Source organism: Carcharhinus amblyrhynchos, unplaced genomic scaffold, assembly GCF_965287045.1.
Source record: "Carcharhinus amblyrhynchos unplaced genomic scaffold, sCarAmb.v2.hapA scaffold_399, whole genome shotgun sequence".
Taxonomy (NCBI): Eukaryota; Metazoa; Chordata; class Chondrichthyes; order Carcharhiniformes; family Carcharhinidae; genus Carcharhinus; species Carcharhinus amblyrhynchos.
The window spans coordinates 1-71167 of NW_027650139.1; the positions used below are offsets into that span (position 1 = coordinate 1).

Consider the following 71167-nt stretch of genomic DNA (forward strand, 5'->3'; position numbering starts at 1 on the left):
AGAGAGACCACCCCTCACCAGAGGGTCCCTGACGGAGAGTCTCCCTCTGTAACAGGGGTCCCTGACGGAGAAACTCCCTCTGTAACAGGGGTCCCTGACGGAGAGACTCCCTCTGTAACAGGGGTCCCTGACGGAGAGACTCCCTCTGTAACAGGAGTCCCTGACGGAGGGACTCCCTCTGTAACAGGGGTCCCTGACGGAGATGCTTCAGGTGGGTTGGGTTTCACATTCACTTTCTCTCACAGTTAGACAGTGTGGATTTGATGGTCAGTGCTGAGGGAGCGCCGCACTGTCAGAGGGTCAGTGCTGAGGGAGCGCCGCACTGTCAGAGGGTCAGTGCTGAGGGAGTGCCGCACTGTCAGAGGGTCAGTGCCGAGGGAGTGCCGCACTGTCAGAGGGTCAGTGCCGAGGGAGTGCCGCACTGTCAGAGGGTCAGTGCTGAGGGAGCGCCGCACTGTCAGAGGGTCAGCGCTGAGGGAGTGCCGCACTGTCAGAGGGTCAGTGCTGAGGGAGTGCCGCACTGTCAGAGGGTCAGTGCCGAGGGAGTGCCGCACTGTCAGAGGGTCAGTGCCGAGGGAGTGCCGCACTGTCAGAGGGTCAGTGCCGAGGGAGTGCCGCACTGTCAGAGGGTCAGTGCCGAGGGAGTGCCGCACTGTCAGAGGGTCAGTGCCGAGGGAGTGCCGCACTGTCAGAGGGTCAGTGCTGAGGGAGCGCCGCACTGCCAGAGGGTCAGTGCTGAGGGAGCGCCGCACTGTCAGAGGGTCAGTGCTGAGGGAGCGCCGCACTGTCAGAGGGTCAGTGCTGAGGGAGCGCCGCACTGTCAGAGGGTCAGTGCTGAGGGAGTGCCGCACTGTCAGAGGGTCAGTGCTGAGGGAGTGCCGCACTGTCAGAGGGTCAGTGCTGAGGGAGTGCCGCACTGTCAGAGGGTCAGTGCTGAGGGAGCGCCGCACTGTCAGAGGGTCAGTGCTGAGGGAGCGCCGCACTGTCAGAGGGTCAGTGCTGAGGGAGCGCCGCACTGTCAGAGGGTCAGTGCTGAGGGAGCGCCGCACTGTCAGAGGGTCAGTGCTGAGGGAGCGCCGCACTGTCAGAGGGTCAGTGCTGAGGGAGCGCCGCACTGTCAGAGGGTCAGCGCCGAGGGAGTGCCGCACTGTCAGAGGGTCAGCGCCGAGGGAGTGCCGCACTGTCAGAGGGTCAGCGCCGAGGGAGTGCCGCACTGTCAGAGGGTCAGTGCCGAGGAGTGCCGCACTGTCAGAGGGTCAGTGCCGAGGGAGTGCCGCACTGTCAGAGGGTCAGTGCCGAGGGAGTGCCGCACTGTCAGAGGGTCAGTGCCGAGGGAGTGCCGCACTGTCAGAGGGTCAGTGCCGAGGGAGTGCCGCACTGCCAGAGGGTCAGTGCCGAGGGAGCGCCGCACTGTCAGAGGGTCAGTGCCGAGGGAGCGCCGCACTGTCAGAGGTCAGTGCTGAGGGAGCGCCGCACTGTCAGAGGGTCAGTGCTGAGGGAGCGCCGCACTGTCAGAGGGTCAGTGCTGAGGGAGCGCCGCACTGTCAGAGGGTCAGTGCTGAGGGAGTGCCGCACTGTCAGAGGGTCAGTGCTGAGGGAGTGCCGCACTGTCAGAGGGTCAGTGCTGAGGGAGCGCCGCACTGTCAGAGGGTCAGTGCTGAGGGAGCGCCGCACTGTCAGAGGGTCAGTGCTGAGGGAGCGCCGCACTGTCAGAGGGTCAGTGCTGAGGGAGCGCCGCACTGTCAGAGGGTCAGTGCTGAGGGAGTGCCGCACTGTCAGAGGGTCAGTGCTGAGGGAGTGCCGCACTGTCAGAGGGTCAGTGCTGAGGGAGCGCCGCACTGTCAGAGGGTCAGTGCTGAGGGAGCGCCGCACTGTCAGAGGGTCAGTGCTGAGGGAGCGCCGCACTGTCAGAGGGTCAGTGCTGAGGGAGTGCCGCACTGTCAGAGGGTCAGTGCTGAGGGAGTGCCGCACTGTCAGAGGGTCAGTGCTGAGGGAGTGCCGCACTGTCAGAGGGTCAGTGCTGAGGGAGTGCCGCACTGTCAGAGGGTCAGTGCTGAGGGAGTGCCGCACTGTCAGAGGGTCAGTGCTGAGGGAGCGCCGCACTGTCAGAGGGTCAGTGCTGAGGGAGTGCCGCACTGTCAGAGGGTCAGTGCTGAGGGAGTGCCGCACTGTCAGAGGGTCAGTGCTGAAGGACTGTGTTGGATTGGCGGAAGTTATAATAAAGTTTTTTTTTGGTTTTAGGCCAGAGTTTTGACCAGACGTCGGAAACGTGGCGAGCTGTGTCTCGCGTCGCTACGCTGTGTAACCGCGCAATGTTCAAACCCAACCAGGAAGGCATTCCCATTCCGAAGGTAAGGACGTGGGGCTGTCTGGGAGAAGAGGTCCAGGGATGACACATCCATGACCCTGAGGACACGGCGAGAGTCTGGCTGTTCCGGAGTTTGTTTGTACTTCAAGTTGGATGTAGCCTTTCTCTCTCTCTCCATTCCCACCATCCTCCCCCAATGTCGTCTCCACCTCCTCCCGGCCAGTATTCCCCGAGTCCCCATGATCCATCCACTGCTGTCTTTCTCCAGCTTTCTGTTCATCTCCCACACCTCTCAATGGCTCGTGTCCCCCTCCAGGTTAAATGCTGGGGTGAGAGAGTGAGAGGGAGCAGCATCTCATCAACGATGTTGATTTTGTTTGATTGACGTTTTAAAGTGGTTGTAATAAGTTGTTTGTTCTGCGATTGTTTTGGTGTTAGACACCAGCTCAGAAATGCCAAGATATTTTATGATGTTAGCCCAGACTCTGACTTCATTTGATTTTGGAATTCGGGTGATAGTGTTAACCATTGTAGCATAAATCGAGATGACTGGTACTGTCTTAACTTTAGACAATACAAAACTCACAGGGCACCCCCCTCTCTATGCATGTAGCCATGTCCAGTCATATGTCTTTTCCTGTCAAAACTAGAATCAAGCCCCACTTGGAAAAACCCCGGGGGAAAGCACTGCATTATTCCAGATTAAAACATTCTTCCCAGATATTAGAATCAATTATGCTGCTGCAGTAACAACTGGGGCTGCCAGAGACAGACAAACCAGTACCGATAATAAAACTGACTGCTAAACCAAATCCTGCACAAGAACATGACACAAATACATTTCTTAAAGGCACAGTATCGTCACATTTGTCAATGGCTTGGTGTGGATTTGGACAGACTAGTAGGTATGCTGTGATTGGTGCTTTTGATACATGATCCTTCAATGATTTAATGGCTTTAATTGGTTTGTAGGAATAGGGTATCTGAGCAAGTGTTGGTTTTTTCTCGAGAGTTGCACACTTGCCACATAGCTCATTTTTATTATTCATGGGTAGGACATTGGGTGTCGCCGGCTGGGCCAGTATTTATTGCCCATCCCTAGTTGCCCCTTGGAGGGCAGTTGAGAGTCACCCATGTTGCTGTGGCCCTGGAGTCACATGTAGGCCAGACTGGGTAAGGACGGCAGATTTCCTTCCCTGAAGGGAACCAGGTGGGTTTTTCCGACAATGGGTCATCAGTAAATTCTTAATTCAGGATATTTTTTATTGAATTCAAATTGCACCATCTGCCGTGGCGGGATTCGAACCCGGGTCCCCAGGAGATGAGTTTCTGGGTTAATATCTGGCGATAATACCACTAGGCCATCGCCTGCCCTCGTTACTGATGTACACGGCACATACAGGGTGATTGGGCAAGGACGAGGAATGAGATGGTGTGGGGTTGGAATGGAGTGTATAAGGCACCCCCGGGGGGGGTGGGGGGTGTGAATTGGCTCAGAGGGCCCGTGTGTGAGGACTGTTCGAATTGACATGCCTGAGGGCTAACTGGAGGATCCAGGTCCTGTCCGCGGTCAAACTCGGTCAGAAATGGGCCCTCCCCCCCAGTAATATCTTTTCCCAAGAGTCTCTGTCTCCCCCCCCCGCCGGCCTCCAGTCTAAGATGAGGTACAGTATTGGGCAGTGGGGTGAGTGGAGGAATGGCCTGGGGAGGAGGGGGGTTCTCGATGATCTGGGTCATACAGGCTGCCCTGTGTGAGAGATTGGGAAGGTCCAATGTTCCCACTGTCTGGTTCCAGCTCGGAGTGGGCTGGATGTCCGAGCAGCGGGAGTTTGTTAGACTGGGGGAATATGGCTGATCCCTGACTCTCTCCCGTTGCAGAGGGAGGTGATTGGAGACGCCTCAGAGACGGCCCTGTTAAAGTTTACCGAGCTGACCATTGGGAATGTTATGGATTATCGTCACCGCTTCAAGAAGACTTGTGAAATTCCTTTCAACTCCACAAACAAGTTCCAGGTGAGGGAGTGGCCGGCACGGGGCTGGTGGAGCGGGGGGGCGATGGGGGGAGCAGCAGGAGCGGGGCTGGTTGGGGGGGGGGTGGGGTTGGTAGGAGCGGTGGGAGCAGGACTGGTTGGTGGGGGGCAGATGTGGGGGGAATGGTGGGAGCAGGGCTGGGAGGCGGTGACGGGGTGGGGCTAGGAGGGGACGGGGGCAGGAATGGGGCTATGGCGGGGTGGGTGGGGTGGGAGGGAGGAGGGGCAGAGCTGCAGTGGAAAGAGGTGCGTTGCGGAGGGGCTAACACCCGAGAGAGGGTTGGGGTCTGCTACGAGAGGGACGGTCTAAACCAGGCATCAGTGAGGTCAGACTACAGGTCAGTGGGGTCAGACTCGGGGTCAGACTCGGGGTCAGTGAGGTCAGACTCGGGGTCAGACTCGGGATCAGATTCGGGGTCAGTGAGGTCAGTCTTGGGGGTCAGACTCAGGGTCAGTGCGGTTAGACTTGGGATCAGATTCAGGGTCAGTGGGGTCAGACCCGGGGTCAGACTCGGGGCCAGTGGGGTCAGACTCGGGGTCTGACTTGGGGCCAGTGGGGTCAGACTCGGGGCCAGTGGGGTCAGACTTGGGGTCAGTGCGGTTAGACATGGGATCAGATTCGGGGTCAGTGAGGTCAGTCTTGGGGTCAGACTCGGGGTCAGTGGGGTTAGACTTGGGGGTCAGACTCAGGGTCAGTGCAGTTAGACTTGGGATCAGATTCAGGGTCAGTGGGGTCAGACTTGGGGTCAGTGGGGTCAGACTCGGGGTCAGACTCGGGGCCAGTGGGGTCAGACTCGGGGCCAGTGGGGTCAGACTCGGGGTCAGACTTGGGGCCAGTGGGGTCAGACTCGGGGCCAGTGGGGTCAGACTCGGGGTCAGACTTGGGGCCAGTGGGGTCAGACTCGGGGTCAGACTTGGGGCCAGTGGGGTCAGACTCAGGGCCAGTGGGGTCAGACTCGGGGCCAGTGGGGTCAGACTCGGGGTCAGACTTGGGGCCAGTGGGGTCAGACTCAGGGCCAGTGGGGTCAGACTCGGGGCCAGTGGGGTCAGACTCGGGGTCAGTGGGGTCAGACTCGGGGCCAATGGGGTCAGACTCAGAGTCACTGGGGTCAGGCAGCAGTGGAGGGGGGCCAAAGAGTTGCCAGCAAAAGGTCAGTAAGTTCAGCCAGAGGTCAGTGAGGTCAGAAAGGGAGTTCAACTCGAGATCTGGGCAGGATTCAGTATCAAACCCAATGGGGAATTCAGGAAAAACTCTTTATTCAGAGAGTGGGGGAGAATGTGGGACTCGCTCCCACGGGGAGTGGGGGAGAATGTGGGACTCGGGAGTGGTTGATGTATCGATGTGTTTAAGGAGGGAAGCTGGATAAACTCATGGGGGAGGAGATGGAGGGGAGAAGGAAGAGTCTGGTGTGGGGCAGGGACAGCAGTAAGGAGCAGATGGGCTGAATGGCCTGCTTGTGTGTTGGAGATGACTGTAACTGGAGGTGATTGTCTGTGACTCTGGCAGCTCTCGATCCACGAGATGGAGGACCCACTGGATCTCCGTTACCTGTTGGTGATGAAGGGAGCTCCGGAACGGATTCTGGAACGCTGCGCCACCATTATGATCAAGGGGCAGGAACTACCATTGGATGAGCAATGGAAGGAGGCCTTCCAGACAGCCTACATGGACCTGGGAGGACTCGGAGAGAGAGTGTTGGGTAAGTACACCAACAACATGCATCTGGATCGCACCTGTCACCTCCTCAAACATCACCAGCCTCTGCACAGGAGGGTCACTCACAACGGCAAACTATCTCTCAGCAAACATTAGACACAGCCGCAACACTCAGTCAAAGAGATCGGTCTTAAGGAGAGTCTGAAAGGAGGAGAGTGTAATAGAGAGAGAGGGGCAGAGAGAGAGAGGGGCAGAGAGAGAGAGAGAGAGAGACAGGGAGACAGAGACAGGAAGACAGACAGAGAGAGAGACAGAGAGGTGGGGAGGTGATGGCCTCGTGATATCATTGCCAGTCTATTAATGCAGAAACTCAGCTAATGTTCTGGGGACCCGGGTTCGAATCCCGCCACGGCAGATGGTGGAATTCAATAAAAGATATCTGGAATTAAGAATCTACTGATGACCATGGAACCGTTGTCAATTGTCAGAAAAACCCACCTGGTTCCCTTTAGGGAAGGAAATCTGCCGTCCTTACCCAGTCTGGCCTACATGTGACTCCAGAGACACAGCAATGTGGTTAACTCTCAACTACCCTCTAAGGGTAGCTAGAGATGGGCAATAAATACTGGCCCAGCCAGCGACACCCATGTCCCAGGAATGAATAAAAAAATTTAAACATGGAGATAGAGAGAGAGTGACTGAGATAGACAGATGGGTTCAGGGGGGGAGTTACCGAGCTCTGTGCTGCCGAGCTGGAGGCATGGCCACCAACGGCGGAGCGATGGGAATCGGGGGATGTGCCAGAGGCCGGAATTGGAGAAGTGCAGAGATCTTGGAGGGTTGTAGAGACTTGAGGAGGTTACAGAGATAGGGAGGGGGTGTAGGGGGCTGGAGGAGGTTACAGAGATAGGGAGGGGGTGTAGGGGCTGGAGGAGGTTACAGAGATAGGGAGGGGGTGTAGGGGCTGGAGGAGGTTACAGAGATAGGGAGGGGGTGTAGGGGCTGGAGGAGGTTACAGAGATAGGGAGGGTTGGAAGGCCAGTACTAGGGGGGCATCGATATGTGATAGCCACTAATAAATCCAATGGGGAATTCAGGAGAAACTTCTTTACACAGGGAGTGTGGGACTCGCTCCCACGGGGAGTGGGGAGAATGTGGGACTCGCTCCCATGGGGACTGGGGGAGAATGTGGGACTCGCTCCCTCGGGGAGTGGGGGAGAATGTGGGACTCGCTCCCACGGGGAGTGGGGAGAATGTGGGACTCGCTCCCACGGGGAGTGGGGGAGAATGTGGGACTCGCTCCCACGGGGAGTGGGGGAGAATGTGGGACTCGCTCCCACGGGGAGTGGGGAGAATGTGGGACTCGCTCCCACGGGGAGTGGGGGAGAATGTGGGACTCGCTCCCACGGGGAGTGGGGGAGAATGTGGGACTCGCTCCCACGGGGAGTGGGGGAGAATGTGGGACTCGCTCCCACGGGGAGTGGGGGAGAATGTGGGACTCGCTCCCACGGGGAGTGGGGAGAATGTGGGACTCGCTCCCACGGGGAGTGGGGAGAATGTGGGACTCGCTCCCACGGGGAGTGGGGGAGAATGTGGGACTCGCTCCCACGGGGAGTGGGGGAGAATGTGGGACTCGCTCCCACGGGCAGTGGGGGAGAATGTGGGACTCGCTCCCATGGGGAGTTGGGGAGAATGTGGGACTCGCTCCCATGGGAATGGTTGAGGTGAATGGTATTGATGTATTTGAGGGGGGAGGCTTATCCCCCTTAAAGGAGGGAGAGATGAATAGAACGAAATGGTGATGGGATAGGATGCAGTTGGAGGCAAGAATCTATCACTCAAACGAGCCTCCCATCCATTGACTCTGTCTACACTTCCCACTGCCTCGGGGAAAAGCAGCCAGCATAATTAAGGACCCCCCACACCCCGGACATTCTCACTTCTGTCGGAAAAAAAAATACAAAAGTCTGAGGTCCCGTACTGACCGACTCAAGAACAGCTTCTTCCCTGCTGCTGTCAGACTTTTGAATGGACCGACCTCACATTAAGTTGATCTTTCTCTACACCCTCTGTGACTGTAACACTACATCCTGCACACTCTCCTTTCCTTCTCTATGAAAGGTATGTTTTGTCTGTATAGCGCGCAAGAAACAATCCTTTTCACTGTATGTTAATACATTTGACAATAATAAATCAAATCAACGGGAGGAGGGCTCGATGATACCAGAATGGTGTTAGGTTCTCCCGTTGATCTAAACTTTAATGTAATGAGTGCCTCTTGTACCCAGGATTCTGCCACATCTTCCTGCCGGAGAAGGAATTTCCCCGAGGATTTAACTTTGATACGGACGAGATAAATTTCCCCATCAGTGGACTGTGTTTTGACGGACTGATCTCGATGATCGATCCTCCGCGAGCAACTGTACCAGACGCTGTGGTTAAATGTAGGACGGCAGGAATCAGGGTGGGTGGCAGACTGGAATCTAATTCAGGGGATTGGGCGATTGTGATAGAGAATAACAGATACCCGGGAGCGAGTTACAGACTGGAATCTAATCGACCGGTTCGGGTGGTTTATATATAGAATAACAGATACCCGGGAGCGAGTTACAGACTGGAATCTAATCGAGGGGTTCGGAGTGGTTTATATATAGAATAACAGATACCCGGGAGCGAGTTACAGACTGGAATCTAATCGAGGGGTTCGGGGTGGTTTATATATAGAATAACAGATACCCGGGAGCGAGTTACAGACTGGAATCTAATCGACCGGTTCGGGTGGTTTATATATAGAATAACAGATACCCGGGAGTGAGTTACAGACTGGAATCTAATCGAGGGGTTCGGGGTGGTTTATATATAGAATAACAGATACCCGGGAGTGAGTTACAGACTGGAATCTAATCGAGGGGTTCGGGGTGGTTTATATATAGAATAACAGATACCCGGGAGTGAGTTACAGACTGGAATCTAATCGAGGGGTTCGGGGTGGTTTATACATAGAATAACAGATACCCGGGAGTGAGTTACAGACTGGAATCAAATCGAGGGGTTCGGGGTGGTTTATATATAGAATAACAGATACCCGGGAGTGAGTTACAGACTGGAATCTAATCGAGGGGTTCGGGGTGGTTTATATATAGAATAATAGATACCCGGGAGTGAGTTACAGACTGGAATCTAATCGAGGGGTTCGGGGTGGTTTATATATAGAATAACAGATACCCGGGAGTGAGTTACAGACTGGAATCTAATCGAGGGGTTCGGGGTGGTTTATATATAGAATAATAGATACCCGGGAGTGAGTTACAGACTGGAATCTAATCGAGGGGTTCGGGTGGTTTATATACAGAATAACAGATACCCGGGAGTGAGTTACAGACTGGAATCTAATCGAGGGGTTCGGGATGGTTTATATATAGAATAACAGATACCCGGGAGTGAGTTACAGACTGGAATCTAATCGAGGGGTTCGGGGTGGTTTATATATAGAATAATAGATACCCGGGAGTGAGTTACACACTGGAATCTAATCGAGGGGTTCGGGGTGATTTATATATAGAATAACAGATACCCGGGAGTGAGTTACGGACTGGAATCTAATCGAGGGGTTCGGGGTGGTTTATATATAGAATAACAGATACCCGGGAGTGAGTTACAGACTGGAATCTAATCGAGGGGTTCGGGGTGGTTTATATACAGAAAAACAGATGCCCGGGAGTGAGTTACAGACTGGAATCTAATCGAGGGGTTCGGGGTGGTTTATATACAGAATAACAGATACCCGGGAGTGAGTTACAGACTGGAATCTAATCGAGGGGTTCGGGTGGTTTATATACAGAATAACAGATACCCGGGAGTGAGTTACAGACTGGAATCTAATCGAGGGGTTCGGGGTGGTTTATATATAGAATAACAGATACCCGGGAGTGAGTTACAAACTGGAATCTAATCGAGGGGCTCGGGACGGTTTATATATAGAATAACAGATACCCGGGAGTGAGTTACAGACTGGAATCTAATCGAGGGGTTCGGGGTGGTTTATATACAGAATAACAGATACCCGGGAGTGAGTTACAGACTGGAATCTAATCGAGGGGTTCGGGGTGGTTTATATATAGAATAACAGATACCCGGGAGTGAGTTACAGACTGGAATCTAATCGAGGGGTTCGGGGTGGTTTATATATAGAATAACAGATACCCGGGAGTGAGTTACAGACTGGAATCTAATCGAGGGGTTCGGGGTGGTTTATATATAGAATAACAGATACCCGGGAGTGAGTTACAGACTGGAATCTAATTGAGGGGTTCGGGGTGGTTTATATATAGAATAACAGATACCCGGGAGTGAGTTACAGACTGGAATCTAATCGAGGGGTTCGGGGGGGTTTATATATAGAATAACAGATACCCGGGAGTGAGTTACAGACTGGAATCTAATCAAGGGGGTCGGGGTGGTTTATACATAACTGATACCCGGGAGTGATGAGCACTGTTGCTGTGTGTGTAGGTGATTATGGTGACCGGTGACCATCCCATCACTGCCAAGGCGATTGCTGGTACTGTGGGCATCATCTCCGAGGGCAGTGAGACTGTGGAGGATATCGCAGCTCGCAAGAGGATTCCCGTCGAGCAGGTGGACAGACGGTAAGTGCCAGCTCGCTGTCAGCCTCCCCCATTACTAATCGAGGTTACATACACTGGTTACACACACACATCAGCCTCCTTCCCGAGTGACAGACTCAGGGGGCTTGAGTTGTGTGAGGGGACTAAGGGGTTATGGAGCTAAGATAGAAATCAGGTATCAGCTGCTAGAATGGCCGACAGCACAAGGGGCTGAATGGCCTCCTCCTGTTCCTGTGTAACAGGCTCAAGGGGCTGAATGGCCTCCTCCTGTTCCTGTGTAACAGGCTCCTGTATGGGGGTGGGGGTGGGGCGGGGGGGGGGAGTTTCCCCGGGAGGGTTGTGCTGGGATTTGGGGGCAGGGGTATTGTTTCGGAGCTGTCTCAGTAACTGTGTCGCGATCTCTCTCTCACACAGGGACGCCCGGGCTGCAGTGATTAATGGCGGGCAGCTGAAAGACATGACATCGGATGAATTGGTGGATATGTTACGCACCCACCCCGAGATTGTGTTCGCTCGGACCTCACCCCAACAGAAACTGATCATTGTGGAGAGCTGCCAGAAACTGGTGAGTGAGTGGGATATTCAACTGGGGACAGCATCACAACTCAGGCTCATTCTCTGAAAGGTTTGGGGGCGATTCCCCAGTGAGGGATCCTGCCTCCCTTGACCTTCCCCCACTTCAACACTGTGTCACACAATATAATCACTCTCGCTACTCTGTCTGTCTCTACTCCCCTCTCTCTCTGTCCCAATCTCTCTTTCTCTGTCTCATTCTCTCTTTCCAAGTCTCTCTCCGTCTCTCTCTTTCTCTCCCTCTTTCTGTCTCTTCCCCACCCCCTCAATCTCTGTTTCTTTCTATCTCTGTCTCACTTACTCTCTCCAAGTCTGCCTCTGTCTCTCTCTCTGTGTCTCTCTCTCTCTCTATGTCTTTCTCTGTGACTCCCTCTCTCTCTCTCTGTAACTCTCTCTCTCTTTGTCTCTCTCTGTTCCTCTCTCTCTCTGTTTTTCTGTCTGTCTCCCTCCCTGTGACTCTCTGTCTCTTTCTCTGTCTGTTTCTCTCTCTGTCTCTCTCTGTGTCTGTCTCTCTCTGTGTCTGTCTCTCTCTCTCTGTGTCTCTCTCTCTGTCTGTCTCTGTCTCTCTCTGTTTAAGACTGTTTAAGATGGTCACCCTCTGGGTGAGTTTTTTGTTGCCTGTATCTGGGTTTCGGTACTGGGGCAATAACTGAGCTGCAATCAGCAGGAGCAGATAGAGATTGGGTTTGTAGGATTAGGATGTGTGTATTTGTGTCATTCTGGAAGTTAATAAGCAGGGAAATGATGGGCTCCAGCTATACCCTTCACTGGCTGTTTGGGTCCAGCACTGGAAAGCTCTTTAAGGTGCTACAGAAATGCAGGTTGTTGTTGGGAGGTTTAGTTGTGATCGAACCAGGCTGGCACTCAGTTGTTGCTCGATCTCCCTCTGGGTTGGACAAGGTACAGGACTGTCTGGTGTTGGTTAAACTGTTATCACCATCCTCACGACCCCACCCAACTCTCTTGCTCCCCCTCTTGTTTCCCCCTGCTCTCCCTCTCTCGCCACCCCCTTCACTCTCCTCTTGCACCCCCTCTCTCTCGTTCCCCCTTTCCCTCACTCCCCCTCCCTTTCTCTCTCCTACTCTCGCTTCCCCTCTCTCATTCCCCCACTCCCTCCCTTGCTCCCCCTCTTGCTTTCCCCACTCCCTCTCGCTCCCCGTCTCACTCCCCCTCTCAATCCTCCTGTCACTCCCCCCGTCGCACCCCCCTCACTCTCTGTGCTTCTTTTCTCACTCCTTCTCTCACACTCCCCACTTGTCTCTTGCCCCCTCTCTCACTTATTATCCTGCTCCCTCTCTCTTTTTCCCCCACTCCCTCTCTTGCTCCCTCTCTCGTTACCCCACTTCCTCTCTCACTCTTCCCGCTGCCTCTTTCATTCCCTCTCTTGCTCCATCTCTCACTCATTACCCCGTTCCCCCTTTCACTCCCTCTCTCATTCTCCCCGTTCCCTCTCTTGCTCCCCCACTCCCTCTCTTGCTATCCCTGTTCACTGTCTCACTCCTTCTCTCATTCCCTCTCTCGCTCACAGGGCTTCATTGTTGCTGTCACTGGGGATGGAGTGAACGATTCCCCGGCGCTGAAGAAAGCGGATATCGGAATCGCCATGGGAATCGCGGGATCAGACGCAGCCAAGAATGCGGCAGACATGATTCTGCTCGATGATAACTTTGCTTCAATTGTGACTGGAGTAGAACAAGGTATTACAGAGTGACTCACACTGTCCCCCATCAAACACTCCCAGGACAGGGACAGCACGGGGTTAGATACAGAGTAAAGCTCCCTCTACACTGTCCCCCCATCAAACACTCCCAGGACAGGTACAGCACGGGGTTAGATACAGAGTAAAGCTCCCTCTACACTGTCCCCCATCAAACACTCCCAGGACAGGTACAGCACGGGATTAGATACAGAATAAGCTCCCTCTACACTGTCCCCACATCAAACACTCCCAGGACAGGTACAGCACGGGGTTAGATACAGAGTAAAGCTCCCTCTACACTGTCCCCATCAAACACTCCCAGGACAGATACAGCACGGGGTTAGATACAGAGTAAAGCTCCCTCTACACTGTCCCCATCAAACACTCCCAGGGCAGGTACAGCACGGGGTTAGATACAGAGTAAAGCTCCCTCTACACTGTTCCCCCATCAAACACTCCCAGGGCAGGTACAGCACGGGGTTAGATACAGAGTAAAGCTCCCTCTACACTGTCCCCCATCAAACACTCCCAGGGCAGGTACAGCACGGGGTTAGATACAGAGTAAAGCTCCCTCTACACTGTTCCCCCATCAAACACTCCCAGGGCAGGTACAGCACGGGGTTAGATACAGAGTAAAGCTCCCTCTACACTGTCCCCCATCAAACACTCCCAGGACAGGTACAGCACGGGGTTAAATACAGAGTAAAGCTCCCTCTACACTGTCCCCCATCAAACACTCCCAGGACAGGTACAGCACGGGGTTAGATACAGAGTAAAGCTCCCTCTACACTGTTCCCCCATCAAACACTCCCAGGACAGGTACAGCACGGGGTTAAATACAGAGTAAAGCTCCCTCTACACTGTCCCCCATCAAACACTCCCAGGACAGGTACAGCACGGGGTTAGATACAGAGTAAAGCTCCCTCTACACTGTCCCCCATCAAACACTCCCAGGACAGGTACAGCACGGGGTTAGATACAGAGTAAAGCTCCCTCTACACTGTCCCCCATCAAACACTCCCAGGACAGGTGCAGCATGGGGTTAGATACAGAGTAAAGCTCCCTCTACACTGTCCCCCATCAAACACTCCCAGGACAGGTACAGCATGGGGTTAGATACAGAGTAAAGCTCCCTCTACACTGTCCCCCATCAAACACAACCACGACAGGTACAGCACGGGGTTAGATACAGAGTAAAGCTCCCTCTACACTGTCCCCATCAAACACTCCCAGGACAGGTACAGCATGGGGTTAGATACAGAGTAAAGCTCCCTCTACACTGTCCCCCATCAAACATTCCCAGGACAGGTACGGCACAGGGTTAGATACAGAGTAAAGCTCCCTCTACACTGTCCCCATCAAACACTCCCAGGGCAGGTACAGCGCGGGGTTAGATACAGAGTAAAGCTCCCTTTACACTGTCCCCCCATCAAACATTCCCAGGACAGGTACGGCACAGGGTTAGATACAGAGTAAAGCTCCCTCTACACTGTCCCCATCAAACACTCCCAGGACAGGTACAGCACGGGGTTAGATACAGAGAGAAGCTTCCTCTACACTGTCCCCCATCAAACACTCCCAGGACAGGTACAGCGCGGGGTTAGATACAGAGTAAAGCTCCCTTTACACTGTCCCCCCATCAAACATTCCCAGGACAGGTACGGCACAGGGTTAGATACAGAGTAAAGCTCCCTCTACACTGTCCCCATCAAACACTCCCAGGACAGGTACAGCACGGGGTTAGATACAGAATAAAGTTCCCTCTACACTGTTCCCCCATCAAACACTCCCAGGGCAGGTACAGCGCGGGGTTAGATACAGAGTAAAGCTCCCTTTACACTGTCCCCCCATCAAACATTCCCAGGACAGGTACGGCACAGGGTTAGATACAGAGTAAAGCTCCCTCTACACTGTCCCCATCAAACACTCCCAGGACAGGTACAGCACGGGGTTAGATACAGAATAAAGTTCCCTCTACACTGCTCCCCCATCAAACACTCCCAGGACAGGTACAGCATGGGGTTAGATACAGAGTAAAGCTCCCTCTACACTGTCCCCCCATCAAACATTCCCAGGACAGGTACGGCACAGGGTTAGATACAGAGTAAAGCTCCTTTTACACTGTCCCCCATCAAACTCTCCCAGGACAGGTACAGCATGGGGTTAGATACAGAGTAAAGCTCCCTCTACACTGTCCCCCCATCAAACATTCCCAGGACAGGTACGGCACAGGGTTAGATACAGAGTAAAGCTCCCTCTACACTGTCCCCATCAAACACTCCCAGGGCAGGTACAGCGCGGGGTTAGATACAGAGTAAAGCTCCCTCTACACTGTCCCCCCATCAAACATTCCCAGTACAGGTACGGCACAGGGTTAGATACAGAGTAAAGCTCCCTCTACACTGTCCCCATCAAACACTCCCAGGACAGGTACAGCACGGGGTTAGATACAGAGAGAAGCTTCCTCTACACTGTCCCCCATCAAACACTCCCAGGACAGGTACAGCATGGGGTTAGATACAGAGTAAAGCTCCCTCTACACTGTCCCCATCAAACACTCCCAGGACAGGTACAGCACGGGGTTAGATACAGAATAAAGTTCCCTCTACACTGTTCCCCCATCAAACACTCCCAGGACAGGTACAGCATGGGGTTAGATACAGAGTAAAGCTCCCTCTACACTGTCCCCCCATCAAACATTCCCAGGACAGGTACGGCACAGGGTTAGATACAGAGTAAAGCTCCTTCTACACTGTCCCCCATCAAACTCTCCCAGGACAGGTACAGCATGGGGTTAGATACAGAGTAAAGCTCCCTCTACACTGTCCCCCCATCAAACATTCCCAGGACAGGTACGGCACAGGGTTAGATACAGAGTAAAGCTCCCTCTACACTGTCCCCATCAAACACTCCCAGGACAGGTACAGCATGGGGTTAGATACAGAGTAAAGCTCCCTCTACATTGTCCCCATCAAACACTCCCAGGACAGGTACAGCACGGGGTTAAATACAGAGTAAAGCTCCCTCTACACTGTCCCCCCATCAAACACTCCCAGGACAGGTACAGCACGGGGTTAGATACAGAGTAAAGCTCCCTCTACACTGTCCCCATCAAACACTCCCAGGACAGGTACAGCACAGGGTTAGATACAGAGTAAAGCTCCCTCTACACTGTCCCCATCAAACACTCCCAGGACAGGTCGAATTATGAAGGGTGAGGGGTCAGATGTCAGAGGTGAAGAAAATCATAGAATCCCTACCATGCAGGAGGCCATTCAGCCCATTGAGTCTGCACCGATAACAGTCCTGCCCAGGTCCTATCCCCATATCTCCATGCATTTACCCTATTAATCCCCTGATACCATGGTGCAATTTAGCATGGCCAATCAATCTAACCCGCATATCTTTGGACTGTGGGTGGAAATCAGAGCACCTGGAGGCAACCCATGCAGACATGGGGTGAATGTGCAAGCTCTGCACAGTCACCTGAGGCTGGAATCGAACCCGGGTCCCTGGCACTGTGAGGCAGCAGTGCTAACTACTGTGTCACCGTGCCCCCTGGGAATCGAACCTGGGTCCCTGGCGCTGTGAGGCAGCAGTGCTAACTACTGTGTCACCGTGCCCCCGGGAATCGAACCTGGGTCCCTGGCGCCGTGAGGCAGCAGTGCTAACCCACTGTGTCACCGTGCCCCCTGGGAATCGAACCCGGGTCCCTGGCGCTGTGAGGCAGCAGTGCTAACTACTGTGTCACCGTGCCCCCTGGGAATCGAACCTGGGTCCCTGGCGCTGTGAGGCAGCAGTGCTAACTACTGTGTCACCGTGCCCCCTGGAATCGAACCTGGGTCCCTGGCGCCGTGAGGCAGCAGTGCTAACCCACTGTGTCACCGTGCCCCCGGGAATCGAACCCGGGTCCCTGGCGCTGTGAGACAGCAGTGCTAACCCACTGTGTCACCGTGCCCCCGGGAATCGAACCCGGGTCCCTGGCGCTGTGAGACAGCAGTGCTAACCCACTGTGTCACCGTGCCCCCTGGGAATCGAACCTGGGTCCCTGGCGCTGTGAGACAGCAGTGCTAACCCACTGTGTCACCGTGCCCCCTCGGAATCGAACCCGGGTCCCTGGCGCTGTGAGACAGCAGTGTTAACCCACTGTGTCACCGTGCCCCCGGGAATCGAACCCGGGTCTCTGGCGCTGTGAGACAGCAGTGCTAACCCACTGTGTCACCGTGTCCCCGGGAATCGAACCCGGGTCCCTGGCGCTGTGAGACAGCAGTGCTAACCCACTGTGTCACCGTGCCCCCGGGAATCGAACCCGGGTCCCTGGCGCTGTGAGACAGCAGTGCTAACCCACTGTGTCACCATGCCCCCCCGGGAATCGAACCCGGGTCCCTGGCGCTGTGAGACAGCAGACTTGTTCCTCCGTGCAAGTCTTGATGGTTATGGGATATTGCCCAGACTGGGATTCGGTACTCTTTGTTCTCCAAAGGGTTGTTCAGCAGCAGAAACTATTATTTCTGTGCCGTGTTTTTCCATCGTGGACCCTATAACTCTGACAAAGGATCCACTTTTCAAACGTACATTCACCTGCTCCCTCCACAAATGCTGCCTGATCTGCTGAGTGTTTAAAGCGTTCCTAGTTAAGCATAATTTACTAATAATAATAATTATTATTTAGCTAAATAAAGGCTTATTAAAGGCTTTTGCTACCAAATAAACCTGTTGGACTTTAACCTGGTGTCGTGAGACTTCTCACAATGTGTTGCCAACCAGCCCCACTCGATCGACGCACTAACCACAAACACTCACTCCCTCCACCCCCGACGCACAGTGACAGCCGTGTGTACCATCTACAAGATGCACTGCAGCAACTCACCAAGGCTCCTTAGGCAGCACCTTCCAAACCCACCACCTCTACCATCTAGAAGGACAAGGGCAGCAGATACCAGGGAACACCCCCCACCTGGAGATACCCCTCCGAGTCACTCACCATCCCGACTGGGAAATATATCGGCCGTTCCTTCACTGTCGCTGGGGTCAGAATCCTGGAACTCCCTCCCTAACAGCACTGTGGGTGTACCTACACCACACGGGGACTGCAGCGGGTTCAAGAAGGCAGCTCACCCATCACCTTCTCAAGGGGCAACTCAAGATGGGCAGTAGGTGCTGGCCCTCTGAGAAGGAATTTCTACGCACCTCCATTTTAAATGACCAGTCCTTTAACTTGTAGCAATGTCTTCTTGTTCTCCCACCAGTGGAGAGATCTCACCATCTACCCCGTCAAGCCCCCTCAGGTTCTGACAGGTTTGAATAAGTTAACCCTCACTCTTCTAAACTTCAAAGCTTCCACATCCTTCTGGTAGTGTGCTGACCAGAACTGTACACTATATTCCAAATGTGACCTATAAGTGCAATAACTGCTGCCCATGTCCCACCAATGAATATAAGAAAATGAAGTATAGCTGGAATTATAAAAGGTGTTCAGTAAGTTGCCACTAAAGGTTAATGTATTGAAGTAATATATTAGCACGGATAGAGAGCTGGTTAACGTACAGGAAGTAAAGAGTAGGCAGTGCTGGGACATTTTAATGCTGTGATTATGGGAGTGCTGCAGGGTCAGTGCTGGGAACCATACAATAAACGGTTTATGTGAAGAGACAGAGAGGTCAGACATTGGCTGGCCTGTCAAAGTTGATGGCTTTGTGAGCTTTTCCATTCATCTCGTTTCCCCAGGCCGCCTGATCTTTGACAACCTGAAGAAGTCGATTGCCTACACGCTGACCAAGAACATTCCGGAACTGGCTCCCTACCTCATCTACATCACCATGAGTGTGCCCCTACCTCTGGGTTGCATCACCATCCTGTTTATTGAGCTGGCCACTGACATTGTGAGTGTGACCTCTTGATCTCTTCCCACGGAGATCACTGACCCTCCAACAATCCAACAAATAACCTCGGGGGGAGGCCATTCAGCCCATCGTGTTGGTGCCTACTGTCGAGGGAACACCTTGCCCCCAACGCAGTCTGATTTCCCCTCTCCCGCTCCTCGCCTCTCACCGTGTGAGATCTGCTGACATTTCCAGTTAACTCCCGAGTGCCTTCCGACCACCGTAGCCACTCCCTCGGGGGAGAGAGTTCCAGTTTCTCCGACACCCACTGGGGAGAGACAGGGGACAGAACAAAACCTCCCTCCTGAACCCTCTCTAAATCCTCAACACTTGACCCCTGAACCTGGACCCTGAACTGTCGTAAATTGGATATAAATTTAGAATCCTCTGAGAAGGAATTTCTACACGTCTCTGTTTTAAATGACCAGTCCTTTAACTTGTAGCAATGTCCCCTTGTTCCAGACTCTCCCACCAGTGGACCATCTACTCCATCAAGCCCCTTCAGGTTCTGACAGGTTTGAATAAGGTCACCCCTCACTCTTCTGAACTCCAAAGCTCCCACATCCTTCTGGTAGTGTGGCGACCAGAACTGTACACAAATATTCCAAATGCGGCCTCACTAAGGTTCTATAAAGCTGCAACATGACTTGCCAATTTTTATTCTCTGTGTGATCAATGAAGGCAAGCATGCTGTACACCTTCTTAATCACCTTATCCTCTTGTTGCCACTTTCAGGGAACTGTGGACCTGAACACCCAGATCCCTCTGGATGTTAATGCTCCTAAGGGTTCTGCCATTTACTGTACATTTCCCTCCTGCATTAGACTTTCCAAAATGCATCACCTTGCATTGATCCAGATTAAATTCTATCTGCCATTTCTCTGCCGAAGTCTCCAGCCTATCTGTATCCTCTGGCAATCCTCCTCAGTATTCACAGCTCTGTCAGTCTTTGTGTTATAAGACAATAGGAGCAGAATGAGGCCACTCGGCCCATCGAGTCTGCTCCCCATTCAATCATGGCTGATATTTTTCTCCTCCCCGTTCTCCTGCCTTTTCCCCCTAACCCCCTTATTAATCAGGAACCGATCTATCTCTGTCTTAAAGACATTCAATGACCCAGCCTCCTCTGTGGCAAAGAGTTCCACACATTCCCCACTCTCTGGCTGAAGAAATTCCTCCCCATCTCTGTTTTAAAGGATCGTCCCTTTACCCTGAGGTTGTTCCCTCTGGTTCTAGTTTTTCCTACTAATGGAAACATCCTCTCCGTGTCCACTCTATCCAGGCCTTGCAGTATCCTGTAAGTTTCAATAAGATCCCCCCTCATCCTTCTAAAATCCAACGAGTACAGACTATCCACACACTGACCAATAAAGCCCCAAGATAGAATCAGTGTTATTAACTGCTTTCTCCACATGTACTGCCACTTTCAGTGATCTAAAAAAGTTAAAGTTTATTTATTAGTCAGAAGTCGGCTTACATTAACACTGCAATGAAGTTACTATGAAATTCCCTGGGTCGCCACACTCTGACACCTGCTCGGGTACACTGGGGGAGAATTTAGCGCCTTTTGGACTGTGGGAGGAAACCGGAGCACCCGGAGGAAACCCACACAGACACGAGGAGAATGTGCAAACTCCACACAGATAGTGACCCAAGCCGGGAATTGAACCTGGGTCCCTGGCACTGTGAGGCAGCAGTGCTAACCCACTGTGTCACTGTGCCCCCGGGAATCGAACCCGGGTCCCTGGCGCTGTGAGGCAGCAGTGCTAACCCACTGTGTCACCGTGCCCCTGGGAAATGAACCCGGGTCCCTGGCACTGTGAGGCAGCAGCGCTAACCCACTGTGTCACCGTGCCCCCGGGAATTGAACCCGGGTCCCTGGCGCTGTGAGGCAGCAGCGCTAACCCACTGTGTCACTGTGCCCCCAGGAATTGAACCCGGGTCCCTGGCACTGTGAGACAGCAGTGCTAACCCACTGTGTCACCGTGCCCCCGGGAATCGAACCCGGGTCCCTGGCACTGTGAGACAGTGGTGCTAACCCACAGTGCTGCCCATCTCTGGATGGATCCTCCCTCTGCTCCTGTAAACCTGGTTTCAGGATTTTACCCTTTGTTTTATATCACTGCTTACAGTTTGAAACGTTTTTCTCTCACAGTTCCCCTCGGTGTCTCTTGCCTACGAGAAAGCAGAGAGTGACATCATGAACCTGAAGCCACGGAACCCTCGGAAGGACAGGCTGGTGAATGAACAACTGGCTGCTTACTCGTACTTCCAGATCGGTAAGTGTCCAGACCCAGGGGGCATCCCAGTCGGCACCGTCCCGTCAACCTGCCCCCTCCCCACCCCCCTCAGCACCGTCCCGTCACCCTGCCCCCTCCCCACCCCCCTTACACACCAAACCACCCCCCTCAGCACCATCCCATCAGGCTACCCCTGGCCCCGCTTCACACCAAATCACCCACTTCGGCACGTCCCCAACACTCTCCCAGCCAATCAGGGACTTCATTTCTGGAAGCGGGGTCACTGCTGCATTGTGGGAAACTCAGTGGCAAATCAGTGCACAGCAAGATCCCACCAACAGCAATCTGAAAATGATCCAGCTCCTTTGCACTGAGATTGGTCGAGGGATAAATATTGGCCCCAGGACACCAGGGAGACCCCACCACCCCTCCTCCAGCACCGCCCCCCACCCCTCCTCCAGCACACCCCCCACCCCACACACACCCCAACCCCTCCATATCCCCACACACACCCCATCCCTCCACCAAATTCCAAATACTGACCGTGGAACATTTATTCTCACTCCCTCAGCACTGACCCTCTGACAGTGCGGCACTCCCTCAGCACTGACCCTCTGACAGTGCGGCGCTCCCTCAGCACTGACCCTCTGACAGTGCGGCACTCCCTCAGCACTGACCCTCTGACAGTGCGGCACTCCCTCAGCACTGACCCTCTGACAGTGCGGCACTCCCTCAGCACTGACCCTCTGACAGTGCGGCGCTCCCTCAGCACTGACCCTCTGACAGTGCGGCGCTCCCTCAGCACTGACCCTCTGACAGTGCGGCACTCCCTCAGCACTGACCCTCTGACAGTGCGGCGCTCCCTCAGCACTGACCCTCTGACAGTGCGGCGCTCCCTCAGCACTGACCCTCTGACAGTGCGGCGCTCCCTCAGTACTGACCCTCTGACAGTGCGGCACTCCCTCAGCACTGACCCTCTGACAGTGCGGCGCTCCCTCAGCGCTGACCCTCTGACAGTGCGGCGCTCCCTCAGCACTGACCCTCCGACAGTGCGGCACTCCCTCAGCACTGACCCTCTGACAGTGCGGCGCTCCCTCAGCACTGACCCTCTGACAGTGCGGCGCTCCCTCAGCGCTGACCCTCTGACAGTGCGGCACTCCCTCAGCACTGACCCTCTGACAGTGTGGCACTCCCTCAGCACTGACCCTCTGACAGTGCGGCACTCCCTCAGCACTGACCCTCTGACAGTGCGGCACTCCCTCAGCACTGACCCTCTGACAGTGCGGCACTCCCTCAGCACTGACCCTCTGACAGTGCGGCACTCCCTCAGCACTGACCCTCTGACAGTGCGGCACTCCCTCAGCACTGACCCTCTGACAGTGCGGCGCTCCCTCAGCACTGACCCTCTGACAGTGCGGCACTCCCTCAGCACTGACCCTCTGACAGTGCGGCGCTCTATTTGTGGGGATTGGTGGGCCGGCCTGGTTTAGGAGGAATGGTTTTCCGGAGGATGGGTTTATTCCCAGGAAGTTCTGAGTGGGAGGCGGGAGGGTTTGGGTCAAACCCGATGGGGTCCTGGTTGAAATAAGCCACACTGACGGTGGGGAAAGGGGGTGGTGATTCGGGCGGGGTTCAGGCTGACCTGTGCACCGTGTGGAACTCTCTAAGTTGTCTCCCTTGCTCTGTGACCACAGGGGTAATCCAGTCCTTTGCCGGATTCACCGATTACTTCACCGTGATGGCACAGGAGGGCTGGTACCCTCTGCTGTGCATCGGACTGCGAGCTCAGTGGGAAGATCAGAGCTTGCAGAGTCTAGAGGACAGCTATGGACAGGAGTGGGTAGGTATTCCGGAGACGCGGGCACCGTGTGTGGTTTCACAGTGTCAGAGCGATATACAGAATGTAAAGAGGCCCCTCAGCCCAGCTCCTCCATACACAAACTGAACTAGTCCCATTTACCTGCATTTGGCCCATGTCCCTCTAAACCTCTCCCATCTATGTCCCACGTGCCCCCGGGAATCGAACCCAGGTTCCTGGTGCTGTGAGGCAGCAGTGCTAACCCACTGTGCCCCCAGGAATCGAACCCGGGTCCCTGGTGCTGTGAGGCAGCAGTACTAACTACCATAGTCACCTCTACCACCTCCTCTGGCAGCTTATTCCATACACACATCACCCTCTGTGTGAAAAAGTTACAGGAAGAAATCTCACAACACCAGGTTAAAGTCCAACAGGTTTATCTGGAGCAAAAGCCATGAGCTTTCGGAGCGCTGCTCCTTCATCAGGTGAGTGGGATTTCTGTTCACAAACAGGGCAAATACAGACACAAACTCAATTTACAGAATAATGGTTGGAATGTGAGTCTTCACAGGAAATCAAGTCTTAAAGGTACAGACAATGTGAGTGGAGAGAGGGTTAAACACAGGTTAAAGCGATGTGTATTGTCTCCAGACAGTTCATATCTGAAATCCCCGTGACTTGCCTGGGTTTGCAAAATCTCACTAACTGTCCTGTCTGGAGACAATACACATCTCTTTAACCTGTGTTTAACCCTCTCTCCGCTCACATTGTCTGTATCTTTAAGACTTGATTACCTGTAGAGACTCACATTCCAACCATTATCTTGCAAATTGAGTATGTTTCTATATATCCCTTTTTTTGAACAGAAATCCCACTTACCTGATGAAGGAGCAGCGCTCCGAAAGCTGGTGGCTTTTGCTACCAAATAAACCTGTTGGACTTTAACCTGGTGTTGTCAGACTTCTTACTGTGTTTACCCCAGTCCAACGCCGGCATCTCCACAACATGAAAAAGATTACCCCTCAGATCCCTCTTCAATCTCTCCCCTCTCATCTTTAACCTACGCCCTCTAGTTTTGATCTCCCCTAGCCTGGGGAACAGACCTTTGTGCCCCTCATTATTTTGTACACCTCTGTAAGATCATCCCTCAGTCTGCTACGCTCCAGAGAGAAAAGTCCCAGTCTATCCAGCCTCTGCTTATAACTCAAACCTTTCAGTGCTGGTAGCATCCTAGTAAATTTTTTCTTATACTTTTTCCAGTTTAATAATAGTCTCCCTACAGCAGGGTGACCAGAATTGTATACAGTGCTCCAAGGGCTGGAGGCACGTTGAAGACACCAGAATACTGATGAACCTCCCAACGCCCTCCTCCTCCTCTCCCCCATCCCCTCACTGGAGCCCCATTCCCCCCCCTACCAGGCTCGAGGGGCTGAATGGCCTCCACCTGTTTCTGTGTAACAGGCTCGAGGGGCTGAATGGAGCCTCCTCCTGTTCCTGTGTAACAGGCTCGAGGGGCTGAATGGCCTCCTCCTGTTCCTGTGTAACAGGCTCGAGGGGCTGAATGGGGCCTCCTCCTGTTCCTGTGTAACAGTCCCTCTCTCTCTGATAGAACCAATTGATTCCCCCCTCCTACCCGACCTCTCTCCTTATTGTTTGCTCTTGTTTCTCACTCAGACATATTGGCAGCGGAGATACCAACAGTACACGTGTTACACTGTTTTCTTTATCAGCATTGAGATGTGTCAGATTGCTGACTGCCTCATCAGAAAGACCAGGCGCCTGTCCATGTTTCAGCAGGGGGTCTTCAGGTAAGGAGAGGTGGGCTCACTGCACAACACCCAAACTCTCCCAGCACACGCCATTCAACACAAGAGCAGGGATGGACTTCTGAGGCTGTATAAGGCTCTGGTCAGACCCCATTGGGAGAATTGTGAGCAGTTTTGGGCCCCGTATCTAAGGAAGGATGTGCTGGCCTTGGAAAGGGTCCAGAGGAGGTTCACAAGAATGATCCCTGGAATGAAGAGCTTGTCGGATGAGGAACGGGTTGGGGACTCTGGGTCTGTACTCGTTGGAGTTTAGAAGGATGAGGGGGGATCTTATTGAAACTTACAGGATACTGTGAGGCCTGGATAGAGTGGACGTGGAGAGGATGTTTCCACTAGTAGGAAAAACTAGAACCAGAGGGAACAACCTCAGGCTAAAGGGACGATCCTTGAGAACTGAGATGATGGCAGCACGGTGGCACAGTGGTTAGCACTGCTGCTTCAGTGCCAGGGACCTGGTTCAATTCCCGCTTGGGTCACTGAAGGTGGGAGACTGGGATTGAGGATCAGCCATGATCGAACGGCAGAGCAGACCCAATGGACCGAATGGCCTAATTCTGCCCCTATATCTTCTGGTCTCTGGGAATCAGAGCGGACGAGGGGTGGACGATGGGAAGGTCCGGTGACCTGGGGCAGGATGGAACAGTTTTGGGATGAGCGAGGTGGTAAAGTCCCCCTCCCTGTCTCTCTGAATGGAAACGTCTGACAGAAATTAATGGTGTTTTTTTGCCCCCTCCCTCCCTCCCCGCTCTCTCTCCCTCAGGAACAAGGTGCTGCTTTCAGCCATCATATTCCAGGTGTTACTGGGAAACTTCCTGTGCTACTGTCCCGGAATGCCGAACATCTTTAACTTCATGCCCATTCGGTAAGTGTAGCAGCAGGGATTGGGATCTGTACTCTGCTTCCTGTCCTGGCTTCCTCCCCGTCTGACTATACTGCCCCCCCCCCCAACAATACACCCACCCGACTACACCCCCCTCCCCAACAATACCCCCCCTCGCTGACTATACTGCCCCCCACTCCGACTATACACCCACCCGACTACACACCCCTCCCCAACAATACCCCCCTCCCCGATTCTAACCCCCTCCCCAACATACCCCCCCTCACTGACTACACCCCCCCTCACTGACTACACCCCCTCACTGACTATACCCCCCCTCACTGACTATACCCCCCCTCACTGACTATACCCCCCCTCACTGACTATACCCCCCCTCACTGACTTCCCCCTCCCTCACTGACTACACCCCCCCTCACTGACTACACCCCCCCTCACTGACTTCCCCCTCCCTCACTGACTACACCCCCTCACTGACTATACCCCCCCTCACTGACTACACCCCCCCTCACTGACTACACCCCCTCACTGACTATACCCCCCCTCACTGACTATACCCCCCCTCACTGACTTCCCCCTCCCTCACTGACTACACCCCCCCTCACTGACTACACCCCCCCTCACTGACTTCCCCCTCCCTCACTGACTACACCCCCCCTCACTGACTACACCCCCCCTCACTGACTACACCCCCCCTCACTGACTATACCCCCCCTCACTGACTATACCCCCCCTCACTGACTTCCCCCCCCTCACTGACTATACCCCCCCTCACTGACTTCCCCCTCCCTCACTGACTATACCCCCCCTCACTGACTATACCCCCCTCACTGACTATACCCTCCCTCACTGACTATACCCCCCCTCACTGACTATACCCCCCTCACTGACTATACCCCCCCTCACTGACTATACCCCCCCTCGCTGACTATACCCCCCCTCACTGACTATACCCCCCCTCACTGACTACACCCCCCCTCACTGTAACATTACCCCCACAGCCTTAGAAAGCACCAGCTCCAGAATCGCGGTCCCCTTTCACCCTGCCTCACATTGGCGCTGACCCTCCCCTCACTCCCTGTCTCTTGCTGAGACACTTTGACACTCGACCCAGAAACACCTCAATTTAAACATTCTCATTCTTGTTCTCAAATCCCTCCATAGCCTCATCACCCCCCTCAGTAACTCCTCCAGCCTCTACACCCCTCCATATCTCTGTAACCTCCTCCAGCCCCTACACCTCCTCCCTATCTCTGTAACCTCCTCCAGCCCCTACACCCCTCCCTATCTCTGTAACCTCCTCCAGCCCCTACACCCCCTCCCTATCTCTGTAACCTCCTCCAGCCCCCTACACCCCTCCCTATCTCTGTAACCTCCTCCAGCCCCTACACCTACTCCCTATCTCTGTAACCTCCTCCAGCCCCTACACACCCTCCCTTTCTCTGTAACCCCCTCCAGCCCCTACACCCCCTCCCTATCCCTGTAACCTCCTCCAGTGCCTACACCCCCTCCCTATCCCTGTAACCTCCTCCAGTGCCTACAATCCTCTGAGATCTCTGTGCTCCCCCGATTCCAGCCTCTCCCACATCCCCCAATTCGTATCGCCGTGCTATCAGCTGCTTGGGGGCCCTAAGCTCTGGAATTCCCTCCCTAAGCCTCTCCACCTCTGTCTCTCCTTGGAGACACTCCTCTTTGTCTGAACTCTGATCACTTGTTGCTAATATCGCGGGGTCAAATTTTGGGGCCAGTAAGTCCTGCGAAGGGAAGCATTTTGGTATGTTTCTAACGATATTGAACGTGCAGTATAGATGAAGAGTCTTGTTCGTGTGCTCGAGCTCTGCAGAGACAGTTAAGGGGTCCTTTCGGAGCGCGTTGGCCAATGCAGCAGCCGTGTTGTAGCCAGATTCCACAGGTGGGCTGGCACTGGTAAAGGCTCAGGCAGAGACTGCAGTCCCCAGACATCTCGACAACTGTGGCCCTGGGGAGAGAACGCGTGGGGAGTTTAGAAACCAGGAGGCAAATCTGGCCAATGGGTCCTGGCTGAAGGATAGAACACCCTCCACATACGTGTCCTGGGCACAGGGAGTGAGGGGAGACTGCTGCAGCCTGGGGTAGACCCTGGAGATGGTGAACAACGTCCTAACCGGAGCTTTCTCCTCCCACAGGGGGCAATGGTGGTTCGTACCAATCCCGTTCGGCATCCTGATATTTGTGTATGACGAAATCAGAAAACTCGGAGTCCGCAGGCATCCTGGAAGTGAGTATACCCACTGACATCACTGTATAAACCTACACTGTCCCCATCAAACACCCCCAGGACAGGTACAGCACAGGGTTAGATACAGAGTAAAGCTCCCTCTACACTGTCCCCCATCAAACACTCCCAGGACAGGTACAGCACGGGGTTAGATACAGAGTAAAGCTCCCTCTACACTGTCCCCCATCAAACATTCCCAGGACAGGTACAGCACGGGGTTAGATACAGAGTAAAGCTCCCTCTACACTGTCCCCATCAAACACTCCCAGGACAGGTACAGCACGGGGTTAGATACAGAGTAAAGCTCCCTCTACACTGTCCCCCCATCAAACACTCCCAGGACAGGTACAGCACGGGGTTAGATACAGAGTAAAGCTCCCTCTGCACTGTCCCCATCAAACACTCCCAGGACAGGTACAGCACGGGGTTAGATACAGAGAGAAGCTTCCTCTACACTGTTCCCCATCAAACACTCCCAGGACAGGTACAGCACGGGGTTAGATACAGAGAGAAGCTCCCTCTACACTGTTCCCCATCAAACACTCCCAGGACAGGTACAGCACGGGGTTAGATACAGAGAGAAGCTCCCTCTACACTGTCCCCCATCAAACACTCCCAGGACAGGTACAGCACGGGGTTAGATACAGAGTAAAGCTCCCTCTACACTGTCCCCCATCAAACACTCCCAGGACAGGTACAGCACGGGGTTAGATACAGAGTAAAGCTCCCTCTACACTGTCCCCCATCAAACACACTCAGGACAGGTACAGCACGGGGTTAGATACAGAGTAAAGCTCCCTCTACACTGTCCCCATCAAACACTCCCAGGACAGGTACAGCACGGGGTTAGATACAGAGTAAAGCTCCCTCTACACTGTCCCCCCATCAAACACTCTCAGGACAGGTACAGCACGGGGTTAGATACAGAGTAAAGCTCCCTCTACACTGTCCCCCCATCAAACACTCCCAGGACAGGTACAGCATGGGGTTAGATACAGAGAGAAGCTCCCTCTACACTGTCCCCACATCAAACACTCCCAGGACAGGTACAGCATGGGGTTAGATACAGAGAGAAGCTCCCTCTACACTGTCCCCCCATCAAACACTCTCAGGACAGGTACAGCATGGGGTTAGATACAGAGAGAAGCTCCCTCTGTACTGCGAGTCTCTCCGTGTGTTTGTAATTGTGGTTTTGTTCTGCAGGTTGGTGGGATAAGGAGCTGTATTACTGAGCACTGCATCGCTGGGTGGATTATCGGTGACCCAATTTCAGTCTGACATTCCATGTGGCTGCATGCAGAGTTGGAAATCTCAAATCTTTCCCGCTGTTTAATATTGATTTAGTGAAGACAATCTCTCAAGCAGAATTATTTATAGCATATTAATTATTAACTATGTCTTTTGTGTGGCGTTTTCTTGTTTATGAGATTGAGTACCGCATGTGTTATATGTACAGAATAAATCTCATTCAGTAAGCAAGGGGTGTGTATAAACATGGAACCAGCTTCCTCACATCTCCTGCTGAGCGGAACTCCTGGTTCAGAGCTCCGTTCACAGCACAGTAAGATCCCAATGTCAGTCCCCAATTTGATGTGAGGACCCTGTCAGGGTTCCAGCTGCTGATACCCACTCCTCCTCCCCGATGTGGGTTAGCACCCTGGGGTGGTGGGAGAGTGTGAGTGGGAGCGAATACAGAGGTCTGAGAGAGATAATATCAGACAGGCTTCGACTAAAGTATAATCCTTAAGACACGTTCCCCATGATGTAAAACTCTCATTAAAAACTCTGGTGTGATTACCTGTCTCTGAATATCGTTTACTTCCTGGCCTAGACACAGGGGCTTGTCAAAGAGCAGACCTCCCTCATCGATATACACTTTTTCCCAGCAGCAAGGTGACATAGTGGTTAGCACTGCTGCCTCACAGCGTCAGTGACCTGGGTTCAATTCCCAGGTTGGGTCAACAAAGAACAAAGAATAACCCAGCACGGGAAACAGGCCCTTCGGCCCAACGAGCCCGCGCCGCCACATCACCCTACACCTATTCTACTCTGCGTGTCTACAAATGGAACCCCTAACTTAGCCAGATTCAGGGGAGAATAGTGTCAATTTGGTAAACCAATCAGCCTAAGAGCACATCTTTGGGGTGTGGGAGGAAACCGGAGCGCCCGGAGGAAACCCACGCAACCACAGGGAGAATGCGCAAACTCCCACAGACACAGGCCCAAATCCATGTATCTGCACAGCTAGCAGTGCTAGTCACCGAGCTGTTGCGGCACCCGTCTACCGGTCCAGGATCAAGCACACACACCGACACGAAGTACTAGGCCACTCCCGGAACCTCCAAGAGCAGCCCACGCACGACCCACCGTGTGCATGCCCCTCGTTTGACAACGAGGTGGACCTCCACCTGCGGAATAAAAAGACAAAAACGTTAACTTACAGGTCTGCATTTCCGGTGTCTCCCGAGGTTCTAACCCTCATTTAATAGCCCCTACCATAACCCTCCATCCTCTTTTCACTCATGTGTCTATCTAACTGAACCTTAAACGAGTCCAACGTTCCTGCCTCCACCACCCTACTCGGTAGCGCGTTCCATACCCCCACGACCCTCTGCGTAAAGAACCTTCCTCTCACGTCCATCATTGTCTTTGTGGAGTTTGTATGTTCTCCCTGTGTCTGCATGGGTTTCCTCCGGGTGCTCCGGTTTCCTCCCACAGTCTGAAAGACATGCTGGATTTGCCATGCTAAATTCTCCCTCAGTGTATTCGAACAGGTGCCGGAGTGTGGCGACTAGGGGATTTTCACAGTAACTTCTGTTGTGAAGTTGGTGTTCGTGGAAAAAAATTATAAAATGCTCAGAGTTGTAAAATGGTCGTTCCCTTTTAAAAGCTGTTTTCTACTGTACTTAGAGACACAGGTGCATATAGAGTACACAGACTGAAACAAAGGGAAAACGGTAGTGTTGCCAAGACAACAGGCTGTTTTTGAAGTTTAGCCAATCAGTTTAAAGTAGGCACTTAGCTATCAGCAGCTTTTAGATTTATATTTGATGTTTTGGTAACCTGAGAAGCAATGCTATCGTGGGGATGTTGGTTTGTTATCAGGGGTATGAGAGACTAGGGAGGTGGGGGGGTAGTGCCACAAATGGGAGAAGAAAACCTGCCACAGCTCACAGCTTTAGAGAGAGACAGCTCGCAGCTCCAGAGAGACACCACAACCACTCTGTCACTGATAATAGCTTTTAGCTCAAAGCCTCTTCTGAATGGCAAAGGTACCAGAAGAAAGACAGAAGATGACAAAACCCGGCTGTAATTTAGAGATTGACTAAAAATTCTATTTTTGTTGTTACTGAGTCTGACTTCTATTTCTCTAAACAGTGTTCCATTAGAATGGTGTTTTATTCAGTTTGTTAATAGTTTAGTTAACCTGTTCACTGTGAGTTAGATAAATACAGTGTTACTTGTTGATTTTACACTGTCTCAGGGAGTTATTCTGTATTTAACCACTAGAGGCTGCTGGAGAGCTGATCGTACTCCTTCACACACTCACTTTAACAGATTATGGGCTGAGGTATTCCTCTCTGAGGGGTTGGGTGTTAGTTCTCAGAGAGAGGATCAGCCTCCCCTTTATAACAGATTGGGGGCTCAGTCCAGGATTTAAACAGTCTGAGATCTTCAAATAAACCTTTGGTAAGAAGTGGGAGATTTTTGATAGGGGAATTAAGGGTTATGGGGGAAAAGTGGAACTGATCCACTTCAGATCAGCCATGATCTTATTGAATGGCGGGGCAGGCTCGAAGGGCTAGATGGCCTACTCCTGCTCCTATTTCTTATGTTCTTATATCTATTATTTCAGTGGCTTAGTCGGTTCAATCTAAAGTGGGGAAATGTCTCTGAACGTTGCTAAAGAGGTTCTGGGGGTCGAAGATACTTCCCAGATTTGCCAAGAAAAGTTTAGAAAGACAGATAAAGGTGACACTTGTAGAATTAGCAAACTGGCTTGAAACTGGGAAAGCAGGAAAGCTGAAATTGTCACAGAGATAGCCGAGCATTTTGGTACATCAGGGAAACAGTCGAGTGGAGTTAGAAAAATTAAATTGCAAATGAGACGAGGGGAGTTAGAAAGTCAACTTAAAAAGCTGGAAAAAGAGAAAAGAGAGGGGGAGGAAAGAGGGAGGGGAAAGAGAGGGAAAAGGAGAGTGGAAAGAGAGGGGGTGAGAGAGAGAAGAAAGAGTGATGGAGAGAGAGAGGAAAGAGTCAGTGGAAAGAGGCAGAGAAAGAGGGGGGGAGAAAGAGAGAGAAGAAGGCCTTAGCAGAAGAAAAAGGGAAAGATTTTGAGTCGGAAAGGATGAAGTTAGAAGTTGAAGCAAAAGGACTTCAAATGATAGAAATGAAATTAGAAGAGCAAGCTCAGCGTAGGGATATATACACAAGTATTTCCAAACATTACCAAAATTTGATGTAAAAGACGCAGAAGCCTTTTTCATTTCCTTTGAGAAATTGGCTACAGAGTTGAAATGGCCAGAGGAGGTGTGGGTAATGTTAATTCTGACCAAGTTGGTAGGCAGGGCTACTGAGGTGTTTGTAGTGCTGTCAGAGGAGGTGTCAGGAAAATAAGAAGTAAAGACGGTGGTTCTGAGTGCTTACGAATTGGTACCAGAATTGGTATCAGAAATGTAAGGAAGGAACCAGGTCAGACATATATTGAGTTTGAAAGAATTGAGCAGAGCAACTTCAATAGGTGGGTGACAGGATTTAACATAAAAAAGACCAATGAGGCCCTTAGAGATATTATTCTGCTGGAGGAGTTTTGAAAACTCACTCCCAGGAGTGATAAGAACTCACATTCAGGAACAGAAAGTTCAAACAGCGAGAAGAGCTGCAGAGATGGCAGATGAATACACATAGGTGTATCAATTGAAACCTAGCTTCCGACAGCAATTTTATTCCATGAGGGATTGAAATTGGGAGAAATGGAGGTCCTGCGATGAAAAACCAGCAGATCACCCTGGGAACAGTTTACCACCTGTGGAAAAAGAAACCCAAGAGGGTGGTAAAGAGATGAAAGACCTCAGGTGTTTTAACTGGGATAAGGTTGGACGTACAAAGTCACAGTGTTGGTGATTTAAGAAATGCGCTGGGAGAAAGAATGCAGTAAAAGATGTAAACCAATGGGATTAGTTAAAACAGTGAAGAAAATCTCGAGCGAGGTTGAGAAACTGAAGGAGAATGCACAGTCTAGGTATGAGCTGGATACTAAGATAGTGCCCGATCTTTTTAAAGACATCACCTGCGTGGGTAAGGTTTCCTCAGGTAGAGCCCGGGGAGTAGGTAAAGAAGTTAAAATATTGAGAGATACGGGAGTTGGTCTGTCTTTAATAGTAAGAGATGAAAATATTTACACTCTTTCTGAAATATTGTCTGAGAGAGAGGGGTAATCTGAAATAAATAGACAGAGAATAGTGTTCCCCTGTGTAAAATCAGGCTGGAAAGTCCGATCTGGAGAAGTGATAGTGGGAGTGATGGAAAACTTAGCTACTCCAGGAATACAGTTTATCCTTGGAAATGAGATAGCTGGATCACAGGTGGGAGTGATGCCCATTGTAGTGGAAAAGCCAGAAGAAAACCAGGGAACTGAGGAGTTAAAAGAAAAATCCTCTGGAATTTTTCCAGGCTGGGTGGTGACAGGATCCCAGAGCCATGAGTTAAAACAGGGAGCATAAAGGAGAAAGATGAAGGAGTTGAGGTCCAGTTAGCTGGCACACTGTTTGATGAGATGGTAAAGGAAAAACCTAATCAGGCAGAGGTGTTTAGTCCTGACAGATTACTGGTATTACAACAGAAAAACGAGGCAATAAAGGATTGAGATCACAAAGTGTGTAAGGAAAAGGAATCAGTGCGTGTTCCGGAATGCTATTACCTTAAGGATAAAATATTAATATGGACACGGAGACCTTGGCAGGTTAGTGCAGATGAGAAATGGGCGGAAGTTCACCAGATTGTGTTGGTGGTGGAATACAGACAGGAAGTATTACAGGTAGCACATGGATTACCTGTAGGAGGTCATCCAGGAGTCAGGAGGACTCAGGCTCAGATACAGAAGCATTTTTATTGGCTTGGTTTATATAAAGATGTGGTTGAATTTTGCCGTGCCTGTCACACGTACCAGATGGTCAGTAAGCCAAGGGCTGTGATAAAACCTGTACCCTTAATAACAATTCCCACGCAAAGAACCTTTTACTGGGTTATCATTGATTGTATAGGTCACCTCCCTAAAACCAGAAGTGGGAAGCAATATTTGCGAACCGTAATGGATGTGTCTAACGGGTTTCCAGAGGCAATTCCATTGTGGAAGGTTAAGGCAAAGTAGGCTGTGGAGGAGTTGCTTGTTTCTTTACCCATTACGGATTAGCCAGGGAGATTCAGTCAGACCAAGGGTCCAAATTTACTGCCAAATTATTTAAGGAGGTCACAGATAGTTTAGACTCAGATACTTTACGCCGAGTGTGACCCTGAATCCCAGGGAGCATTGGAAAGGTCAGACCCTAAAGACCGTGTTGAGGGTTTATTGCCAGGATTACCCAAATGATTGGGGCAAAGATATCCCCTTTATATTATTTACTATTAGTGATTCTCCAAATAAATCGATTCAGTTTACTCCATTTGAGCTGATATTGGGACATGAAACAAGAGGGGCTTTAAGGAGAAGTTGGTAGGTCTGAGGGCAGAGATCTCACAATTGGATTCTGTATCTGAGCTGAGAGAAAGATTGAACAGAGCGGGTGAATTAGCTAGATAACATCTGAAGGTGGCCCAGCACCTAACGAAACAAGGAGCAGATAAGAAATCTAAAATCGATATGTTTGTCCGTGGGGGTAAAGTGTTGGTGCATTTACCAGTAGTTGGAGATCCCTTAAGAGCGAGGTTTGGTAATCCCTATCAGATTGAGAAGTTGTTCAGTCAGATGAATTATCTGCTAAAGATGTCAGATAGGAAAAAAATGTATAGGCTATGTCATGGGAACTTACTAAAACAGTACGACAGGGAAAGGGAACCAGAAAAACCGGTATTAATTACTACTACTCAGAGTGAGGAATCCAGTCCAGATGATGTGGATTTTGACGTACCTCAGAATAAACTGAATAATGAAGAAATCCTCAAGGAATGGAATAGAGTAGTGAGCTCTCTGTCCCAGATACAGAGAACTGAATTGAAAGACTTGTTACAGAGCTGTGAGGGCCTATGTGGACATAGAATGGGGAGGATTAATGATATAGTACATGTGGTTGATATAGGGAATGCTGTTCCGATAAAACAACACCCCTATTGGCTCAATCCTCTCAGAGCAGCGCAGGTACAGGAGGAAGTAGAAGCGATGCTACAAGATGACATCATGGAGTCGAGTCAAAGCGAGTGGAGTTCGCCGATCGTGTTGGTTCCCAACCTGACGGTACTCAACGATTCTGTGTAGATTATTGAAAGGTCAATGCAGCGGCTAAATCTGACACATACCCAATTCCAAGACTGGAGGATTGTGTGGGAAAAGTCAGACAAGCTACTTACATCACAAAGTTGTGCTGACTTCGTGGTTATGGTCAGTACCTTTGTGAGACGGAGCAAAAGAAGTTTCTGCCTTTGTAACCCCAAGGGTCGTGGGTGAAGAGGGGGACTGGTGGTGTTGAGATGGCGGCGCAGGCTGTTTTTGTTCTTTGTATCAATTTAAAGCCAATCCTTTGGGATGGATAACACACCTGATACTTTTCAAAGGCTTATGAAGAGTTGTTGCTTGATCGGCTAATTGTGCTGCCTACATAGATGACGAGTGATCTTTAGTCATTCATGGAAAGACCACATGAAGCATTTACCTTCCGTAGGAAGATAAAGTTGGTCATAAATTTGGCTAAGACAGAATTTGAAAAAGGCAGAAGTGATATTCTTCAGACACACTGTTGGATACGGACAGATGACATTGAGAAATGTGAAGACGAAGGCCATCGAGGAATTTCCAAGACCATCATCGAAGGAGGAAGTGCTGCAATTTTTAGCACTGAGCAGATTCTACGGGGAATTTGTACAAACAGCAACTGGCACTACTGACAGATTGTTTAAAAGAACATGAAATTTGGGTGGACAATGCCAGGAGGTGTTTGAGAGTTTAAAATCAGGGTTACCCACACCTGTTTTAGTTACACTGAATATTTGAAATTCTTTAAACCACCAGCGATGTAGGGGTTGGAGCTGTGTTGTTACAGGATGATTGAAAGGCCAATCAGTTATTTTTCAAAGAAACTCAAAGTCTACCAGACAAAATATTCCACAATTGAAAAGGAGTTATTGAGTTTAATAATGGCCTTACAGCATTTTAATGTTTACATTGCAAACAATGCATCAGAGATGATTGTGTATACCAATCCTTCGACATTTCTGGAAAGATTTAACGACAAGAACATCAGATTATTTCGTTGGAGTTTTATGTTACAAGCATTTAATTTACAGGTTGTTCATGTTGCAAATTGCAAAAGTGTTATTGCGGATGCTTTGTGAGTTTAAAAGAGACCATCTTTTTAATGATGATAGCTCACTGTTTTCTTAAAGGGGAGGGGTTGCAAAGTTGAGTAAAATGCTAGAATGGCAAACAGTGCGCAGTCCCTTTAAAAGGTGGTGCTTTTTCTCTACTTAGAGTTAAGAAAAAAGGTACAGTGCATGGGGAGTCAGACTGAGACATTATCTCAATGGGCTAGGCAGCAGGATTGCCTAGGTAACAGGCTTCAACATTTGACTCATAACAGGCTTTTGAATTTAACCAATCAATTTAAATGAGGCCCTTGGATAACAGCAACCGATTAGATTTAAATTTAAATTTAATGTTTTGGTAATGTAAGAACGAATCCTATTGTGGGGATGTGGATTTGTCATCAAGGGTATAAAAGAACAGAGTGGGACAATAGGCAGAGACAGCAACAGCCGTCTTTCAGGGTAACAGGCTCATGTATGCCTTAGGTCAAAGCCTCATCTGGTGGCGAAGATATCAAAGATAGGAAACAAAAATAAAGTCCAGAAAGAAAAGAACTGAGAAAATAGAATATTCGCAAAGACACAAAACCTGGTTGTAATTTAGAGAGTGACGAAATTCTGTTTTTGTTGTTAATGAGTGGGAATTGTATTTCTCTGAACAGCAGTCCATTAGAATGGTGTTTGATTCAGTTTGTTAATAGTTTAGTTAACCTGTTCACTGAGTTATATAAATAAAGTGTTACTTGTTGATTTTACAGAGAGACTCTCAGGGAGTTATTCAGATTTAACTGAAGAATCGAACATATCCCTTCACACACACACTTTAACAGATTATGAGGCGAGGTACGCCTGTTCCAGTGGTTGTCAGCTCTGAGAGAGAGGAGCAACCTCCACTTCATAACATGTGACGTAACCGAGGGGTACGGAGACCGGAACTGTGCACAGTGCTCCGAGTGTGGGTCCAACCGAGGGATATGGAGAGCAGAACTGTGCACAGTGCTCCAAGTGTGGGTCTAACCGAGGGATATGGAGACTGGAACTGTGCACAGTACCCCGAGTGTGGGTCTAACCGAGGGATATGGAGACCAGAACTGTGCACAGTGCTCTGAGTGTGGGTCTAACCGAGGGATATGGAGACCGGAACTGTGCACAGTGCTCCGAGTGTGGGTCTAACCGAGGGATATGGAGACTGGAACTGTGCACAGTGCTCCGAGTGTGGGTCTAACCGAGGGATATGGAGACTGGAACTGTGCACAGTGCTCCGAGTGTGGGTCTAACCGAGGGATATGGAGAGTGGAACTGTGCACAGTGCTCCGAGTGTGGGTCTAATTAAGGGATATGGAGACTGGAACTGTGCACAGTACCCCGAGTGTGGGTCTTACCGAGGGATATGGAGACCGGAACTGTGCACAGTGCTCCAAGTGTGGGTCTAACCGAGGGAATACAGAGAGCAGAACTGGGCACGGTGCTCCGAGTGTGGGTCTAACTTAGGGATATGAAGACTGGAACTGTGCACAGTGCTCCGAGTGTGAGTCTAACTGAGGGATATGGAGACCGGAACTGTGCACAGTGCTCCGAGTGTGGGTCTAACCGAGGGGTACGGAGACTGGAACTGTGCACAGTGCTCTGAGCGTGGGTCTAACCGAGGGATAAGGAGACCGGAACCGTGCACAGTGCTCTGAGTGTGGGTCTAACCGAGGGGTACGGGTGCTGTTACCCTTGTGACGCTGTCCGAGTGATTTTTTTTCCCCAATCTGTTCCCCGATCCCTCTGCTCCTCCATCCCACTGAGATTCCCAATATCCAGCAAAGGCCAGAATAGAACTGACAGACTGCTGTTGGATTTAATTTGCCATAATGTTGATGAGTTGATGCCTTTCAGTTTTTCACTGTGTTAAGCGCACCATGTCCAGTTCAGCGGTCCGTATCAGCACGCACTCTGTGGGCTGAATGGCCTCCTCCTACGTCTGTGTTGTTTGCCAGTTCTGTGGAAGTCACAGAATCCCAACTCTGCTCAGTAATTGGAAATGTTTTATTGGTGTGGAATCGATTCTCAGTGAAGGGTACGGACAGACCTTGCATGTGGCAGGAGTTCTCGCTGTCAGTCGCCGGGGGAGTTTCTGACGGTTTCCATGGCAAACAGATCTCACCCCATTGTGGGGGACTAGCCCCGAGAATCCCCCGCATTGCCACCAATTGGGGCCCCCGTCACCAGCTGCTGCCACACAGTGGGAAGCAATCCTGTCTCAGAGAGGCGGGTATGGCAGGGTGATGAGGGGTGTCACACTGGCAGCTCACTGGAGAAAAGAAGTGGGTTAGCAAGGGGACAGACCCCCCTCTTTCAGGATAGCATCAGCACTGCTCAGGGTCCACTCACACCAACACTGTCTCTGCAATTATCCGTCCATTCCTGGGAAAATACCTCCCCTCCCAAAGTCCGCCAGACCCCTCCCTCGCCGGCACTCCATTCTGCCTCAGTTGCTGTGTACCAGGTTGATGTACAGGACCAAGGAGCTGAGAGAAATGGCCCCAGTCACCATAGCTTTGATCAGCAGCGCAGTCCAACTGCCCAACAACAACACATGGACAAAGGACCTGTGGAGAGAGAGGGGGGTGTGGAGAGAGAGGCACAGATAAAATGGGGTCAGTCAACAATAGAAACATCTGCTTACAGTGCCAACACTGAGTGGCTGCAACAGAGCGTCTAGGGGATCAGTCTGGCTCACTCTGATCCTGTCCTTGTATGGGGTAAACCCCTCCCCCCGCACAATAATCTGGCCCTCAATGTCAACAAAGAGAAGGATTGACATTGACTTCAGGAAGTGTAGCGGAGAACATGCCCGTCTACATCAATGGAGATGAAGTAGAAAGGGTCGAGAGCTTCAAGTTCTTAGGTGTTCAAATCACCAACAACCTGTCCTGGTCTCCCCTGTGCCGACACTATAGTTAAGAAAGCCCCACCAACACCTCTACTTTCTCAGAAGACTAAGGAAATTTGGCGTGTCAGCTACAACTCATCAACTTTTACAGATGCACCATAGAAAACATTCTTTCTGGTTGTATCACAACTCGGTATGGGCTCCTGCTCTGCCCAAGACCACAAGGAACTACAAAAGGCCATGAATGTAGCCCAATCCATCACACAAACCAGCCTCCCATCCACTGACTCTGTCTACACTTCCCGCTGCCTTGGCAAAGCAGCCAGCATAATTAAGGACCCTACGCACCCCAGATATTCTCTCTTCCACCTTCTTCCTTCAGGAAAAAAAGACGAAAGTCTGAGGTCACGCACCGACCGACTCAAGAACAGCTTCTTCCCTGCTGCTGTCAGACTTTTGAATGGACCTACCTCGCATTAAGTTGCTCTTTCTCTATACCCATAGTCTGTATGATTGTAATGCTATGTTCTACACCCTCTCCTTCTCCCCTCTGTACTCAATGAATGGTATGCTTTGTATGGCGCGCAAGAAACAATACTTTTCATTTTATCCCAATACATGTGACAATAATAAATCAAATCATACAAACACCACCCCGTTCTCCCAAATGCACACCCCTCTCTCTCCCTCTCCCCACATGCATGCATGCGCACACACACACAAAGGACATGCAGGCACAGGGTTTGCACTGGCAGGGTTAATCTGCACACAGACTTACTCCATGAGGAAGGCTTTGTAGACACTGAGACCCAGGAGAATGGCGATGGGCAGACGATAGTGTCTTGGGAGGTCATATCGTGAGAACATCCACACCAGCCCAGCCATGGTGATGTAATGAACCTGGAAGAGGGGGGTGGGGAAGAAAGCAGTAAATTCACATAGGGAGCAGGTTCACTCAAAGATAAAGCAGCAGCTGTTTTTCAATCGATTCTATCACAGGTTGTGTGTGTCACTGGCCAAGCTAAGCATTTAACCCCCCCATCCCTAATTACTACTTGCGGGGGGTGAGCTGCCATCTTGAACCCGCTGCAGTCCCCGTGTGGTGTAGGTACACCCACAGTGCTGTTAGGGAGGGAGTTCCAGGATTTTGACCCCAGCGACAGTGAAGGAACGGCCGATATATTTCCAAGTCGGGGTGGTGAGTGACTCGGAGGGGAACCTCCAGGTGGGGGTGTTCCCAGGTATCTGCTGCCCTTGTCCTTCTAGATGGTAGGGGTGGTGGGTTTGGAAGGAGCCTTGGTGAGTTGCTGCAGTGCATCTTGTAGATGGTACACACGGCTGTCACTGTGTGTTGGGGGTGGAGGGAGTGAGTGTTTGTGGTTGGTGTGTCGATCAAACTCGTTCTCGGGGTGGGGTGCACCAATTGACAATTCCGTCGTTAAATTAAATCATGCGATTGAACTTAGAGGAACGAGAGGTGACCTTACTGAGACATGTCGGATTCTCAGGGGGCTAGTGTGACGTTAGTGTACTTTAAGAGGTTTTTTTAAAATTACAGTCACAGCCTTGGATGGTGTCATTGCTAGAAGGAGAAAAAAAACCTGGGAGGTCAGGTGAGTGAAATGTTTGAGCTTTCAGTTTTGTTTTGGCTACAAGGTTAGTGGCAGTCTTTGAAGCAAGCTGGAAAAGAAGTCTTTCTGTTTTGCTTTGAAAGTTTTACCAGTTAGCTGAAAGCACAGCTTCTCACCATGCTGCAGTAAAGAATCTGGTTTTGGGGAGCTGACAGCTGCAGGCTGCTCTGAGTTTTCAAGATTATTTGAAATCAGCATTCAACCCAGGGAATCGGATTCCAGTATCTCGTGAGCTTTAGCCTGTGCAATGATAAACCTGTTTAAAGGGTTTTGTCAATGGGTTTTGGTTTTAATTGGAACATCATTAGATGTATTAAGAGTTATACCTTATAGTGGCTATTTTGTTTCCTGTCTGTAATCGATAAAAGTTCTTGTTAATTTTCTTACTATACATGTTAACTATATTCTTAAATAAACTGTGTTTGATAAAAGCTCCCTCATGGGTCACTTGAATCATATCTGAAGTGAAGCATCTCATGTTTATCCTCACCACATTCAAAACTTATGGTTCAGGTGGGCTTCAGAAAACACTTTGGACTTTCTAACCTGACGCTTGACAGGGTAGATGCTGAGAGGCTTGAGAGAGAGACTGGGACCAGATGGAATTATCTCAGAGTGAGGCCAGGGAGAATAAGCAGAAACAACAGAGGGGGTTTTGGAGTGAAAATGAGAGAGCACAGCGTGAGCGATGTTCTTTACCAGACTGATGTTGGAGTCAAAGCTCATCTGAATGTATTTCCAGTCAAACTCGATTCCTCTGGCACCAACCCAGAGGGGGATACACCTGGAAAAAAGAGGAAAGGGGATGAAAAAACCAGAATACACCAACTGGATAACTCTCCCTGTCCCCGACAGCAGCCCCGTCCCACCATCCCCTCAGCACCCCCACTGCCAGACACTGTCTCAAACAGCAACCCCCCTCTCAAACACTGCTCCCCCCACCCCCAGTCCCAAATGGTGGGGGCGGTGTTTGGGACAGGGAGAGGGGGGTTGGGGTGAGTCTTTCGGGTCAACCAAGTAAACAAACTTAACTTACATTAGGACAAAGAAAAAGGGGGCAGCTCCCCAAAAGGAAAGGGGAACAGCCCGAACAGAAACAAAAAGTGCAAAGGAAACTTAAGACACGTCAAATCAAAATGTGATTGTCGGGGTCTATAAGGCACCTCAGCCCCTGCGGTGCCCAACGGGCACGGAAGGCCTCGACTGAGCCCGTGGACACCGTGTGCTCCCTCTCCAGGGACACCCGGCCGCGAACGTAGCCGTGGTAGAGGGGCAGGCAGTTGGGATGGATGGCCCTGTTGATCGCCCGCTGCCTGGACCTGTTGATGGCGCGTTTCGCCAGGCCCAGGAGCAGGTTCACGAGGAGATCGGCATCCCGACCCTCCCCTCTCCACACCGGGTGTCCGTAGATCAGGAGCGTGGGACTGAAATGCAAACAGAACATCAATAAAAGGTTCTTCAGAAAATCAAAAAGGGAGTGCAATCTATAACACAAAACGTAGACACGGTCCACGGACTCCTCGTGTTGAGGTGGGAACACTGTTGCTGTGGGATGGGGGGGGCGGGGGCGGGGGCGTGTGTGGGATGGGGGGGAGGAGTTGGCCGGTGACATATGGGACTGGGGTGGGGTGGGGGTGGGGGGGTCGGTGTTTGGGATGGGGGCGCGGGGGGGTGGTTGGCAGCACTGTTTGGGACAAGACAGGGGGATTGGGGGTTGGGGAGGGGGGATTGGCCAGCAGCGTTTGGGATGGGGGATGGTTGGCCGGTGGTGTTGCCGGGGGGGGGGGGGGGGGGGGGGGTGTTGGGACGGGACAGGGGGAGCAGCCAGCGATCTTTGGGACGGGACAGGGGAAGCCTGAGCCTGCAGCAACTCTGGGGCTCTCTCCTCACCTGGACATGATGAGTTCTGCAGTGGACCAGCCCATCGCTGCCACCATGATCTTGTATTCCCCTTTTCCCGCGTTCTTTGACATCACCAAGTGAAGTCCCACCAAGTCGGCCAGGTCCACTGTCGATTTCATACACTCCTGGCCACAATACAGAAAATATAAACCCTCATTAACTTCCACATTCCCTGCTCCGGTCTTCCCACCTTCCTGGGCTCTGGAATTAACTCCCAAAACCTCTCCACCCCTCTCTGGGGGCCACTGGAGGAAGGCAAGATGGATCACACACTCAGCACTTCTGCCTGAAGATTTATCTTTCACACTGATGTGCTGGACTCCTCCGTCATTGAGGATGGGGATATTTGTGGAGCCTCCTCCTCCAGTGAGTTGTTTAATTGTCCACCATCATTCTCGACTGGATGTGGAAGGACTGCAGAGCTTCGATCCAATCCGTTGGAATGTAAGTAGTCCTGTTTTGTAGCTTCACCAGGTTGACACCTCATGTTTAGGTCTGCCTGGTGCTGCTCCCAGCATAACCTCCTGCACTCTCCATTGAAGCAGGGTTAATCCCCTGGCTTGATGGTAATGGTGGAGTGGGGGATATACTGGGCCATGAGGTTACAGATTGTGGAGTACAGCCCCACTGCTGATGGCCCACAGCGCCTCATGGATGTCCAGTCTGGAGTTGCTCGATCGGTTTGAAGTCTGTCTGATTTAACACGGTGATAGTGCCACACTACACAATGGAGGTTATTCTCACTGTGAAGGCAGGACTCTGTCTCCACAGCGAGTGTGCGGTGGTCACTCTGGGCTGGGCTGGGGGAGGGGAGGGGAGACATGTTAAACCTGCCCCTCTCAGTTGACCTGTTTGATTCTAGACTTACCCCAATGAAATCGTAAACACCCACAGAGGCGTCCCAGGTGGGGAAGAATGTGGCGAGGAATAACATCTGGGAAGAGAGAGACAAAAAACAAGGCTTAACAGAGCAACACAGATTCCCAACAAGCAACCCCCCATGTCCCCCCTCGCTCGTCCCCGACACCCGCAAACCCCTCCCACTGCTCCCCGATTCCTTCCCCTGCCCCGGGACCCCCAAACCCCTCCCACTGCTCCCCGATTCCTTCCCCTGCCCTGGGACCCCCAAAACCCTCCCACTGCTCCCCGATTCCCTCCCCTGCCCTGGGACCCCCAAACTCCTCCCACTGCTCCCCGATTCTGCCCCAGAATCTCCATGGCACTCCACTGATGGCCTCCCGTCCTTTCACAAGAGTCCGGGGGTAAGCCGACTATAACAGAAGTTCTGATCTGAGATGGAGAAGGGGGTTCAGGGTTTTACCTTGCAGAGTTGCACAAACAGGTAGGTAGCACCAGCCTGCACACACCTCCAGAAAGCATTGTACTCAGACCTGGAACACACAACATCAGCGTCAGACACAGCATCGGGAAACAGCACACCATTCAGCCCCTCGAGCCTGTTACACAGGGACAGGAGGAGGCCCCATTCAGCCCCTCGAGCCTGTTACACAGGGACAGGAGGAGGCCCCATTCAGCCCCTCGAGCCTGTTACACAGGGACAGGAGGAGGCCCCATTCAGCCCCTCGAGCCTGTTACACAGGAACAGGAGGAGGCCATTCAGCCCCTTGAGCCTGTTACACAGGGACAGGAGGAGGCCCCATTCAGCCCCTCGAGCCTGTTACACAGGAACAGGAGGAGGCCATTCAGCCCCTCGAGCCTGTTACACAGGAACAGGAGGAGGCCATTCAGCCCCTCGAGCCTGTTACACAGGAACAGGAGGAGGCCATTCAGCCCCTCGAGCCTGTTACACAGGAACAGGAGGAGGCCCCATTCAGCCCCTCGAGCCTGTTACACAGGGACAGAAGGTTACGGGGGGGGGTCAGTGAGAGAGACACTGAAGCCCATTGATGCGGGGGGGGGGGGGGGGTGCGGTGAAACGAGGAGGTCCTGAGGCCAATGGATGGCGGGGGAGGGGGGGGATACTGAATCCAATTGATGGGGGGGGGGGGGGGGGGGTCCTGAGGCCAATTCATTTTCTTCCCACCTCGTCCCCGACGATTGGCGAGAGGGCGGGGCTCTGTTCAGAGTCTCATTAATTATGCATGCGCCACGCTAATGAGCAGGCAACCATTACGTAAATGAGGGCACGCGGTCCCAAGGACCGTTATGCTAATGAGGCATTTGACCTCAGCGCGTGAGGGTCGCGATGCTGATGAGGCTCCGACATCGCCGGGGGGAAGGGGAGGAGACGGACCCCACCTCACCCCCAACCCACCCTCACCCTACCACACACCCTACCACACACCTACACCCACCCTCACCCCCACCCCCACCCCATGTACTCACAGCCCCGTGCACTTGTAAGCGATGAAATAAGGGAAATAAGCCAGCGCGAAGCAGTTGCCGAAGTGGAAGAGAGTCATGGCGGTAGGAGCCGGGCGGGATGAGTAGCTCCCTCCGCTCGGCCCAGGCCCAGATACTGCCCGCCGCCCCGCACCGAAACCCGGTTCCCCTCCCTCCTCTGGGTAACACTGCTTCCGGTGCCCCTCCCTCCTCCGGGTAACACTGCTTCCAGTTCCCCTCTCTGCCCCGGGTAACACTGCTTCCGGTCCCCCTCCCTCCTCCGGGTAACACTGCTTCCAGATCCCCTCTCTGCCCCGGGTAACACTGCTTCCGGTACCCCTCTCTGTCCCGGGTAATACTGCTTCCGGTCTCCCACTGTGTTACACTGCTACTGGTTCCCCTCACAGCCCCAGTGTTACACTGCTACTGGTTCCCCTCACAGCCCCAGTGTTACACTGCTACTGGTTCCCCTCACAGCCCCAGTGTTATATTGCTTCCTGTTCCCCTCACAGCCCCAGTGTTACACTGCTTCCGGTCCCCCTCACAAAGGTTCCGGCCCTCAGGCGCGCATGCGCCAGACTCTTGTCATTATCATTTGGCCCAGTGGGAATCAAAGTCCCAAGAGAAAGAATGTAAACCCAACATATCCATTCCCCTTACCCAATGGAGCATCTCCACACAGCTGTAAACCCAACATATCCATTCCCCTTACCCTATGGAGCATCACACAACTCTACAACCCCAACAGCGCAGGAACAGGCCCTTTGGCCCATTGAGTCTGCACTGGCTCTCCAAAGGAGTAAGGCAAATTATTGCTGGAATCTGAAACATTAACAGATAATGCTGGATAATCCCAGCAGGTCTGACAGCGTCTGTGGGGAGTGAAAGGAGCCAGCATTTCGAGTCTGGATAACCCTTCGTCAAAGGCCAAAAGCTCCAACAGAACATCTTACCCAGGCTCTCTCCCCCACCCTATCCCTGTAACCTCTCATATTTCCAAGGCCAATCCACCTAACCTAAACATTTACCCTGGCCAATCCACCTAACCTGCACATCTTTGGACTGCGGGAGAAAACAGGAGCAGCCGGAGGAAACCCACACAGACACGGAGAATTATCCACAGACTTTGATGGCAGAGACAGAGTAACGTATCTTGGTTTGTGAATGAAAAGCTAGGGAGGTAAGCTATGCGGAGGATACCGAACGGTTAAGTGTGTGGACAATAAGATGCCAATGGAATATAATGTGTGAAATGTGTAGTTATTCAATTGGTGGTAAGCATGGAAAAGCAGAATATTTATTTTAAATGGTGCGGAACTTGTAAATGTTGATGTTCAAAGGGATTTGGGTGTGTTTGTCGGTGAAAGTTAGGAAGTGTAAGCTCAGGTATTTTCTGCAATTTCTATTAACATTAACAGTTAAACTTGGAGAGACAAAGAGGATTCTCAACAATGACTCAGATCCAGGTCAAGAACCATTCTTAATTTGTACGTAAATAGCTAAAAGCACACTTAGTCATGTTTAAAAACATGAACACTTGGCTAATCTTCACCAACTAACCTCACAGTTACATCAAAATATCAATCTTCATTCAAAACAATCAAATATAAAAAAAAAGACGAAAATGAGAATCATCCCTGGGTGATCCCTGAGGCTCAGAGATTGGCTGCAGACAACTGATGAAGTCATCTTCAAGCTGGCCAGAGATGAATCCCTGCTGTGTAGAAGGAGAGGCCATTTGGCCTATCTGGTATGCATTACCCCAATCCCACCCAGGCCCCATTCCCACAAACTCAGACATTTAGTCTGCCAATCCCCTAACACTATGGTCAATTTAGCATGGCCAATCCACCTAACCCACACATCTTTGGACTGTGGGAGGAAACCAGAGCACCCAAAGGAAACCCACACAGACATGGGGAGAAGGTGCAAACTCCACACAGACAGTGACCCGAGGCCGGAATCGAACCTGGTTCCCTGGCACAGTGAGGCAGCAATGCTAACCACTGTGCCACCGTGCCCCTGGGAATCGAACCCGGGTCCCTGGCGCTGTGAGGCAGTAGTGCTAACCCACTGTCACCGTGCCCCCGGGAATCGAACCCGGGTCCCTGGTGCAGTGAGGCAGCAGTGCTAAGCCAATGTGTCACCGTGCCCCTGGGAATCGAACCCAGGTCCTTGGCGCAGTGAGGCAGCAGTGCTAACCACTGTGTCACTATGCCCCCGGGAATCGAACCTGGATCCCTGGCGCTGTGAGGCAGCAGTGCTACCACTGTGTCACTGTGCCCCTGGGAATCGAACCCGGGTCCCTGGCGCTGTGAGGCAGCAGTGCTAACCACTGTGTCACCGTGGCCCCGGGAATCGAACCTGGATCCCTGGCGCTGTGAGGCAGCAGTGCTACCACTGTGTCACTGTGCCCCTGGGAATCGAACCCGGGTCCCTGGCACTGTGAGGCAGCAGTGCTAACCCACTGTGTCACCATGCCCCCGGGAATCGAACCCGGGTCCCTGGCACTGTGAGGCAGCAGTGCTAACCCACTGTGTCACCGTGCCCCCGGGAATCGAACCCGGGTCCCTGGCGCTGTGAGGCAGCAGTGCTAACAATCGCGCTGCCCGTTTTATAACCTGAACGGCATGGGAAGGGGCTCTCAATTGGATAGATGGATAATATGAGACATCGCTGCCTACAGGTGGAGAAGACAGGGTCACAGTGAATAGGGTGCTGGGAGTGAGCGGACAGAGACAGGGTCACAGTGAATAGAGCACTGGGAGTGAGCGGACAGAGACAGGGTCACAGTGACTAGAGCACCGGGAGAGAGCGGACAGAGACAGGGTCACAGTGAATAGAGCACCGGGAGTGAGCGGACCGAGACAGGGTCACAGTGAATAGAGCACCGGGAGAGAGCGGACAGAGACAGGGTCACAGTGAATAGAGCACCGGGAGAGAGCGGGCAGAGACAGGGTCACAGTGAATAGAGCACCAGGAGTGAGCGGACAGAGACAGGGTCACAGTGAATTGAGTACCGGGAGAGAGCGGACAGAGACAGGGTCACAGTGAATAGAGCACCGGGAGAGAGCGGACAGAGACAGGGTCACAGTGAATAAAGCACCGGGAGTGAGCGGACCGAGACAGGGTCACAGTGAATAGAGCACCGGGAGAGAGCGGACAGAGACAGGGTCACAGTGAATAGAGCACCGGGAGAGAGCGGGCAGAGACAGGGTCACAGTGAATAGAGCACCAGGAGTGAGCGGACAGAGACAGGGTCACAGTGAATTGAGTACCGGGAGAGAGCGGACAGAGACAGGGTCACAGTGAATAGAGCACCGGGAGAGAGCGGACAGAGACAGGGTCACAGTGAATAGAGCACCGGGAGAGAGCGGACAGAGACAGGGTCACAGTGAATAAAGCACCGGGAGTGAGCGGACAGAGACAGGGTCACAGTGAATAGAGCACCGAGAGAGAGCGGTCAGAGACAGGGTCACAGTGAATAGAGCACCGAGAGAGAGCGGACAGAGACAGGGTCACAGTGAATAGAGCACCAGGAGTGAGCGGACAGAGACAGGGTCACAGTGAATTGAGTACCGGGAGAGAGCGGACAGAGACAGGGTCACAGTGAATAGAGCACCGGGAGAGAGCGGACAGAGACAGGGTCACAGTGAATAAAGCACCGGGAGTGAGTGGACAGAGACAGGGTCACAGTGAATAGAGCACCGAGAGAGAGCGGACAGAGACAGGGTCACAGTGAATAGAGCACCGAGAGAGAGCGGACAGAGACAGGGTCACAGTGAATAGAGCACCGAGAGAGAGCGGACAGAGACAGGGTCACAGTGAATAGAGCACCAGGAGTGAGCGGACAGAGACAGGGTCACAGTGACTTGAGTACCGGGAGAGAGCGGACAGAGACAGGGTCACAGTGAATAGAGCACCGGGAGAGAGCGGACAGAGACAAGGTCACAGTGAATTGAGTACCGGGAGTGAGCGGACAGAGACAGGATCACAGTGAATAAAGCACCGGGAGAGAGCGGACAGAGACAGGGTCACAGTGAATAGAGTACCGGGAGAGAGCGGACAGAGACAGCAGTACTTTATCCAGTGTTACGTTTCAGTTTTCTGTGTGTTAAGTGAACTGAATAAACTTGATGTGTTGTTACAAACATTCAGCTTTTCTACCCATTGGCTCGAGGAGTTGATGGGATCCTAACATTTGACTGAAATCCTTGTGCTGCTCCTCAGGTCGGGGATATTGATTGGGGTTTTGGTTTGAACAACGATACAGACCCCCTGGGGCCTACATTAACCACTGGCTGTCCCTGGGGAAGAGTCTGGGCCAATACCGTCACAGCCACCCCTGCCCATTGGACACCGTGGAGACTGGAGTGTTTTATTAATCTCGTTAATCAGACTCTGCTTTAATGATTTAATTTTCCTTTGTGCCTCGTTTGTGTTTGAGGCAGTGTCACAAGGGACTGCTATCTTTATCACTCCATTAGTTTGTTTACATAGTTTAATTGGTTCTACCCAAAATAGTCCAGAGAGAGACACATTCCCTTCCCTTCCCCTCGTCTGTCACCCGGACATGCCTTATCACTGACCTGAGAAGGACGTCTCTGTTGGAGCTCTCGCTCTACACAGGAGACCCTGTCCTTATCCCTGGGGGTTGGGGGGTGCATGCAGCAGTCCCGCACCTCCATGGGTTACAGTAGTGCACAAACCCGGCACGAGTGAGGGTGGGTGGGCACGAGGGTGAGTGGAGTCTGCGTTTAAACGTTGTTCAGACTGCGGTCCCTCCTTTTCCAGTTACTTAGAAAGCTTCTTGTCAGAGTTTTCATTGGCACTCCAGTCCCACCCTTCTGATCTACAGGAATGCGGTGCGGAAGTGGGGGTTGGGGGGGGGGACTTCCCGCCAGCCTGCAGCACCCCACCCTGCAGCACCCCACCCCTGCCCTCACTCTCTCATGCACTGCCCCCCCCCCCCCCCCCCCCCCCCCCCCCAATCTCACTGAAAAAATAAACAAGAGTTTAGTCACAATAGGCTTACAAAAAAACACTGCAATGAAGTTACGGTGAAAATTCCCAGCGCCTGTTCGGGCACACTGAGAGAGAATTTAGTACGGCCAATGCACCCTAACCAGCATGTAGAAGGAAACCGGAGCCTGGAGGAAACCCACGCAGACACAGGGAGAACATACAGACTCCACATAGATAGTGACCCAAACTGGGAGTTGAACCTGGGTCCCTGGTGTTGTGAGGCAGCAGCGCTAACCACTGTGCTACCCCACATTCCGGCCCCTCTTTCAGCACCCCTCTAATGTGGCCCCACCCACTCCCTTCCTCCACTCTCCTGCTCCCCAGCTCTCCCCCATTCTCCTGGTCCCCTGCTCTCCCTACCCTGTACCCCACTCCCCCTTTTCTCTGTCACCTCTTTGTCAGGTGGAGGTAGCTGGGGTCAAGTGAATCCCTTGAGGAGTATTGGGGGTGTAGAAGTACACTTAAAAGGGAGATCAGAAGGGCAAAAAGGGGACATAACAGAGCTTTGGCAGAGAAGGTCACGGAGAATCCAGAGACTCTACAAATGTATGAAAGGTAAAAGAGTAACTGGGCAGAGAATAGAACCCTTTAACAGGTTATCTGTGTGTGGAGCTACAGGAGATGGATGAGATCCTAAATGAATATATCTCATCAGTATTTACCTTAGAGAAAGACACGGAAGTTCAGGAACTCGGGGAAGAAAATAGTGATGTCTTGAAAAGCGTCCATGTTACAGAAGAGGAGATGCTGGAGGCTTATATAAAGATAGATAAATCCCTGGGAATGTGATCAGGTGTATCCCAGGATATTGTGGGAAGCTAGGGAAGAAATTGCAGGTCTCCTGGAGGAGATATTTATATCACTGACAGCCATGGGCTAGATGTCGGAACACTGGAGGAAGACGAATGTTATGCCATTGACGAGGGCAACAGAGAAAGGCCAGAGAAATACAGGCCGGTGATCCTAACATCGGTGGTGGGTAAGGTGTTGGAGGGGATTCTGAGAGACAGGATTACAGGCATTTAGAAAGGCAAGGACTGATTAGGGACAGTCAGTGTGGCTTTATGAGTGGAAAATCATGTCTCACATATTTGATGGAGTTTTCTGAAGGGGGTGACCAAGAAAATAGATGAGGGCAGTGCGGTAGATGTTGTCTACATGGACTTTAGCAAGGCTTTTGATTAGGTACCACATGGTAGGCTGATCAGTAAGACCAGATCGCACGGGATCCAGGGAGAAGTAGCCTGGATACTTTTGCTGGTAGGAGACAGTAAGAAGTCTCATAACACCAGGTTTAAGTCCAACCAATTTATTTGATAGTAATCAATGCCGACATCTCTACATCTTTGCCAGTAGGAGACAGAGGGTGGTTGTAGAGAGTTGTTTTTCAGACTGGAGGCCAGTGACCAGTTGTGTGCCTCAGGGATCAGTGCTGGATCCAATGTTATTTCTCATTTATATGAACAAGAAAAGTGCAGCACAGCAACAGGCCCTTCGGCCCTCCAAACCCATGCTGCTCGTGATGTCCTAACTAAACTAAAAACCTGCTCTTACTCAGTCCATACCCCTCTATTCCCTCCCTATTCATGTTCTCATCCAGATGCCTCTTCAGCGTTGCTAATGTGTTGCTTCCACCCCCTCCTCTGGCAGCGCGTTCCAGGCACCCACCACTCTCTGTGTGAAAAACTCCCCCCGCACATCACCCTTAAACTGCCCCCCTCTCACCTTGAACCTGTGCCCCCCACCCCGTGTAATTGACCCTTCCAGCCTTGGAAAAAGCCTCTGTCTATCCACCCTGTCAGTGCCTCTCATAATTTTGTAAACCTTTATCAGGTCTCCCTTCAATCTCCGTCTTTCCAGTGAAAATGATCCTAGTTTATTCAGCCTCTCCTAATAGCAACATCCTCGAGGCCTGGCAACATCCTGGTGAACCTCCTTTGCACTCTCTCCAAAGCTTCCACATCCTTCTGGTAATGTGGTGATCAGAACTGCACACCATAACAAACACACCAATATCAGACTCCTATCGACTACAGCTCAGCCTTCAACACCATTATCCCTACGAAACTCCCCTCCAAACTCTGTGGTTTGGGGCTCGGTTCCTCCCTCTGCAACTGGATCCTGACTCACAGACTACAATCAGTAAGGATCGGCAACAACACCTCCACGATCATCCTCAACACCAGTGCCCCACAAGGCTGTGTTCTCAGCCCCCTACTATACTCCTTATACACCTGTCACTGTGCGGCCAAATTCCCTCTAACTCCATTTTCCAGTTTGCTGATGACACCACCGTAGTGGGTCAGATCTCAAACAATGATGGGACAGAGTACAGGAATGAGATAGAGAATCTGGTGAACGGGTGCGGCAACAATAATCCCTCCCTCAATGTCAGCAAAACGAAGGAGATTGTCATCGACTTCAGGAAGTGTAAAGGAGAACATGCCCCTTGTCTACATCAACAGGGACAAAGTAGAAAGGGTTGAGAGCTTTGGGTTTTTAAGTGTCCAGATCACCAGCAACCTTTCCTGGTCCCATCATACCGACACTATAGTTAAGAAAGCCCCACCAACACCTGTACTTTCTCTGAAGACTAAGGAAATTTGGCATGTCCGCTACGACTCTCATAAACTTTTACAGATGAACCATAGAAAGCATTCTTTCTGGTTGTATCACAGCTTGGTATGGGCTCCTGCTCTGCCCAAGATGGCAAGGAACTACAGAGTTGTGAACAGCCCAGTCCATCACTCAAACCAGCCTCCCATTCATTGCCTCCGTCTACACTTCCCACTGCCTCGGGAAAAGCAGCCAGCATAATTAAGGACCCCACACATCTCAGACCTTCTCTCTTCCACCTTCTCCCATCAGGAAAAAGATACAAAAGTCTGAGGTCGCGTACCAACCGACTCAAAAACAGCTATCTCGCATTAAGTTGATCTTTCTCTACACCCTAGCTGTGACTGTATCACTATATTCTGCACTCTCTCCTTTTCTTTATGAATGGTATGCTTTATCTGTATAGTGCGCAAAAAAAAATACTTTTCATGTATGCTAATACATGTGACAATAATAAATTAAATTGAAAACTCTGTTAATGTGTCAGACAGATGTATCCCCATATATACCGCCTCCACTAATGCTGGGGTCTTTTAGCTGCCAATGTACTTTTGAGCACCCTTTTTATTTTCTTTGTTTCCCAGGCCACATTTTCCTTCCTTACCTGCCAAGAGTATTATAAATCCAGCACCACTCAAATGTCAGTTTGATAGATTGGCATGTGAAGCATCACTAGATACAGCTAACTTCATTCTTCTAGTTTTCCCAGTGCTGGGAATTTAATTACATATTCCTTTAATTTTAGCTTTTTCAATGTTTTATTTACCTGCAAGATCTCTTGGACTGAAGTTCACCTCTTCATATTACTGAGCTCTCGGACATTATAGCTCCCATCGGGTCTTGTCCGTGTGCAGAGTGTTGCAAAGTTAGGGAGAGTAATTGCAGATTGGTGTTTGTAAAATGCCAGGGAGAAAGCATTGTGTGTCCCTTTAAAAGTTGGGGTCTTTTCTGTGCTTAGAAAGTTAAACAAAAATGCAGGTGCATATGGGGCCCCAGAGCGAAACATCTGTATCGAAGGCCCAGCAGCAGTGTTGCCAGGGCAACAAACAGGCTTTCAGGCTTTTGAATTCAGCCAATTAAATTGAAACAGAACAGGCTTTTGAATTTAACCAATCAGTTTAAATCAGGCACTTGGATACCAGCAACCTATTAGATTTAAATTTGATGGTTTTGGCAACCTGGGACCAATCCAATTGTGGGGTTGTTGATATGTCATCACAGATGTAAAAGACAAAGGCAGTGGGACAAAGCAGAGAGCAGCTGCCAGCTGCCCGAGTAACAGCTTCATCCACGTCTCAGAGAAACCTCCATCTTGATAGTGAAGGTATCAAATAAGACAGAAGTTCCAGACAGAAGAATCAACAGAGAAAGCTCAGAATATTCCGGAAGATTCCAAACTTGGTTGTAATTTAGAGAGTGACTAAAGTTCTATTTTTGTTGTTAATGAGTGGGAATTGTATTTCTCTAAACAGCATTCCATTAGAATGGTGTGGTATTTGGTTTGTTAATAGTTTAGTTATTCTATATTTAATATAGAATAGTTATTCTATATTTAACCACTAGAGGCTGCTGAAGAGCCGATTGCTTTAACAGAGAATACAGGAATGAGATAGAGAATCCGGTGAGCTGGTGCGGCAACAATAATCTCTCCCTCAATGTCAACAAAACGAAGGAGATTGTCATCAACTTCAGAAAGTGTAAAGGAGAACATGCCCCTGTCTACATCGTAAAAAGTCTGACAACACCAGGTTTTAGTCCAACCGATTTATTTGATAGTAAATGCACAAGCTTTCGGGTTAGTCCCTTCGTCAGGTGAATGGAGAGTTCACCTGACGAAGGGACTAACCTGAAAGCTTGTGCGTTTACTATCAAATAAATCGGTTGGACTAAAACCTGGTGTTGTCAGACTTTTTACTGTGTTTACCCCAGTCCAACGCCGGCACATCCACATCCTGTCTACATCAACAGGGACGAAGTAGAAAGGGTCGAGAGCTTCAAGATTTTAGGTGTCCAGATCACCAATAACCTGTCCTGGTTCCCCCCCACGCCGACACTATAGTTAAGAAAGCCCCACCAACGCCTCTACTTTCTCAGAAGACTAAGGAAATTTGGTGTGTCAGCTACAACTCTCACCAACTTTTTACAGATGCCCCATAGAAAGCATTCTTTCTGGTTGTATCACAGCTTGGTATGGGCTCCTGCTCTGCCCAAGACTGCAAGGAATGTAGCCCAATCCATCACACAAACCAGCCTCCCATCCATTGACTCTGTTTACAGTTCCCACTGCCTTGGGAAAGCAGCCAGTTTAGTTAATGATCCCATCCACCCCGGACATTCTCTCTTCCACCTTCTTCTGCCAGGAAAAAGTCTGAGGTCACGTACCGACCGACTCAAGAACAGCTTCTTCCCTGCTACTCTCAGACTTCTGAATGAACCTACCTCGCATTAAGTTGATCTTTCTCTACACCCTAGCTATGACTGTAACACTACGTTCTGTACCCTCTCCTTCTCTATGGATGGTATGCTTTGTCTGTATAGCGTGCAAGAAACAATACTTTTCACTGTATCCCAGTACATGTGACAATAAATCAAATCAAACTGATGAGTTGAGATATCCTCTTTGAGTGGTTAGGTGTTAGTTCTGAGAGAGAGGGGGATCTACCTCCGCTTTATAAAAAGCAAATTTTACTGTCCTATCATACTCCTCAACAATTCTGTTTCTTTTTGGTTGGCTGCTTCCTCTTTTGCCATCGACCTTTCTCTGGATTTGGGAATAGGATCAATACTGTTCAGGTATTTGTCTGTTGATTCACCATTATCCCTTTGTCGATATCAGGACTGAGATATCGAAAGGCACCGGCTCCTTGACTCTCTATTTTAAATTCTGCCTTTACACATCCACTCTTTTTAAATTTTCTGTGCCACTAGAAATCCATCCATCACGAGAACCCCTGCCAATTTTCCTTCAGATTTCCAATAGAACATTGCGATATCCACTTTTAACGACACAGCCAGTTTTCAGCAATACAGATTGTACAGAGAAATGGAACGGCACAGTGGCACAGCGGGTTAGCACTGCTGCCTCACCGTGCCAAATACCCGGGTTCGATTCCTGGGGGCACGGTGGCACAGTGGTTAGCACTGCTGTCTCACAGCGCCAGGGACCCGGGTTCGATTCCCAGCAGCACGGTGACACAGTGGGTTAGCGCTGCTGTCTCACAGCACCAGGGACCCGGGTTCGATTCCTGGGGGGCACGGTGGCACAGTGGGTTAGCACTGCTGCCTCACAGCGCCAGGGACCCGGGTTCGATTCCCAGGGGGCACGGTGACACAGTGGGTTAGCGCTGCTGTCTCACAGCGCCAGGGACCCGGGTTCGATTCCCGGGGGCACGGTGACACAGTGGGTTAGCACTGCTGTCTCACAGCGCCGGGGACCCGGGTTCGATTCCCGGGGGCACGGTGACACAGTGGGTTAGCACTGCTGCCTCACAGCGCCAGGGACCCGGGTTTGATTCCCAGCTTGAGTCACTTCCTGTGTGGAGTCTGTACATTCTCCCATGTCTGCATGGGTTTCCTCCCAGCGCTCCGGTTTCCTTCCACAGCCCAAAGACATGTTGGTTAGGGTGCATTGGCTATGCTGAATTCTCCGTCAGTGTACCCAAACAGGCACCGGAGTGTGGCGACTCGGGGATTTTCACAGTAACTTCATTGCTGTGTTAATGAAGGCCAACTTGTGACACTAATAAATAAATTTAATAAATAAACTCAATCTCTTCTTTCCAACCCTCTACTTTCCTCTCTCTCTCCCCCTCCTGTCTTGTCCCCCCACCTTATCCCTCTGTCTCTCTGCCTCTCCCTCCCCCCCACCTCTCTCTATCTCTCGCTCTCTCCCTCCTTCTCCCTCTTTCCCTCTCCCTCCCCTTCTCTCTCCCCTCTCCTCTCTCTCTTTCTCTCTCTTCCCCTCACTCCCTCTCTGTCTCTGGGGGAGTCTGTATGTTCCTTTAGAGGCTGTTGGATAAGGCGCGTGTGTCCAATTCCCAGTTCAAAGGCAGCGTGTTTCCCCCCCCCACCCCCACTCCGGCTTTGTACTTTCCCAGCTCTCGCGCTCTGCTCCAAAGAGAGATTTCATCCTGAACTAATTTGAGGAAATGGCAGGAAGCAAATTAGGCTATCAGGCAGCAGAAGCTTGTGCCAGTGACCTTGCGGGAGTCACGTAGCTGATCCTCCGATGATATAACATTGCCCAGAGTCAGCCAGAGACCCTGACGGGAGGGAGGGAGGTCACTGGCTGGAAACAAAGGCAGAGGAAAATCAGCAGCTGAATTTTAAAGCAGAAAGCTGGAAGTGAGCGTGTTCCTCCTGAGCATCAGAGTCACTGCACAGATTACAGCTCAATGTCACTCAATCATTTCAACATTCACTGATGTGGGACCACTCCAGCAGAGACACATGGAGCTAAAGGATTCCACTTTCCCCAGCACCCCCACACTGGACCCCCCACCAAACCCACCTGATCGGATTTGATTTATTATTGTCACAAGTATTGGGATACAGTGAAAAATATTGTTCCTTGTGCGCTATACAGTGGTTAGCACTGCTGCCTCACAGTGCCAGGGACATGGGTTCGATTCCTGGGGGCACAGTGACACTGTGGGTTAGCACTGCTGCCTCACAGTGCCAGGGACATGGGTTCGATTCCTGGGGGCACAGTGACACTGTGGGTTAGCACTGCTGCCTCACAGCGCCTGGGACATGGGTTCGATTCCTGGGGGCACAGTGACACAGTGGGTTAGCACTGCTGCCTCACAGCGCCAAACACCCGGGTTCGATTCCCGGGGGCGTGGTGGCACAGTGGTTAGCACTGCTGCCTCACAGCACCAGGGAACCGGGTTCGATTCCCGGGGGTACGGTGACACAGTGGGTTAGCACTGCTGCCTCACAGCGCCAGGGACCCGGGTTCGATTCCCGGGGGCACGGTGACACAGTGGGTTAGCACTGCTGCCTCACAGCGCCAGGGACCCGGGTTCGATTCCCGGGGGCACGGTGACACAGTGGGTTAGCACTGCTGCCTCACAGCTGGAGGGAATGCAGAGGAGGTTTACTAGGCTGATACCGGAGTTGAGGGGATTGAGCTATGAGGAGAGGCTGAATAAACTAGGCTTGTACTCGTTAGAGTTTAGAAGAATGAGGGGAGATCTCATTGAGACGTATAAGATGATGAATGGGATGGATAGGATAGAGGTGGAGAGACTCTTCCCGCTCAAAAAAGACAGTAGGACTAGGGGGCACAGCCTCAAGATAAAGGGGAGGCGGTTTAGAACGGAGTTGAGGAGGAACTTCTTCACTCAAAGGGTGGTGAATCTCTGGAATTCTCTGCCCGTTGAAGTGGTGGAGGCTGCCTCGCTAAATATTTTTAAGAAGCGGGTTGATGGGTTCTTGATAAGAGAGGGGATTAAGGGTTATGGGGAGAGGGCGGGAAAGTGGAACTGAGCCACGACAGATCAGCCATGATCTAATTGAATGGCGGGGCAGGCTCGAAGGGCTAGATGGCCTACTCCTGCTCCTATTTCTTATGTTCTTATGTGACACAGTGGTTAGCACTGCTGTCTCACAGCGCCAGGGACCCGGGTTCGATTCCCGGGGGCACGGTGACACAGTGGGTTAGCACTGCTGCCTCACAGCGCCAGGGACCCGGGTTCGATTCCCAGGGGCACGGTGACACAGTGGTTAGCACTGCTGTCTCACAGTGCCAGGGACCCGGGTTCGATTCCCAGGGACACAGTGACACAGTGGTTAGCACTGCTGCCTCTCAGCGCCAGGGACCCGGGTTTGATTCCCGGCAGCACGGTGACACAGTGGGTTAGCGCTGCTGCCTCACAGCGCCAGGGACCCGGGTTCCATTCCCGGGGGCACGGTGACACAGTGGGTTAGCACTGCTGCCTCACAGCGCCAGGGACCCGGGTTTGATTCCTGGGGGCACGGTGACACAGTGGGTTAGCACTGCTGCCTCACAGTGCCAGGGACCCGGGTTCAATTCCCGGCTCAGACCACTGTCTGTGTGGAGTTTGCACATTCTCCCTGTGTCTGCTTGGCTTTCCTCCGGATACTCCGGTTTCCTCCCACACTGCGAAGATGTGTGGGTTAGATGGATTGGCTATGCTAAATTGCCCCTCAGTGTCAGGGGGACTAGCTAGGGTAAATGCATGGAGTTATGGGGATAGGGTGGGATTGTGATTGATGCAGACTCAATGGGCCAAGTGGCCTCCTTCTGCAATGTCGGGATTCTCTGATTCTACATTTTGATTGTAGCCCTACAGTTAGTGTGAGACATATTCCCTGATGATGTTGCAGCAGAGGTCACCCACATCATGCTGTCAGGTGCAGGAAGAGCCATTGCTTTTGTGTTTGAAACCCTGAGCAAGGCTGAAGTGGCAGCACAGTAATTAAAAGGGGAACCTTAGAGATTGTCTTTGGAGTAAAGCCATTCCAGCAATTCCTGCCTGAGAGATCGCTCTCAACGTTGACAGATGCTGATCCACTCACTCCTGTTTCTGGATCACACAGAGGATTCCATCACTGGCAGCAAGCAGAGTGGGCATTGTTATTTGTCCACAAATACATACACCACAGTCACATCAACATTGTCATGAGATAAAGGCAAAATACTGCGGACGCTGGAATCTGAAACAAAAACAGAGAATGCTGGATAATCCCAGCAGGTCTGACAGCCTCTGTAGAGAGAGAGAATAGAGCCAACATTTCGAGTCTGGATGGCTGTTCATCAGAGCTGAGAGCAAAGGGAATCAGCAGAGATTTATATGATGATGATGGTGATGGTGGTGGGGGGGGTGTTGGAATGGGAAAAGGGGAATATAAATGAGGATACATATGAGGCCTGGGCCTCGGCACCTCCCTCTGCGACTGGATCCTGAATCCTCGAACTCACAGACCATAATCAGTAAGGATCGGCAACAACACCTCCAGGATCATCCTCGACACCGGTGCCCCACAAGGCTGTGTTCTCAGCCCCCTCACTATACTCCTTATACACCTATCACTGTGCGGCCAAATTCCCCTCCAATTCGATTTTCAAGTTTGCTGACCACACCACTGTAGTGGGTCGGATCTCAAACAACGACAAAACAGAGTACAGGAATGAGATAGAGAATCTGGTGAATTGGTGCAGTGACAATAATCTGTTGAACAATAATGGTATTGAAGGCTGAGCTGTAATCAATAAATAGGAGTCTGATATAGGAGTCCTTGTTGTCTAGATGTTCCAGGATTGAGTGCAGGGCCAGGGAGATGGTGTCTGCTGTGGGCCTGTTGCAGCAGTAGGCATACTGTAGTGAACCCAGGTAGTCCAGGAGGCTGGAATTGATTCATGTCATGACTAACCTCTCAAAGCACTTCATAATGATGCAGGGTCATCCAGACTCGAAACATTGGCTATGTTCTCTCTCCACAGATGCTGTCAGACCTGCTGAGATTTTCCAACATTTTCTCTACATTGCAATGTGGATGGACTGTCAGGATTACCACTAGAAAGTTTGTTCGCGAGTAGTTGTCAAACGAGTTAAATGGAAGTATCTTCTAATTTGAGCAGGTACACCAGTCACTTCTGTAAAGTAAAAAAGTTTATTTATTAGTGTCACAAGTAGACGTACATTAACACTGTAATGAAGTTACTGTAAAAATCCCCTAGTCGCCACACTCCAGTGCCTGTTCAGTTACACTGAGGGAGAATTTAGCACAGCCAATCCACCTAACCAGCACATCTTTTGGACTGTGGGAGGAAACCAGAGCACCCGGAGAAAACCCACACAGACACAGGGAGAATGGGCAGACTCCACACACACAGTGACCCAAGCCGGGAATCAAATCCGGGTCCCTGGCACTGTGAGGCAGCAGTGGTTAGCACTGTGCAACTATGCCCCTGGGAATCGAACCCGGGTCCCTGGCGCTGTGAGGCAGCAGTGCTAACCCACTGTGTCACCATGCCCCCGGGAATCGATCCCGGGTCCCTGGGGCTGTGAGGCAGCAGTGCTAACCACTGTGTCACCGTGCCCCCGGGAATCGAACCTGGGTCCCTGGCGCCGTGAGGCAGCAGTGCTAACCCACTGTGTCACCGTGCCCCCGGGAATTGAACCTGGGTCCCTGGCGCTGTGAGGCAGCAGTGCTAACCCACTGTGTCACCATGCCCCCGGGAATCGAACCCGGGTCCCGGGAATCGAACCCGGGTCCCTGGCGCTGTGAGACAGCAGTGCTAACCCACTGTGTCACCGTGCCCCCGGGAATCGAACCTGAGTCCCTGGTGCTGTGAGGCAGCAGTGCTAACCACTGTGCCACTGTGTCCCCGGGAGTCGAACCTGGGTCCCTGGCGCTGTGAGGCAGCAGTGCTAACCACTGTGTCACCATGTTGTCCTTCTGGTTGTTTGGATTGAATGCGGAGATGGAAGAGAAAGCTGGAATGTGTGAAGGTAAGAATCCTTCCACCCTTAGCAGTCCTGTGTGCATGGGAATGGCTTGAAGAGGCTTGGCAAGGAGACCATGTGGACTTTGCAGAACCTTTTGAAGGACAAATGTTCTTAGTGACCGTCGCTGCTCATTCAAAATGACCAAGCATTCCGATAATGAAATCTACTTCACCAGAAGAGGCTATTGAGTGGCAAGGAGAAAGCTTTCTGATTTGATTTGATTTGATTTATTATTGTCACATGTATTAGTGTACAGTGAAAAGTATTAGTTCTTGTGCGCTATATAGACAAAACATACTGTTCACAGAAAGGAAAAGAGAGTGCAGAAAGTAGTGTTACAGTCATAGCTAGGGTATAGAGAAAGACCAACTTAATGCAAGAATGCTTTCTATGGTGCGTCTGTAAAAGTTGGTGAGAGTCGTAGCTGACATGCCAAATTTCCTTTGCCTTCTGAGAAAGTGGAGGCATTGGTGGGGCTTTCATAACGATAGTGTTGGTATGGGGGGGACCAAGACAGGTTGTTGGTATCTGGACACCTAAAAACCTAAAGCTCTTGACCCTTTCTACTTCGTCCCCGTTGATGTAGACAGGGGCATGTTCTCCTTTATGATTCCCAAAGTCGATGACAATCTCCTTTGTTTTGTTGACATTGAGGGAGGGATTATTGTTGTTGCACCAGTTCACCAGATTCTCTATTTCATTCTTGTACTTTGTCTCATCATTGTTTGAGATCCGACCCACTACGGTTGTGTCATCAGCAAACCTGAAAGTCGAATTGGAGGGGAATTTGGCCGCACAGTGACAGGTGTATAAGGAGTATAGTAGGGGGCTGAGAACACAGCCTTGTGGGGCACCGGTGTTGAGGATGATCGTGGAGGAGGTGTTGTTGCCTATCCTTACTGATTGTGGTCTGTGGGTTAGTACGTTTAGTTAGTTTGGATTCCCTGAACAACTGGTGAGCTACAATGGACCTCAATTTGGTCCCCAATAATTGAAAAGGGCTTGACAGTGACAGGAAGTTAACATATACAGTCTGCATCGTACCACCCTGCTGTGAACAGACTGGCAGAACACATTGATTCAAACCATGAAACATGGAGAGTAACCAGGGGACGAGATTCACTTTAACCAATCCCCAATGTTTCAGAATACTGCACATTCCACCACCAAAACCTCTCCCACGTTAACTCGCTGTACATCTGAATGTCAATTCTCCAACATACAACACACATTCCCCACGTTATACTTGTTATGAAGTAGAAGCTGATCCTCTTGCTGAGAACTAACACCCAACCCCTCAGAGAGGAATACCTCACCCCATAATCTGTTAAAGTGAATGTGTGAAGGGGTATGATCGGCTCTTCAGCAGCCTCTAGTGGTTGAATACAGAATAACTCCCTGAGGCTGTGTAAAATCACCAAGTAACACTTTATTTATCAAACTCATAGTGAACAGGTGAACTAAACTATTAACAAACTGAATAAAACACCATTCTAATGGAACACTGTTTAGAGAAATATAATTCCCACTCATTAACAACAAAAAGAATTTTAGTCACTCTGTAAATTACAATCGGGTTTGCAGTCTTCTGAAATATTCTGTCGCCTTTTTTCTGTCTGGAACCTGTGTCTTACAAATGACTTGGTAGAAAACATAACTGGTCTGATTAGCAAGTTTGTGGATGATATTAAGATAGGTGGAGTTGCGGATAGTGATAAAGATTGTCAGAGAATACAGCAGCATAGAGATAGGCTGGAAAATTGTTCAGAGAAACAGCAGATGGAATTTAATCCGGACAAATGCCAGGTGATGTATTTTGGACGATCCGATTTAGATGGGAGGCTATAAAATAAATGGCAGAACCATCAGGAGCATAAACACACAGAGAGATCTGGGAGTACAGGTCCACAGATCCTTAAAAGTGGCAGCACAGGTGGAAAAGATGGTGAAGAAAGCATACAGCATGCTTGCCTTCATCGGACAGGGTATTGAGTATAAAAGTTAGCAAATTATGTTAGTTATATAAAACGTTGGTTTGGCCACATTTGGAATACTGTGTCCAATTTTGGTCACCACGCTATCAGAAGGATGTGGAGGTTTTGGAGAGAGTACAGAAAAGGTTTACCAGGTATGGAGGGTATTAGCTATGAAGAGGGATGGAATAAACTGGGATTGTTCTCCTTGGAAAGGTGGAGGCTGAGGGGGGCGACCTGATAGAAGTTATAAAGTTATGGGGGGTTTGGATATGGTGGACAGTTGGAAGCTTTTTCCCAGGGCAGAAATGACAATTACACAGAGGCACAAGTTGAAGGTAAGAAGGGAAAGGTTCAGTGGAGATGTGCACGGAAAGTTTTTTACTCAGAGGGTGGTGGGGGCCTGGAATGCACTGCCAGGTGAGGTGTTTGAGGTAGATATATTAGTGACATTTAAGGCTTAACTTGATAGGCACATGAACAGACGGGGAATAGAGGGTGATAAGCAGTGGTTTAGATAGGTAAACGTGATCGGTGCAGGCTTGGAGGGCTGAAGGGCCTGTTCCTGTGCTGTACTGTTCTTTATTCTTCTTTTGCTATCTTTCCCATCTAGATAAGGCTTTCTTTTCAGACATAACTGAGCTGTGGCAGAGAGCAGTTGCTGTCTCTCTGTCTCTGTCTAAAGCTGTGACAGGTTTTCCTGTCCTGTTTATGCCAGTGCCACTCCCCCTCACCCCCAAGTCTCTTATACCTCTGATGACAGATCAACTTCCCCACAATAGGATTGGTTCTCAGGTTATCAAAACATCAAATTTAAATCTAATAGGCTGCTACTACCCAAGTGCCTAGTTTAAACTGATTGGCTAAAATTCAAAAACAGCCTCTTATCTTGGCAACATCAACTTTGCGAGATTAATCTAACGAAACATTTTGTGCACTGACTTCACCAACCTGTGCCCCTTTTTAGTCTCCTTGGTATCCGTCTCACAACTCAACTTTCCGATTGATCTTTGTGTCGGCAGCAAATTGCGCGACCACGAATAGGATCCCCTCATCCGAATGTTTGACACAGATTTTAAATAGCTAATCCCTAGGACACTATACTAATTAGATGACCCAATTATTCTGTCTCTTGTTTCCTCTCTGCTAACCAATCCTCCATCTGTTAGCCTGTAACAAATCAGTTCTTATCTACCCACCCTGTTATGTGGCATCTGCGCCATTTTTTTGGAAATCTAGTTACACTGCATCTGCAGGTTCCCCTTTACACACCTTGCTTGTTATTTCCTCAAACAGCTCAAACATTTCATAGAAACCTACGGTGCATCGGCCCATCGCATCTCCACCAACACACATGAAATGCCTGAACTTCCATCTACGTAGAAACGTAGAACCCTACAGTGCAGAAAGAGGCCATTTGGCCCATCAAGTCTGCACCAACCACAATTCCAACCAGGCCCTCTCCCAATAACCGCATGCATTTACCCTAGCTAGTCCTCCTGACACAAAGGGGCAATTTAACACAGCAAATCCACCCAACCCGCATATCTTGGACTGTGGGAGGAAACTGGAGCACCCAGAGGAAACCCACACAAAGACAGGGAGAACATGCAGACTCTGTGCAGACAGTGACAAAAGCCAGGAATCGAACCTGGGTCCCTGGCACCGTGAGGCAGCAGTGTTAACCACTGTGCCCCCGGGAATTGAACCCGGGTCCCTGGTGCCGTGAGGCAGCAGTGCTAACCACTGTGCCACCGTGCCCCTGGGAATCGAATCCGAGTCCCTGGAGCTGTGAGGCAGCAGCGCTAACCACTGTGTCACTAAGTCGCTTTAATCCCACTTGCCAGCAGTTGGCCCATAGCCCTGAATGTTACACCGTGCCAAGTGCTCATCCAGGTTCATTTTAAAGGATGTGAGGCATCCCGTCTCCACCACCCTCCCAGACAGCACATTCCAGACCCCCCCCCCCACCCTCCCAGACAGCACATTCCAGACCCCCCTCCACCCTCCCAGACAGCACATTCCAGACCCCCCCCCACCCTCCCAGACAGCACATTCCAGACCCCCCAACACCCTCCCAGACAGCACATTCCAGACCCCCCCCACCCTCCCAGACAGCACATTCCAGACCCCCCAACACCCTCCCAGACAGCACATTCCAGACCCCCCAACACCCTCCCAGACAGCACATTCCAGACCCCCCCCACCCTCCCAGACAGCACATTCCAGACCCTCACCACTGTCTGGGTAAAAGGTTTTTCCTCAAATCCCCTTGAAACCTTCTGCCCCTCACCTCGAACCTGTATCCCCTGTGACTGACCCTTCAATTAACGGGAACGGCTGCTCCCTATCCCACTCTGTCCATGCCCCTTATAATCATGTCCCTCAATCAGGTCACCCTTCAGTCTTCTCTGCTCCAGAGAAAACAACCCAAGTCTTTCCAACCTCTCTTCATAACTCCATCCCAGGGCAGCAACCTGGTGAATCTCCTCTGCACCCCCTCCAATGTGTTCATGTCCTTCTGGTGACCAGAACTGCACACAGTGCTCCAGCCCTGACCTCATCAAAGTTCGATACAACTCCAATTTAACACCCCTGCTTTTATAATCTGACTGATAAAGGTAAGTGTCTCATATGTCTTTTGCAGTATCTTACTAACAAGCCCTTCCGCTTTCAGAGATCTGTGGACACACATAACAAGGTCCCTTTGTTCCACAGAACTTCCGAGTGCCATAGAATACTTCCTCGTCAAATTACTCACATTAAGTTGTTTTTCTGTACACCCTAGCTATGCCTGTAACACTACATTCTTCACCATCTCCTTTCCTTCTCTATGAACGGTATGTTTTGCCTGTGTAGCACGCAAGAAACAATACTTTTCACTGTTTCCCAATACATGTGACAATAATAAATCAAATCAAAGGTCATCTCTCATTTTTCAGGGTGAAATTCCATCCACCCATTTGACCATTCCATCTATCTCCTTGTTATCCAAGACATTCAACCTCACTGTTAACCACCCAGCCAATCTTTGTAGTTATCCACAAACTTACAAACCCTACGCCCCATATAGTCATCTATGTCATTTATAATTTCCCTTTCACAAAACTGTATCGACTCTGCCCAACTGAATAATTTTCTAAATGCCCTCAGATCCCAGTCTCTCTCCACGCCGACGTGTGTGAGTCGCTGGCCAGGTCCTGCATTTATTGCCCATCCCTAATTGCCCCTTGAGAAGGGGGTGGGTGAGCCGCTATCTTGAACCCGCTGTGGTCCCCGTGTGGTGTAGGTACACCCACAGTGCTGTTAGGGAGGGAGTGCCAGGATTTTGACCCCAGCGACAGTGAAGGAACGGCCGATATATTTCCAAGTCGGGGTGGTGAGTGACTTGGAGGGGAACCTCCAGGCGGGGGGTGTCCCCAGGTATCTGCTGCCCTTGTCCTTCTAGATGGTAGAGGTGGTGGGTTTGGAAGATGCTGCCTGAGGAGCCTTGGTGAGTTGCTGCAGTGCATTTTGTAGATGGTACACACGGCTGTCACTGTGCGTCGGGGGTGGAGGGAGTTGGGTTTGGAAGGTGCTGTCTAAGGAACCTTGGTGAGTTGCTGCGGTGCGTTTTGTAGCCCTAGTTCTGCTATCTCACTGCCGAGATGGGGCAGTTGGCACTGGTTAATGCGAAGGCTGCTGGCGACTGGAGCTTGACGTCAGTCCTTATCTCGTGAAGCCACAGCCAGTCAGTAAGTTGACCTCAGTGACTATTCTTATTGTTATCAGCCAATCTCTGCATGTGCTTGCGGTGAGATACTGAATTTCAGCCAGGGCTTCGTTCCAGACACTTGCAATCTGCTTGGACTTTTTAAGTGGACAGTTAAATCTCTAATTCCACATAATGTCAGGCAGCCACACGGATTCTGTGGATCTCTGTCCATTATCTGGAATGCAGACATCCCAGGGCATTCCACATTAGTGCACATAATTTGACATCAGGCCACATCTGTAGATATTAGGTCAAATCACCAACTGTTTGCAGGCAATGTCAGAGAGAGACGTGGAGGCAGTCCTACAGCCCGGCACTCTCCCCAAGCAACTGAAATCACGGCTGCCATAAGATAAAGGAGCGCAGAAGGAGGTGATGGCCCAGTGGTATTCACATTGAACTATTAATCCAGAAACTCAGCTCATGCAGTGAGGACCCAAATTCAAATCCTGCAGATGGTGGGATTCAATAAAAAATATCTGGAATTAAGAATCTACTGATGACCATGAAATCATTGTCGATTGTTGGAAAAACCCATCTGGTTCCCTTCAGGGAAGGAAATCTGCCGTCCTTACCTGGTCTGGTCTACATGTGACTCCAGAGGCACAGCAATGTGGTTGACTCTCAACTGCTCTCCAAGGGCAACTAGGGATGGGCAATAAATGCTGAAAGTCAGGTTTATCTGGTAGCAAACGCCACTAGCTTTCGGAGCGCTCTTCCTTCATCAGGTAAATGGGAGTTCAGTTCACAAATGAAGGAGCAGCACTCTGAAAGCTGGTGACATTTGTTACCAAGTAAACCTGTTGGACTTTAACCTGGTGCTGTGAGACTTCTTACTGTGTTTACCCCAGCCCAATGCCAGCATCCCCACATCAATAAATGCTGGCCCAGCCAGTGATACCCATATCCGACAAAGATAGGAGCTGGAGGAGGTTACAGAGATAGGGAGGGGTGTAGGGGCTGGAGGAGATCACAGAGATAGGGAGGGGTGTAGGGGCTGGAGGAGGTTACGGAGATAGGGAGGGGTGTAGGGGCTGGAGGAGATCACAGAGATAGGGAGGGGTGTAGGGGCTGGAGGAGGTTACGGAGATAGGGAGGGGTGTAGGGGCTGGAGGAGATTACAGAGATAGGGAGGGGTGTAGGGGCTGGAGGAGGTTACAGAGATAGGGGTACAGGGGTTGGAGGAGGTTACAGAGATAGGGAAGTGTGCAGGGACTGGAGGAGGTTACAGAGATAGGGAGGGGTGTAGAGGCTGGAGGAGATTACATAGATAGGGAGGGGGTGTAGAGGCTGGAGGAGGTTACAGAGATAGGGAGGGGTGTAGGGGCTGGAGGGTATTGAAGAGATAGGGAGGGGGTGTAGGGGCTGGAGGAGGTTACTGAAATAAGGTGAGGTGTAGGGGCTGGAAGAGGTTCAGAGATAGGGAGGAGGTGTAGAGACTGGAGGAGTTTACAGAGGTAGGGAGGGGTGTAGGGACTGGAGGGGGTTACACAGATAGGGAGGGTGTGTAGGCGCTGGATGAGGTTAGAGAGACATGGAGTGGGTGTAGAGGCTGGAGGAGGTTACAGAGATAGGGACTCCCTCAGCACTGACCCTCTGACAGTGCGGCACTCCCTCAGTACTGACCCTCTGACAGTGCGGCACTCATTCAGCACGGACCCTCTGACAGTGCGGCACTCATTCAGCACGGACCCTCTGACAGTGCGGCACTCCCTCAGCACTGACCCTCTGACAGTGCGGCGCTCCCTCAGTACTGACCCTCTGACAGTGCGGCACTCCCTCAGTACTGACCCTCTGACAGTGCGGCGCTCCCTCAGCACTGACCCTCTGACAGTGCGGCGCTCCCTCAGCACTGACCCTCTGACAGTGCGGCACTCCCTCAGCACTGACCCTCTGACAGTGCAACACTCCCTCAGCACTGACCCTCTGACAGTGCAACATTCCCTCAGCACTGACCCTCTGACAGTGCAACACTCCCTCAGTGCTGAGGAATGTCTGAACCTTTTAACGAGACTCCTTTATGTGAGTGAAGCATCGAATCCTCGGCCTCCTGGTTCACACGAGGGAGTGAGCGATCACGCCGCGCTGTCCCGCACTCACCGCCTCCGAGCATAGTTTGTCCTTTCCCTGTCTGTAGAAACGGCCAACCCCCCTCCCCCCCACCGACCTTGCACCCCTGGTCTGGCAGCCCTGTACACCGGTCGGGGTAGGCTCAGAGTCTGTCGGACGTGTGCAGCCTTTCCCGGTGGGCTGGGTGTCAGCGACCTCTGTCCCTGGGGGAGGCAGGGAGCTGACCCACTCGGTGGGGGAGGCCTGCCAACAAGCTCAGACAATGAGGGAGATGCGCCAAGTGTTGCAACAAAGTGGTGGCGGGACCATCCATTGTGCTGTGTGTCTCCCTCAAGGCCAGAAAATAGATCACGCACAGACACTTCTGGGAAAGTCACAACAATGGTAGGACACAAATAGCACAAAAGACAGAAGCGATATGGCTTTTGATATTGTGGAGCGCCCCTCAGACAGCGATGCAGAGAGAGACATGGCCTTGAACTCGCTTGCATCTGTCTCCCTATCTCCCAGTCAAGAGACGGAGGCGACAGCGAGTTCTCCACTCCAAAACCACTCTAAATATAACCCTCAATGTCCTTGCACGTTCTGTGTGTGTGTGTGCGTGCGTGTGTCTAGGAGCCTGGGAAGGAGGAGAATTTTATTTTTAACCATGCAGTGAGTTGTGATCTGGAAGGTGCTGCCTAAAAGGACAGTGGAAGCAGATTCAATTCAGTGATGCAGCACAGTGACATAGTGGGTTAGCACTGCTGCCTCACAGCACCAGGGACCTGGGTTTGATTCCCAGGGGCACGGTAACACAGTGGGTTAGTGCTGCTGCCTCACAGCGCCAGGGACCCGGTTTCGATTCCCGGGGGCACGGTGACACAGTGGGTTAGCACTGCTGCCTCACAGCGCCAGGGACCTGCGTTCGATTCCCAGGGGCACGGTGACACAGTGGGTTAGCGCTGCTGTCTCACAGCGCCAGGGATCCAGGTTCAATTCCCGGGGGCACGGTGACACAGTGGGTTAGCACTGCTACTTCGCAGTGCCAGGGACCCGGGTTCAATTCCCGGGGGCACAGTGACACAGTGGTTAGCACTGCTGCCTCACAGCGCCAGGGACCCGGGTTCGATTCTCAGGGGCACGGTGGCACAGTGGTTAGCAATGCTGCCTCACAGCGCCAGGGACCCAGGTTCAATTCCCAGGGCACGGTGGCACAGTGGTTAGCATTGCTGCCTCACAGCACCTGGGACCCAGGTTCGATTCCTGGGGGCACGGTGGCACAGTGGTTAGCACTGCTGCCTCACAACGCCAGGGACCTGGGTTTGATTCCTGGCTTGGGTTACTGTCTGTGCGGAACCTGCACGTTCTCCCTGTGTCTGCGTGGGTTTCCTCCGGGTGCTCCGGTTTCCTCCCACATTCTGAAAGACGTGCTGGTTAGGGTGCATTGACCCAAACAGGTGCCGGAGTGTGGCGACTAGGGGAATTTCACAATAACTTCATTGCAGTGTTAATGTAAGCCTTACTCGTGACTGATAAACTAAATAAGAATAACATAGGAACTTTCAAAAGGGGCCATTGGGTGACACAGTGGTTAGCACTGCTGCCTCTCAGCGCCAGGGACCCGGGTTTGATTCCTGACTTCGGTCACTGTCTGTGTGGAGTCTGCACGTTCTCCCTGTATCTGCATGGGTTTCCTCCGTCTGCTCCGGTTTCCTCCCACAGTCCAAAGAGGTGCAAGTTAAGTGGATTGGCCATGCTAAATTCTCTCTGTGTGCCCAAACAAGTGCTGGAGTGTGGCGGTTAGGGGATTTTCAAAGTAACATGATTGCCATGTTAATGTAGAAATCATAGAAACCCTACAGTGCAGAAAGAGGCCATACGGCCCATCGAGTCTGCACCAACCACAATCCCACCCAGGCCCTACCCCCATATGTCTACATATTTACCCGCTAACCCCTCCAACCTACGCACTTCAGGACACTAAGGGACAATTTTTAACATGGCCAATCGACCTAACCCACACATCTTTGGACTGTGGGAGAAGACCGGAGCACCCGGAGGAAACTCACGCAGACATGAGGAGAATGTGTCCACACAGACAGTGACCTGAGCCGGGAATCAAACCCAGGTCCCTGGGGCTGTGGAGCAGAAGTGCTAACCACTGTGCCACCATGCCGCCCATAAATGTAAGCCTACTTGTGACACTAAAAAATAAACTTAAAACTTGGGGAAATACTGGAAGGGGGAAATTTGCAGGGATGTGGGG

At 51.3% G+C, this 71167-nt stretch overlaps 2 protein-coding genes across 2 annotated transcripts; one reads left to right on the forward strand and one right to left on the reverse strand.

Annotated features, from left to right (window-relative positions):
- Positions 1 to 2245: 2245 nt before the first annotated feature.
- Positions 2246 to 29503, forward strand: LOC145339316 (potassium-transporting ATPase alpha chain 1-like). The gene is made up of 14 exons (XM_080183741.1): positions 2246 to 2351; positions 4187 to 4321; positions 5846 to 6038; positions 8284 to 8459; positions 10508 to 10644; positions 11038 to 11188; positions 12725 to 12893; positions 18623 to 18777; positions 20933 to 21056; positions 22712 to 22857; positions 24490 to 24623; positions 25402 to 25503; positions 27645 to 27736; positions 28940 to 29503. Exons 1-14 carry the CDS (start codon positions 2313 to 2315, stop codon positions 28966 to 28968), a joined length of 1782 nt encoding a protein of 593 aa, XP_080039867.1. The 5' UTR covers positions 2246 to 2312; the 3' UTR covers positions 28969 to 29503.
- Positions 29504 to 36056: 6553 nt separating this feature from the next.
- On the reverse strand, positions 36057 to 45222 carry tmem147 (transmembrane protein 147). The gene is made up of 7 exons (XM_080183740.1): positions 45008 to 45222; positions 43983 to 44052; positions 43530 to 43595; positions 42650 to 42786; positions 41459 to 41543; positions 39907 to 40028; positions 36057 to 38844 (listed from the first exon to the last, which is right to left on the reverse strand). The coding sequence occupies exons 1-7, from the start codon at positions 45082 to 45084 to the stop codon at positions 38724 to 38726; spliced, it is 678 nt and encodes a 225-aa protein (XP_080039866.1). The 5' UTR covers positions 45085 to 45222; the 3' UTR covers positions 36057 to 38723.
- Between the last annotated feature and the right edge of the window lie 25945 nt (positions 45223 to 71167).

What these genes read in the sequence shown, in the direction of transcription:
- LOC145339316 (XM_080183741.1), top strand. Translation starts at nt 2,313, where the DNA reads ATGTTCAAACCCAACCAGGAAGGCATTCCCATTCCGAAG. An exon ending in AAGGCATTCCCATTCCGAAG is followed by an intron (nt 2,352 to 4,186) that starts GTAAGGACGTGG and finishes CTCCCGTTGCAG; the next exon opens with AGGGAGGTGATTGGAGACGC. An exon ending in ACTCCACAAACAAGTTCCAG is followed by an intron (nt 4,322 to 5,845) that starts GTGAGGGAGTGG and finishes TGACTCTGGCAG; the next exon opens with CTCTCGATCCACGAGATGGA.
- tmem147 (XM_080183740.1), bottom strand. Translation starts at nt 45,084, where the DNA reads ATGACTCTCTTCCACTTCGGCAACTGCTTCGCGCTGGCTTATTTCCCT. An exon ending in GCAGAACTCATCATGTCCAG is followed by an intron (nt 41,544 to 42,649) that starts GTGAGGAGAGAG and finishes TCTTTTTTCCAG; the next exon opens with GTGTATCCCCCTCTGGGTTG. An exon ending in TTGACTCCAACATCAGTCTG is followed by an intron (nt 40,029 to 41,458) that starts GTAAAGAACATC and finishes CCCCTCTTCCAG; the next exon opens with GTTCATTACATCACCATGGC.